This window comes from Tauraco erythrolophus, chromosome 28 (genome assembly GCF_009769465.1).
Source record: "Tauraco erythrolophus isolate bTauEry1 chromosome 28, bTauEry1.pri, whole genome shotgun sequence".
In the NCBI taxonomy this organism is placed as follows: Eukaryota; Metazoa; Chordata; class Aves; order Musophagiformes; family Musophagidae; genus Tauraco; species Tauraco erythrolophus.
The window spans coordinates 1,349,227-1,418,122 of NC_141492.1; the positions used below are offsets into that span (position 1 = coordinate 1,349,227).

At 48.0% G+C, this 68,896-nt stretch overlaps 2 protein-coding genes across 7 annotated transcripts; both read left to right on the top strand.

The window, feature by feature from the left end:
* The first annotated feature begins 3,459 nt into the window (after positions 1-3,459).
* On the top strand, positions 3,460-50,036 carry AP3D1 (adaptor related protein complex 3 subunit delta 1). 6 transcript variants are annotated; one of them, XM_086627954.1, is made up of 33 exons: positions 3,460-3,572; positions 17,780-17,875; positions 18,557-18,637; positions 19,389-19,469; positions 22,910-23,017; positions 23,377-23,506; positions 24,843-24,982; positions 25,256-25,329; positions 27,303-27,352; positions 28,969-29,018; positions 29,432-29,480; positions 30,196-30,341; positions 31,865-32,013; positions 32,106-32,336; positions 33,713-33,944; positions 34,426-34,571; positions 34,707-34,848; positions 36,250-36,321; positions 37,281-37,356; positions 38,072-38,271; positions 38,939-39,012; positions 40,234-40,257; positions 42,501-42,705; positions 43,493-43,555; positions 44,184-44,285; positions 44,802-44,951; positions 45,087-45,134; positions 45,518-45,707; positions 46,789-46,877; positions 47,905-47,990; positions 48,406-48,527; positions 49,284-49,363; positions 49,696-50,036. In XM_086627954.1, exons 1-33 carry the CDS (start codon positions 3,477-3,479, stop codon positions 49,789-49,791), a joined length of 3,678 nt encoding a protein of 1,225 aa, XP_086484080.1. In that variant the 5' UTR covers positions 3,460-3,476; the 3' UTR covers positions 49,792-50,036. The 6 variants fall into 6 exon arrangements, with proteins under 6 accessions (XP_086484080.1, XP_086484079.1, XP_086484081.1 ...); XM_086627953.1 differs by lacking the exon at positions 40,234-40,257; XM_086627955.1 differs by lacking the exons at positions 40,234-40,257; positions 49,284-49,363 and having other exon boundaries at positions 49,696-49,769.
* Positions 50,037-65,082: 15,046 nt separating this feature from the next.
* Positions 65,083-68,363, top strand: MOB3A (MOB kinase activator 3A). Its single transcript, XM_086627594.1, has 3 exons — positions 65,083-65,584; positions 67,358-67,560; positions 68,237-68,363. Exons 1-3 carry the CDS (start codon positions 65,167-65,169, stop codon positions 68,264-68,266), a joined length of 651 nt encoding a protein of 216 aa, XP_086483720.1. The 5' UTR covers positions 65,083-65,166; the 3' UTR covers positions 68,267-68,363.
* The last annotated feature ends 533 nt before the right edge of the window (positions 68,364-68,896 follow it).

Sequence of the window (68,896 nt, forward strand, 5' to 3'; positions counted from 1 at the left end):
AGGGGCACCCTGCCACTGGCATCCTGTCACAGGCACTTCCGCATGGGGCAGCACAATATGGGCACTCCACCATGGGCACTCCGGCAGGGCACCCCAGTATAGTCACCTGACGACAGGGCACCCTGACACAGGCACCCTGGTACAGTCACACCATCACGGGCATCCTGTCAAGGATACCCCAGCATGGGGCACCCCAGCAAAGTCACCTGAACACAGGCATCCTGCCATGAGCATCTTGTCATGGGCACCCCAGTGTGGGACACCCCAGTATGGGTACCCCAGCACTGTCACCCTAACACAGGTGCATTAGCAGGTACCCCAACATGGGCATGCAGCACCCCAGCTCGGCACCCATAGTCCTGCTTGTGCCTGGGCCAGCAGCGTGGGGCAGGGATGTGCCACGGGGCAGTGGCACCGCAAGACTCAGCATCCGAAAGTGCCAGCTGCACCCAGGCTGCCACAGATCTTGTCTGGCACTGGGCGAACCCTGCCCGTGTCTGCCCCCTATTTGGGGATGGAACGGGAGATATGTGGCCCTGGCACCGGTGTCTCTGGGCCTGGCCCGTGCAGCGTCACGGTCCTGAGGTCATTCCCGTGCTGCAGTGCTTGCTGGAGCCCAGCCTGGGTCCAGCTTTTGTAGAAAATCCTATTTTTGCCCTTGGAGGCTGGGTAGCACCAACTTCACGTTTCTTTCCCCCACACTAGTTTACACAAAAATAGCAATTAACGTAATACAAGCCCAACCTCGTTAAACCACCTTAGGATGGAGCCTGGGCAGCGAAACCCATGGAGCTCTCCGAGTGCCAGGACAAGGGAGCTGCACAGAACAACGAGCGAACTCACAGGAGCGATGCCTTTAGGGGGGGAAAGCAGGATCAGGCTCTGAACGAGCAGCTCAGGTCCAGCTCCATCAGGGATGCCATGGCCAGGCTTGTGTTTTCCACCGGTAGCCCATCATAGAATCATGGAATGGTCTGGGTTGGAAGGGACCTCAAAGATCATCCAGTTCCAACCCCCCTGCCATGGGCAGGGACACCTTCCACTACACCAGGCTGCCCAAAGCCTCATCCAGCCTGGCCTTGAACACTGCCAGGGATGGGGCATCTATAACTTCTCGCGAGAGCTCTCCCATGGCACAGTATCCTTTAGGGATGTTGGTTGGCAGCAGCAGGAGACACAGCTGTCAGTGGGAAAATTCCTTCCCGGAGAAAGCCGCCTGCAAAATTACAACAGCAAAAACAGGAGGTGGCGTTATTTAATTAAAAAAAAAAAAATCCAAGCTGCAAAAGCGTAAGAGACAAGAAGCTGGGAATTTTAAAGGCTTTAGATATTACCTATGGTGACAATTAGGGCTAGAGGTATGTTCTTAATTAGGGGTGATCGTAAGGGAATTTCAAACGCTCCAGGGTTTGGAGGAAGGAGAGTAAAATGTCGTTATTGCCCCAAATTTTTAAGGCTGAATCAAGTCAGGCCACCCCAGAAGGAGAAGTCCTTGGCAGCTCAGTCTGGGGAGATCAAGTCCTGGGTCTACATTTGTCTGTAGGAGACTTTCCCCATCCGCTCGATGCCTGGCACCCTGCTCTGGGGTGCTGCTGCAGGTCCCCTGCCCGGCTGCCACTCTGCAGCGCGGGGTTCGTTAGTGGGGGGGGGGGGGGAAGCTCGTTGTGGTGTTGCATCTCGCAGTGTGGGCTTCTGCGCCTGGCCCCGTCCCGCGGGCGTGACGAGGTGACGATGCGACGGTGTGACGGTGTGATGGTGTGACGGTGTGATGGTGTGGCAGTGTGATGATGGGACAGCGTGTGGGCCTGGGCTACGACTGAGCCGCTGAAATGGTTAAATGGGTTAAAACCAGGGCTTTTCACAGGGTTTTTGGCAGAGCCCCTGCAAGAGCAGCACTGGCACACCAGGACCTGCACACTGGCACGGGCAGGGGGATGGCGATGGGGGACGGTGGCAACGACAGTGGGCACGGCAACCGCTTTCTCAACCCGCTGCCTCATCCGAGGTACGCGGATGTCAGCCATGCCCTGAGGCCTCCTACCAACGTAACTCTCACCCTTTGACTTTTTCCCTTAGAAAAGGAAACGCAGTGCGTAGGAACCGATGTCCATAGCTATTTGTGAATAAACCAAAAACAAACCCAGGGGCTCTGCTCTGCCGCCAGGGGCCAAGAAAAACAAGCCGTAAGTCAGAATCTGAAGACAGAGAACAAAGGGGAAAAGCACTGGGAGCAAAGAGAAATCCTGTTCCTTCCCCTCTGTCGGAAAGCAGCTCAAAAGCCCGAGCAGATCTTGGCAAGGTCACGTCTCCCTTTTTGTCTGCAAGCTTCTTTCCGTTTATTCCCCTCCTTTCCCAGGTGCTGGAATCCCACTCTGGAGACAAAGGTGGGATGGGGAAGCAACTCCTCCACGTTTCCATTGCCCTCCCCTGTTCCACAGCACCATCCACCCGCAGTGGGACACGTCACCCCCCAGGCAGACGCGTACAGGGATGATGCAGCCATTCGGCATGCGGGTAGAGGACGAGCTGCAGCCATAGCCCACAGCTGAACCACTGCCCACTCTGTGCCCGCATGCGTGGTGCTACCTGCCAGGCTCCATATCCACCTGGCCACCACCCATCACCCATCACCCGTCACCGCCACCCGTCACCCGGAGCAGCTCTCCCACACTGGCACTCGTCACCTGTAGAAACAGGTGACTGTGTTCATGCAGCTGCCCAAGTCAGCACAAGCGTTAGCGACTGCCAGCGGCCACGGGGGCTGGCACTCACTCCGTGGGACGGCGGGAGCCAGCGCCCGGGCTGCGACAGCCTGTGGAGCTGCGTCCCCACGAGGGACACGCCAAAACTTGGCTTCGTCGGTTGTGCGGCCATTAACGACACCCACGGGCCGGGGGGAGCGCCCGCAGCTCCACCAGCCGCCCCGCCGGGCCCGGCCCGCGGGCCCCGCTGCCCTCAGCCCCACGCGCGCCCCCGCCGCCCGGGCGCGCTCTCGCCCCGCCACGTGGGACCCGCCGGAGCGCCCCGCGGGGGCGGGGTCAGGCGGTGGGCGGGGCCGGACGGTGGGCGGGGCGCCGGGGGCGGGGTTAGCGCCAGCAGCGCCGCGGGTGCCGCTGGCCGGCGCGGGTGGGCGTGGCCCAGCGCGGAATGGGCGGGGCTGGGGCGCGGAGAGGCGGGCGGGGGCGGGGCCGAGCCCTCAGCTGACCGGCCGCCATTTTGTCGGGCGCCGGGGAGCCGAGCGGAACCCCGAGTCGGGGCTTGCGGCCGCCGGGGCCGCCCCTGCCGCCCGCCCCGCCCTGCGCCGCGCCGGGGGCGAGCAGCGTCCGCGCCCCCCGCCGCCCCGCCCGGGATGTGAGCGGCCCGGGCTCGCTGCTCTCACCCGGCTGTAGCGGTAGCAGCAGCCGCGGCGGCCCCCCCGGCTGGGCCCGGCCCCTCAGCGCCGAGCGCAGGCCCCGCGGCGCGGCCCCGCCGCCGCCATGGCGCTGAAGATGGTGAAGGGCAGCATCGACCGCATGTTCGACAAGAACCTGCAGGACCTGGTGCGGGGGATCCGCAACCACAAGGAGGACGAGGTGAGCGGGCCTGGCCCCCGCCGCGGAGGGGCTGCCGTTCGCTCCGGCCAGGCCTGCCCCCGCGGCTGGCCCGCCTCAGCCCCCCGTGCTGCTGCCGCCCGTTTCCCAGTCAGGTCGTGCCCCGAGGCGGTCAGGAAGGGCGGGAGCCTGCGTCCCGCCCGCTCCCGGCAGCGGGGGCTGCGCCAGGCCCAGAAGCAGCCGAGCGTCTTGGCCGCCGTGGAAAGGGGATGTTGTTTTAGGGAAGGTGGAAGCTGGAATCAGAGCGCGGAAAGTGGCGCTGGGGTGTAGGCCGAAAGGGAAAGGCTGTGGGAGAATGAGGAAGCGTTAGCGGAGCGGTGCGGCGGAGGGGAGGGTGAGGGAGGGTCGTGCTTGGTGCGTGCTTTCCCTTTCGGTGTGATGTTGTGGTGGTGAGATCCCTGATGCACGCAGCAGAGCGGTTCCTCCTCTTGCACCACAGTCAGCTGCACGTTCTTCATTGGGAAGCTGGTCTACAGGGAAGCTGAGATCAGTCAGAATTCAGCTTTCCAATTATTAGTGTTCTGCACCTTCTGACTAAAATGTATTTTCCTCATTTCGAAGCTTTTGCAGGCAGAAAGCAATTGGATGTGTTGGCCTGTTGTTCCCTTTTGTATTAGAGGCGTGTGATCAGGAAATTAGTGTAGGTGAAATAACTCGTCATCAGGAACGTGTTATGTGAGACTTCCCACATTGAAGTGTCACATGTTATTTGGGAAGTAACGGATGCTAAGGATATTGTTCGTGTTCGTCTTCAAGCAAGTGGTCACAGCCTGAGAAGCTTTCTTGTGAATAGTCCCACAGTCGTGCTCTGGTGGGATATCAGTGAGTTACCATGCAGTTAGTGACGGGCTAAAAATATTTGTAGGCTACAGTGTCTCTTCGTACAACATCCAAATGGTATCAGCTATGAAAAGTATCTGGAAAAGTCATAAACACGTAACTAAATGAACTATTTAATTTGGAAAACCAGGATCTTCATTACTGGTGCTGTTGGACTGAAACACAAATACAACTTCTAAAACCACTTGAATGTTCAAATGGCTTTTAAGCCTGTTGTGCACAGGACAAGGTGTTACTTGTTAGTGATGATACCTGGTAAACTTACATTTTTATTTTAGTGTATGTTGAATTTATGGGTATTGATTTGATGGCAGAAGAAGATAGTGCTGCTGCGAAGCATTCAGTGCCCTGCAAAATGAGGGAACTACGTGGGGAAGTGGAAACAGCATGTTTGTGTGGACACTTAATGTGTTATACTCAGAGGTGGAACAGGTGAACAGTGTTGTTATGGAGCATTTCCCCGTGGCATGCTTAGGCCCAGTTTGTATGTTACGCTGCTTTTAATAAATATGCTTTATTCTTTTGTGCATAGGACAGAAAAAGTTTCATCAACTGTCAGCCTTCTGAGGATCCCCCTGATGAAGGTCCAGGCCTTTTTGGCACCAGCCCCCTTTGACAAGGATGGGATGTACTGTTCTCATTTCTGAAATAATTTTGTGACAAAAAGCTTCTTTTCCAGGACTTCATGAAGAGCACAAGTGCTATGACACAGTCAGGATTAACAGGTTCCTGTGCGTCGTAAGCTGTACTGAGTTTGTTCTTAGTCTGTGACAGGAAATAGTTAAAATGCATTGGCTTCGCTCTCCTTTGGAGTTAGGAAAAAGTACTCATCAGACAGTTTTGTAGGGCTGTGTATTTGAAGGAAGCTGTTACACAGATATACACGCTCTCTAGGATTCAGCGAAGTGAAAGCAAATCTGTAAGAGACTGATGACAATAGTTGGACTGCAGCACAGTAGTATTTGAAACGATGGTGGCTCTTTAGTTTGAAATACAAGTTGTGAGATTTTAACATAGGTACCTGTAGGGATAGTTCCCTTTTATATCCTCATGTGCCTTAAAAACTGAACTTCAGTGTTCAGCTGATCAGTAGACATTACACTGATGAAATACGTGTCTTCTGTAGCATAGACTGTTTTCCGAATCCTTCAAAGATTTTGCTTAATTACATAGAGTGACTGCAAACAGCACAGGACACACATTTTTCTAGCTCAGGTAGCTGAAGAGGGCTGTAAATTTTCTGCTGTGAAGCTGCTGGGCATCGATTCAGTGCTTCCCAGGCAATGGTCGTGGATGTTTTCTAGTTTTCAGGTGATGTTACAAAATCAAAGCAGAAGTAGCTGCAAAAATTCCTCCTCCTTTTCCTACAGTGCTTTCATTGTTCATTGTATCTACTAAGTGTTACTCCAATACTGGATTTAGTTGTTAAACTGTCATTTGTGTGTCTCAAGATTTAAGTTTCTAAGCTAGAGACACACTGTCCTGTTCAGAAGAGCAGATTTGTCTAAAACAAACAGCAGTGTGCTTTGGTGGCAGGATGTCAGCTGTTGGTCTCGGATCAACAAGAGTTATTCCATGAAAGAGATGTCTCTGGAAAGGAGGTGCTGTGGTTGTTAAATAAAAATGACATGGGAATAAATGAATGCATGATTGTTGCTTTGACTTCTGAATTAGTTTTGCTTTTTGCAGAGGTTCATTTCTGTCATACATATTGGTTCTTGTCTTTTGGAGTTTAACCATATGGAAGTTCCGCCATCGCTTTGTCTCCTCATCTTTTTGGGCAGCCTGTCCTGGAAGGCAGGAAGATCTGTTCCTTTCCAATAGATCTGCAGGTGCCATCACAAGCGAGTGTGTCCGGTGTTTCACTGACGCCTCGAGGATGTCTTTGGTTGTCACCTCGGTTCAGACGTGGATTTCTCGATACAGCTTTTTGACAGACCTGCTGCCTTCTTCCTTGATGGTTTTCCGTGCATCCTGTGTTGCTGGGACTCTAAGCACATACTCCAAGGCTTGTTGTGAAGGCTTGGAATGCCGCGAGCTCTTCAGCAAGAAATTTTAAGCGTCCTCCTCAGCTCAGTAGAGGAACTGAGAGGGTGCTGGAGGCTGCCTGGCACTTTAACTGGCATCCTTGCTGCAGAGTGCTTAATTACCTGTCAGAGGCCATTTTCGTTTTAGCTTCTGGTCTGTATCCAAAGCTGACCCATTTATTTTGAGTTTAAAACACTGAAAGTGAAGTGATGGTCTCCTGTAAGGATGAGAAGTTAGGAGTTAACAGAGTCACTTTTCTGTGCAGACATACTCTGTCCGTTCTTCCGGGGAAAATTTGGAGCTGCATCATCCTTCTGGAAGTAAGCGCTAGTGTGGAAGGAGTGAGGTAGCATAACATGTTAGATCTTTTCCTAGTTTATGCTGTGTTTACTTTTTTCAACAGTCTGTACAAACGCTTTAATCCCTGTGGTGTTTCCCAGGGCCAGTTCGAAGTTTGAGGGAAAGCCAAACCTGCAAGAAAGATGTGATCCTCTGCCGTTCTCCCCTGACCTTTACTTTTAAGATCTCCCTCTTTAATTTTGAAAATGAATCCTTTTGATAGTGAAAACATCTGCTGTAAGGTGGTTTTGTATCCTATGGAATAACTTCTTCCACTTTGTGCCTACTTTTTGTGGATGTGCTACTCAGCAGGCTCAAGGCAGGAGTAGCTTGTACCATAGGCTGCTAAAAGTATAACAGATTTTTTCCTAAATATTCCAATTGTGACATTATTTCCATTTAGGGGCGTTCTCCTGAGTATGAAATAAAGGAAGGGATAATCCTTTCATGCTGTTTCGCTCTTGCACGGTGTTTTGTGTTTGCAGTTAAGTTTGTTGTTCCCAGCAAGGAAGCTACTGTCAGATGCTATGGTGAGAAGTGCTTTTATGGAACTGAGATGATAAAATAACAGAAGCAGAGATGTTAAATGAGTGGTGCTTTGTCCTGTTCAGACCATAGACCTATATGTTTCAAGTGCCTTTGATTTACTGGAGGACACTTAAAGAGGGAGAAGGGGATAAAAAAAGTCCTGCAGGAAATGTCTGCGCACTTCTCTCATGACTTGGGAAGATTGCCTCCTTCTTCTTTCAGAGAATCTGCTGCTTGTGTGCCAGGATTAGCACGTTTTTGGTAATGGATGCTTACAGGAAAAAGTGTATTAAAAAATTCACACTTTCTTGTGTGTGGTTTTTGGTGATAAGTGTCTCGGTGCTGGTTTATGTATTTAGGAAGTTGTTTTGAACAGAAGCAAGTTGGAGCCAAAAGAGCAATCAGTGTTTCTGGTTGGAAAAAAAAAAAATTAATTTCAGTCGCTGATATAATGCTAAACGAGAGGCATGTTGAGTGTCCGTGCTGTGAAATAGGTATCTCACTGCTCAAAGACGGGGCTTACCAAACTGGCAGCGCGTTCTCGCTTCTTAGTGACTGTTGCCTGAGGACAGTGCACTTGTGTTGCTCAGAAAACCTTTTCCCCTAGATATAGGGCTGCTGTGCCTGACCGTACATTTCCAGCTACTCTGCTTACATGTTTGCAGATAAATTAAGGCATAAGGAGTTTTGAGGAATCCTTTAACATCGCAGAAGTCTTTTGGGTGCAGCTCGTTGCCACCGAGGCTGAAGGCCATCTCACGCTCTGGTCTTCAGGCGGCTTGGCCTCTAGCCACGATTGCAGTATTCATATCTAATGGTAGAGGATATGGGATGGAACACAATAGGGGAATTTTGAGGAATGCTAAAAAGCTTGTTGCCCAAGACTGAAAAAACAGCTCAACTGATAGGCAGCGCACGGGTCCCTGATGACAGACAGCTCTCGCAGTCACTAATGCTCGATCAGTTACCGCTTGTCATATGTGTGTTAATATCTTGGAAGGGAGCTCATTATTCCACCCACTTTCAAGTGGATCTGAGTTGCTATTGTTAATTCTTTGAGCGTGTGAATCGCTGGAAAAGACAAAGTCGGAAATAGAAACAATACACAAAAGGGAGTTGGATAAGGACCTGACAGCAGTTGGTAAAAAAGCAGAGGAGTAGTGGCCTCTAAGGTAGGCAGGCCCAGTGTGCCAGTGTCCTTGCTGTACCTGCTGTGTGGCAGAAATAAAGGGCCTGGAGCTGTGGAGCACGAGCCAAGACGTGAGCTTTTCCTTGTGTGATTACAGGCAGAGAGCAGCTGAGGCTTTGCATTAGTGCTGCCTTTCATGAGCTCCTCGCTTTCTCCTGTGTTAAATATTACTTAATTGACTGTGGCATGAGTGGGGCTAATAGCTCTCTTCCCAGTCCAGGTGCTTTTGTAGCCCTCTCTTCTGAGGGTTTGGTGTGCTCCAGACAGATCACTTGCTCTAAGCAGAAATTCTGCCTAGGCTGGTCCAGGAGGGGAAGAGCTTTCTGGTACCTCACCCAAAGAAGCGGAAAGGCCCATGCGCTGCACCTTTTGCAAGGCCAGTGGAAGAATGGCCAGAAAAATCAAAGTAGAATAAAGATACGAACTACATTTCTGTGCTGTGGTCATCGTCAGAGAGTTGTTTATTTGATGTAGCTCTCTCTTCCCCAGTGCTGAGTGTGGAAAACGTGACCTTTTGTGATTTCCTCTGATGTCATCAGCCTCCACAAAAGTGACTGAAAAACCTCTTTCTCTGCGATGTGGGTTAGTAAATATGTTGGTGTACACAGAGTACCTTTAGGTACGCTTAGAAGTGTTCTTTGGTAGCGTGTCCCGTTTCTGGTGGGATGTGAAGAGCAGCAAGGGAAGCATGAAATGACATGCATGAGGAAGACTGAGTCATGGGACTGGTTACAAAGAAGCGTTTGTGTTCATTAGGTTGTTAAAAAACCTGATCGTTCATGCTGAAAAATAGAAATGCTTCGTAATCTGAAAAGGAGCCTGCTTACATCCAGGTGGTAGGAAGTATAAAGATAGTTGAGTAAGGTAAAAGGAGCAGTGTGTAACGTGTTAGTGGCTTACAAAGGCAGTTGATTCTTTTTTAAATAAGAAGCATATGTTCAAAATAACTAACAATACTTACGAGTCCTGTTGAATACTGAAGGGTAACTCAGCGTGAAGACGTTTGGTTCAGAGCAACCTACCAGCTCAGTCCCTGGCTAGTCGGCTGATCAAACGGAGTTTGGCAACCATGTAGTTGAGTGCTGGGGTTTGTATCAGCTGTTTCCTTTTAATTGCTGTTTATTTTATGACCTAGATGTTCAAACCTCTTAACTTTTGCTGGGAGAGTCATATATTGAAAGGTGTAGTGTCCCTGCCTGTGGCAGGGGGTTGGAACTAGATGATCCTGAAGGTCCCTTCCAACCCAAACCATTCCATGATCCTATAAAGGGAAGTAGACATCATTGTGGAAATACTGAAACTTTCTTCCGTTGGGCTCAATCTTCATGGCAAATTCAGACCGCATAAAAATGTATCGCTTCTAGCTATCGCAGTGTGACTAAGCTTCAGCCTTGAGGGACGTGTGTGTGTTTAGAGCGAGCGGTGTGATTGTGCAGCAGGGAGTAGGTGAACAAATTTACTTTAATTAGACAAATATTTGCACTGAATTTAAGAACTCGGGAATGGCCATGAGCCGTCTTTTTCTTCATCGTCCTTCTTACCTTTCCATAACTGAGAAGTACTCATAGCTTTGCATACATCAGCATTACATCTTTGTGATGTTTTCAGTGTTACGTGTTTATATAGTATTGATATATCATTAAGCATCCTTTTTTGTGATGTTTCCCTCTGATCTAGTTCCAGTCAGCTGAGTCTCGGAAACAAAAGCTGCTTCAGTTCCTTCGAAGGAAGTGATTATTTCCTGTATGCACAGCAAAACACGTGCTCGTAGCGAAGCCTGCCTTTGTCAAAGCCTGAAATTATGCGCAGAAATATGTCTTGAACTAGCAAATTGAAAAATCTGTTGTAAAAGGACTCGCACAGCTTTTTCCATAGTAATGTAAAAATAAAAGTTCAAGTACGTCTTGTGTTTGCAGGATAAGCACTTTTATCTGACGCATCTCTCTAGTCTTGAAAGTTGTCTGCTCAGGTATGAGCTAGGCAGCACAGCCCCCGAGGATCGTTTAATTGCCGTGCAATTAAATTAACAAATACTGCCATCAGACTGGCGACGCTTATATGGAAGGACTGATCAGGCTGGAGATACGTTAAGGGACGCCTCTAGAGCCTTGCTGATGATGCACACTTACTGATTTTGGGTTTTACTGTCTAGTACCCACTGAATTGTTGGTGCCTCGGCCTGGCCCGCCTGGGAAGGTGGTCTGGGGTGACCTGCACAGCTGTGCTCCAGCTTCTTCCTAGGTGCTTTTTTGTGTGAGATACTTCGATTGTCTTTGGGTAGCCCCCTACAAAGACGCTCTCCATGAGGTGCAGCCAGAACGCCCTTGTGCTCGGAAAGGTGCTGCTGGTGCTGGACTGGGGCACGTCGGCCTCCATCTCGCTTGGAGTCACCTCGGGCAAGTAGCTGCAACTCCACAGCTGCTTCTCTTCTGAAGTGCAATCGTTCTGTTACGTACCTGTTCGGGACATCATCTGTGTTTTTCTGCAGTGCCTTACGGTGCTCCGATGGTTTGTTTGGAGTTGTTGAGTATCTGCTCTGAAACTGGTAGGTGTGCACTATTTGCTTAGCATCTCTCCGAATTTTTAAAATAAGGTTCAAAGGTTTGTATTGGTTGATAAATCAGTTTGGGTTAAATGGGTGCATCATGCCAAGTTTCAGTCAGTATGTATAATTTCAGTAAACATTAAAAGAAAAAAGTGTAAATTGACTTTTCGCATTGACAGGCTGAGAGAGTTGGGGCTGTTCAGCCTGGAGAAGAGAAGGCTCCGGGGTGATCTTATTGCAGCCTCCCAGTACTTAAAGGGCCTACAGGAAAGCTGGAGAGGGGCTTTGGACACGGGCAGGTAGTGACAGGACACGGGGCAATGGCTTTAAACTGAAAGAGGGGAGAATTTGATTAGATATAAGGAAGAAATTCTTCCCTCTGAGGGTGGTGAGGCATTGGAGCAGGTTGCCCAGAGAAGCTGTGGCTGCCCCATCCCTGGCAGTGTTCAAGGCCAGGTTGGATGAGGCTTTGAGCAACCTAGTGTAGTGGAAGGTGTAGAACTGGATGAGGTTGGAACTGGATGGTCTTTGAGGTCCCTTCCAACCCAAACTATTCCATGATTCTATGATTCCTCCATCAGTGTCATTTGGCCGAGGAGTCTTGCTGCCTCACTTGGGTTTTAACAGACAAGGGGGCAGTGGGTAGTGCATTGTGTTTCTCATGGATAATGTGGGAGAAGACTGCTACAAAATGAAATGACGGTGTTTGTCATTGATGGGAACGACACGTCGGTCTGGGATCTTAAGGCTACCTGCAAGATACGGGAATAAATCCCTGGAAAGCTGCGTAGCAAAGGCAAACTAAGACATGTTGAAACACATGCAGCAATACTGTTTATAACAGTTGAGCGAAAGATAAGCTTGGCTTTTTCCAAATGCCTTTCAAGTTGTAACGTGTTCTGAGCTCTTTATTGCATCTGACTACCAATAAGCACCTGAGCACTGGTTTATTTTGGTTGCTGCCAAACTGCTTAAATGAATGCTGCGTGGTTTGCCAGTTGGTGCGGATGTTCTGTGACGTGCTTATCTGCTTGGCTTGGTTTATGGTTTTGGTGAAGTTAGTTGTGAGATGGAACACCGTGTAGGAGTGGAATTCTCTCTCTGTCTGGCCATGGAGCAGTTTTAATGAAGAATCATGTTACTTACCTCAAATAGCTTTTTTGACAGTATTTAAGTATAATACTTTTAGTTACGTGTGACAGAAGTTAACATCTGATACGCTTACCTTTAGCACTATGTCCAAGTGAGTGGAAAGCAGCACGTTTCACTTTTTTATGCTCTTGGCTGTTATTTCAGTTGTTTATTGTGTGCTCTCCTGGTGCAATGCTTGTGTTTCAGGTGCTGTAGTCAATTATAGGTGTATAAACTCTGTTTGGCTGGTTCGGTGGTGTTTGTTGACGTGAAGTACTGCTTTTGGAGGTTTTGATAGAAGCCTGGCAAGTGATACCTGTTTCTTTCCACTCTTCCTAAGTTAGGAGGTGGCAGCTGATCTGCACCGTGCTTGTAACAGGATCTTCTGCTTGGAGCGCAAAGTCAAAAGCTGCCTTGCCTGCAGAAGGTGTCTGTGGTTTGACTGCCTTTTGTGTTAAGCATCGTGGCTGTGTCACACGGCTTGCATCCCACAGGTAGTATTTGTTGAGATTACAAAAAACAAAGAAGAGACAGTTGTTGCTGGCTTTCTGGAAGCTGGAGCAGCGGACGTCTTACTCTCATGTGAGACTGTCATGTGCTTGTGCTCAACATGATTTCATGGAGTTAATGGCAAGCGTGTGTCTCAAAGTGCTACAAAAGAAGATGAATCCTACCATGCTTAAAAATTGTCGTATTTTGTGCATATTTAACTTATTTATTTTTATGTCCTACTTGTTGCAACCTTTTTCTGTTTTAGAATGGTGTAGTTACACATTTATATCAGATCATGTCTTGCTCCTTATGGCCTTCACTGTTAATCATCTGTTCCTTAAAACACTGTATTTAACCCTGAAAGTGCAAGAGAAATAGGGCCTACTGTTCTCTGACGTTTTGCTCTTTCATCTGGGTGGAAAGCACTTTGCTGTTGCAGTAAGTGACAGGTTGGAATCTCAAATCAGCTGCAGCAGATCCAGTGGATTGAGGCTGGATCCCAACAAGGATTTTGGTGGAGGATTCTGTTGTGTTTGATTTGCTGGGCTGAGAATACAAGTTTTGCCTTCTCTTGGTTTCAGAAGGTGGTGTATGGTTGAGATAAGAGTACTGCTTCTAAAGACTATTGGAAATTAATAGCTTTAGTAATTAAATTTAATGTAAAGGTCCTGCAGTGATATCCATTTTAATATTTAGTGTCTTCTCATCAGCATAGAGAGAGTCACGTTTCCTGGGAATGCAGCTGTGGTTCAGTTAGATAATGATTTTTCAATTTCGTTCACATATTGCTTGAAAAAAAATACTAGTCTTTGTGAACCTCTCTGAAATTGTGAGCAAACCTCAAGTTCTATCTTGGCTGGAGCTTGGAGTAAAATTTTAGTATTTTTCAAAGTTAATTCAAAAAACATGGCTTGGAAAATGAAAAATCCTATAAATTGACATTTTGGCTTCTTACCGTGACCTACTTTTCCCTTTGTCCCTCTCTCTGTTTCGGAGGGATTGTGTCTTTGATTCGTGACACCTTCGTTCTTATTTTAACCACTCGCAAGATCTTAAATGCACATATTTTCTGGGTGAGGTCTTGGAATTCTTAAGGAATTTGGGCTTCTTTTAAAAATCAGCTTGTGTATTTTGTTAATGGATATAAAACGTTTAGTGGAATACGTCAGGAAATGGCTGATGTGGCTTTGTGCTGTATTGACAGCTTGGTTGAGTAATTGCTGCCAACATCTGCATGCCTTGCCGGGGTTCGAGCGGGTTCCTGTAATCTTCCTCCTCCTCCGGAGGGATATGAGAGAAAACAATCACCCGAGTGGTTGCTATAGCATTTCATTAAGGAGCCTTTTCCACTGATTTGGGAAAGGCTCCTTTCCCACTTGGCAGCCTAGCATGGATAAAAGAGCTCCTCTCAGCTCTTTTCCCTGCGTTACCATATGCCCTTCAGGTCCTGACTGCGGGCTCGCAGCTTTGCCAGGTGGCCAGCGTTCTGAGGGTGGTGTTTTGCTGAATGGCTCTGCGTGTTCTCCATACACCCGAGCGAAGGGCTTCCTTGTCATTGCCTCGCTGGCCCAAAGCAGGCTGGCTGGGAACATCCGAAGCTCTGTAAGTGTTGTGACTTGGGGTGCTCCTCAGTTGACTGGCTAAAATGGATGGGAAGGCTTCAAATAAGACTGTCACAGAATTAGTGAGGAATTAATAGTTAAGAAATATATCGATATTATAATCAATTCTGTGAGCATAAATGAGCTCTGAAGTATTTTCCTCTCGCGTTCCTTTCTTTGTGGGATCTCATGCATTTAAGGAAAAACTGAGCCAGTTATATCCTGCGAAGTACTTACAGCAATTTCCTAGTGCAGTAATTAAAAATATTAGAAGGATATATGCAAAAACTGTCAGTGAGTCAGTGCTGGGAAAAGTATCCAGATTTTATCATGTATGTAAATGTTTTTTTTTTTCCTGCAAACATTTAGGCCTTGCTGAGCGACTCCCATTTTTTTAACCCATTGCACCAAGTGGTGGTTGACCCTTCGCTGCCTAGCTCTGCTCTCTGAATCACACAGCTCGTGGGCTGCAGCATGGGGCCTGCGGCTCTCCGTCGGCATGAAGGTGCTTCGGTGCAGCCTCCTGCCCGCCGCTTTGCAGAGCTCGGCGGTTTCTCCAGCCGGAGAACCAGGAAGAGCTTGGCTGGAGATCCACGCACGCCTACTTGTTGCCTTCGGCTTTATGTAGATGTCAAAGGTGGTAACGAATCTGGTGGTTGGGTTTCACATTGAAGTGGGAGACTAAATAGATTGATGTTCTTCATATTGCTTGTTCATGACAGTGCTACTCCACAGAGATTAACAGAAAGTTAATACCTGCTGATCCTTTAAAGCCTTCTATATATAGGGGCTTTCATTCTGGTAGTCTTTCAGGATTTGAAGTACAGCCACTTTGGAAGGACTTCCTTCTGCTCTTCAAAATCCTTTGTTTTGGTTTCAGATCTGATTCTGAATTCTGTAATACACTTTTCCACCTCCTTTGAAGGAGTTTGCTCGTTATCTTAGGCTGACTGGTAGACAGGGATTTGCCTGCAGGCTGCTGGGGCCATCGAGTGTGGCTAGTGACTCAGAAGCCTGCATTAGCCTGCATTCGACTGTGCCAGGCTTTATATTGTTGAACTTTTTTGTCCTCTCTTTTTTTTTTTTTCTCCCCTCCTGGTCCCACAGTGGTTTGCATTCAACTCCCAAGAGGCTTCCAGGAAACTTAAGCTAGTGTTTAAATAGTTTGGGGATAGATGCGGTGGGAAATGACAATAATGCTTTCTGGTTACAGACGTAAAGGCTGAGAACCCGTGTGTTGGTATTCTGCACTGGGAACCAGCACTGGCCTTGCTGGCCGAGATGTGGCCACGAGATGCACACATGAAGGATTCTGGGACGCAGTGCCAGCGTGCTCTTGTGTGTGCGTAAAATGTTAAAGACTAGGTACAGTGTATTTGTAGATCAGTTGCATGTTGTAGAAGTCATTCTTTCAGCATTCCTGAGCAAGTGTGTTTTTTCTACTATCAGAAGTTTTTTAGTTTGTTCTCAAGAGTTGAAACTTCCTGTGGTAGTTATCTGGACCTGAATCACCCTCAGGCAAAAGGTTTAGGATCCCAAATCTTCTGTTTCCTGGGAGAAGCCACCCGGACTCTACATTGGTACACATTTGGGGGCAATGCCATCTCCAGTTCTGTCGGACGTGATCCACTTGCCCATATCCAGGAGGATGGATGGGTATCTCTGTAGAGGAAAAGGGTCGTTTGGTGTTTAGTATGCTCTCCTCCACCGTGAAAATTCCAGTTGCAAAGATAGTATTTCTACCCCAAATACAGCATTTAGGAATACGTTAAATTCCATCGAGTGAATTCGTTTGCCAGCTTTCTTCCATCAGACCTTGTGAGTCACGTTATGCTGAGAGTGGGGCTGCTGTTTGCGAGAGTGGGTCGGGCAGGAGCTCCGAGAAGGTCAACAAAGACTTTTCCTCTAGTCTCAAAATAACTGATGTGGTTCCAGCTGAGCTTACCAGTGCCATGGAGGAGCTGGCTTTTATCCCTCCGCACGTGCAAAGTTTCAGAGAAAAGCCAAATTTATTCTGCTCCTGTAGAAGCTGTTAAACCAGTGAAGCTGCTCTGCCTCTGAATTATGCGTGTTCACCTTCCGTCCTGATGATGGATTCTAACTGGTGTCGCTGGACTCGAGACGAGAGCAGTGTAAGCTGTCGTTACACGACTGCTGCTGGGAGCACCAAGTGCTCCGTTGCTGCCTCTCCTTACCTGGATCATTGCAGTCTCTCTTTGTACAATTTCTTTTTATTGTTGCCTGCTGTTTATTAAAAACAACACTCTGCTTCTAGAAGCAAACTTTTATGACGTGAAGCATGAGTATCGCTGTAGGACACTTGTGAAAGACCAAAGAATGGTTGAGATGATACACACAATTTAGAGTAAAGGGGAGAAATGTTAATTAAAGGCAGACCGGTAGACTTCTCTATTGAAACTATCTTTTTGGTGGAAGGTAATGATATTCAGGCTGGATTTTACTTTGAAACTCGGTGATCTGTTTGTGACCTGGTTCCTGCGGCCGTTGATTTATTTCTATGGAGTGTGAAATGCCCTGGTGCATGTGTGGCTTTCTGAAGAGAGATTGTTTAAATTTTCATAATTTCTGTAGCAGATACCTTCAGTACTTACCTCATAATTAACTGAAGTGAAAGAGTCTGAGCTAACTGTATAAAGTAAAATCTGTGCAGATATTTTTTAAGTTGTGCATTTGCCATGTCCCTCCTACAAGCACAGATGTGATTGTTTGGAAAGAAGGGAAGGACCAATATTTAAATGTAAACATTGTGTAATTCTCGGAATTACTGAGAAATTCATACAAATAACTTGCTTATCAAAATGTGTAAATGGCAAAATTGCTCATTTGAGTTGTCAGCCAGGGAGGGGGATGTCCTTGCCGTGGTCGGGGTGGATGGTAAGAGTTGCAGCCAGAAGGACCTGGATCCCCTATGAGACTCATGCCTTCAGGCCTGAGGAGTGTTGTGGGTGCACGTCTGCAGTGCCATCCGCATGCAGCATGTCCTAAAGAAGAGACACTCATCGTGTTTTCATCAGCCACCTTAAATTGGTGGGCTGTTACTAGTGTTTGACCTTGTGGTTTGTTCTTTTTCTAGACACGTAATGAATGGGTGATCTCGGAGCTCCCGTTGAGGGGTCCAGTGTGTGTTCTAGGGGTGGTGAGACTCGGGTCTTGTTCAGGCCCCTCGGTACATGATCTCCAGCAGAACAACTTGTTTTCACGTATCTTTGAAAGTAGAGCTCTGGACTGAACAGTGTAATTGTGAGGGAGAGGGGGAGGTGGAAACCTACTGAAGAAACATCTCAGTGTGCTTTTGTTTTTTAATAGAGGTGTGACGTTTCTTGTTAATGAGTAGTTTCGTCAGAATTAAGCACTTACTTAAATTGTGTGTGAGGTTTGGTGCTTGCACATGGTGAGTTCTGCTGCTTCTCCCTGCTGTCCTGCTAGAAATCTTCAAAACTGGTAATGAGCATCAATTTTTTCTTGTTTTCCTCAGGCAAAATACATCTCCCAGTGCATCGATGAGATCAAGCAGGAGCTAAAGCAGGATAACATTGCAGTGAAAGCAAATGCAGTCTGCAAACTTACATATGTAAGTGCCTTGCTGGGATACGACGTAATTGCATCTTTATTTTTTTGTTTCCTGCTGCCAAGGAGCTAGTCTTCAGTTGGAATGCCTGCTGTTCTTACTGGTGTAAGTGCAGGCTGCAGGTGGAAACACTCCCGCTTGTGTCTGACGTCAGAGGCTGCATGTTCCCGTTCCAGTAATTGTGCTGGCATAGTATTGGTACAATTTTATTTTGTTGACATAGGTCAGGAAGCTAATCTGATTTAGAACTAATCCAATTTAAAAAGTTGGTTTCAACTGGGTTGTGTCTTATCACACAGTTGCATGAGCACATGAAACTGGAGTTTGTCCCTCTTTGTGGAGTCCTTTCTCGAGAGAGGAGGGAAATACCGTTAAAGAATTTTTTTTTGTGGTTCTGTTCTGTTTTTTATTAAAAAAAAAAATATATCCAGGAAAACAAGCCTTCACAGTTGCTTTTATAACTGCACAGATAGTACCTAGATTTAATGCAAACTATCCAAAACTTGCTTCTGGTGGAATGTCAAGACTTCTGCCACTTCTACGAGTGGTACAGAGTGTGACATTACTTGTAAACTTGAGATGTCTTGGTATTATTTTTGGAGTCTTGTTCCATCTTCAATCTTCTGAGGTATCCTGACCTATTTTCTCAAGTCCCTTACTTGTTATCTTGGCTTCTCTCCCCAGTTGCAGATGCTGGGCTATGACATCAGTTGGGCTGCTTTCAATATTATTGAAGTCATGAGTGCATCAAAGTTTACATTCAAGGTGAGTTCTCGGTGTAACTACAGCTGCACTGTCCGAACCGTTTCGTTCCTGTATTTATTGAATGCATTGCTACAGCGTCTTTTGGGTTGCTTTCTTCAATATGGGAAGGGAATAGACGATTTCTAGTAAATGGATAACACTTGGCCTGCTAGTAGAGGCTTTTTCTACCAGATGTTTGACAGTAGCTGTCACATATCTTTTGTGAAAAACCAAGATATTTTTACATGAAGACCACCTAAGATTCCTAGTAGCAGGCATATTTTATTTTGTAATAGCTTTATAATTTTTCTTGAAAGGTTTTATTCTTGCTCTGTGCTGCAAACTTTTTTCACCAAACAGGGTGGGAAGTTAGTTCATGAGGAATAGTTTCTAAATTAGGCTTTAGTACCTGAAAGTCAGGACTCAACACAGATAAAATGAATGTCATCTTCTCCGTTTCTCCTACTGGCAATCCTACCTTATTTCTGCATCTTCCTGGTCGAAGAACCTGTATGTTCTAACAAAGTAGAGAAGGTGAAGCTAGTTTTAGTATCCTTAAGATGGAGGTAATATCACTAGAGTCATTACTTGTCTCAGATTATTCTTTCCTGATGTAAACTCCCTTTTCTGGAGAACCCTGTCATGCCTCTTCTGTTTTGCAAACCTCCTGCCTAATTATTCATCTTTTAATATTGCTTATGAAGCTACTAGTTGTTGTTCACCTAAATATCGTCTAGACTTACTTTAATTTTTTTTCCGTGCCTTTTTACAGAGAATCGGTTACCTAGCTGCCTCTCAGTGCTTTCATGAAGGAACTGATGTAATTATGCTGACTACTAATCAGATCCGAAAGGTAAACTTTTTACTTCAGTTCTTAATTTTTTTTCCTTGCAGTATCTCACTACTGTGTTTTCAAATCTATACAAAGCATTTCTCTTTTAGGAATATAAAGGTGTTTAAGTAGAATTCTGTTTACTTGGTTCACCGTCTACTCTGGTTCTACAAGGTGAAGGATTAACAAAATGCTTGTGAGCTCTCCATAGGCTTCCCTCATGCTGTCTCATACCAGCTCTGTGTTCATTCTTCCCAGTGAATGGGAACAGTAATAACCTTTGTTAATATTACTAGTCTCTTCAGCAGCCATGTAAGAATGTGATGCATAAGAAAAATGTCCCTGTTCCTGATGATATTTCTTGAATGCATCCCCTTTGCAAGAAGAATGCCTTTCTTAGTATAAGGACTTGATTTATTTGTGTTTGTTTATTTGTCCTGGGATTGTTGGTTGCACTCAGAGTTGTGGTCAACAGCTCAGTGTCCAAGTGCAGGCCAGTGACGAGTGGTGTTCCTCAGGGGTCGGCATTGGGACTGACGCTGTTTAACATCTTGATTGGTGACATGGACAGTGGCATCAAGTGCACCCTCAGCAAGTTTGCTGACAACACCAAGTTGAGTGGTGCTGTGGACACGCTGGAGGGAAGGGATGCCATCCAGAGGGACCTTGACAGGCTGTAGAGGTGGGCCTGTGAGAACCTCATGAAGTTCAACAAGGCCAAGTGCAAGGTCCTGCCCATGGGTCGGGGCAATCCCAAGCACAAGCACAGGCTGGGCGGAGAATGGACTGAGAGCAGCCCTGAGGAGAAGAACTTGGGGGTGTTGGGTGACGAGAAGCTCAGCATGAACCGGCACCGTGTGCTGGCAGCCCAGAAAGCCAACCGTGTCCTGGGCTGCATCCAAAGCAGCGTGGGCAGCAGGTCGAGGGAGGGGATTCTGCCCCTCTGCTCTGCCCTCGTGAGACCCCTACCTGCAGTGCTGTGTTCAGCTCTGGGGTCCCCAACATCAGAAGGACATGGAGCTGTTAGAGCAGGTCCAGAGAAGGCCACGAAGATGATCTGAGGGCTGGAGCACCTCTGCTCTGGAGAAAGGCTGAGAGAGTTGGGGCTGTTCAGCCTGGAGAAGAGAAGGCTCCAGGGTGATCTTATTGCAGCCTTCCAGTACTTAAAGGGGGCCTACAGGAAAGCTGGAGAGGAGCTTTTGACAAGGGCATGTAGTGACAGGACGTGGGGCAATGGCTTTAAACTGAAAGAGGGGAGATTTAGTTTAGATCTAAGGAATAAATTCTTCCCTCTGAGGGTAGTGAGGCACTGGACCAGGTTGCCCAGAGCAGCTGTGGCTGCCCCATCCCTGGCAGTGTTCAAGGCCAGGTTGGATGAGGCTTTGAGCAACCTGGTGTAGCGGAGGGTGTCCCTGCCCATAGCAGGGGGGGTTGGAACTGAGTGATCTTTGAGGTCCCTTCCAACCCAAACCATTCTATGATTCTATGATTCCTGATGTAAAATGAACATTCCACTGGCTCCACAAAACTTCTGTTTGTGAGAGCGTTTTCATTAGGCTTTTCACTCGTTTGGTATAATTGTGTGTGAAAAACGGTGAGGAGCATATCATAGAATCATAGAATCGTCTGGTTGAAAGAGACCTTCAAGATCATCGAGTCCAACCATGTAAGGTTGTATTCTGTATTAATGTACCAAGGTGTGGTGTATTCATTTTCATAGAGCTTGATCTCTTGGATTTTTTCAGAGTTACTGAGTTGCAGGATTATTTTCTTATTCTTCAGATTATAGATATATTTGTAAAGCTCTTAATTTTTTTAAGTATCATTGCTTTAAAACTTCACTGATCCAGTGCAAGATGTGCCGACGTTTTTACTGTCTAAGCTAAAATGTCTTTTACTTGCTTACAAAAGATCAGTGGGATGTTTTCCAGTATCTTTCCTAAAGAACTAGTGCTTTTTCACTTTGTCTTTTAAACAGCTCTGCTCTGACAAGTGCATATTTTTAATGATGTCCATTCATTTTCTTTATTACAGAGATTTTATTATACTGAATTTCATTCACTTACTGGGCTGTGCCTTCCTTTTTGTGCCCAAGTTTTTACTTAAAGGCATAAATAAAGATGCTTTTTCATGTTCCATTGATACAGCAGCCTGATGTTTTAAGGGATTATCGGTTCTCAGAACACATTATAGCCAGAATCAATTGCAAAGTTTTGTTGCTCCTTGAGAAGTAGATTCCATTATTCTTAAAGTGGGATCTAATTTCCCACCACCTGTGAAAGGTTTTAAAATGAGATGCAAGTGGCACAGAACCCTGAAGGCCTGGCTATGTTTAGCTCTGCTAAAGCAGCCTCCGTGTCCATGTGAATCTGGGAGGTTGATCCTGGTAGTTCATGTGGGAATGCTCCGTGCAGCTCGCTTCGCCTTCTTGCTTTGTGATAACTGCAGTTAAGGAGAGATCCTGTGATGCTCTGTGTCCAGTGAGGTCTAGTTTTACAATTTCTACTTGAACATACTCAGATGTGAATATTTGTATTGTTAAGAGCCTGAAGCTTAGAAAAACCCGAAAGACTATGTGGGATGCTGACTACAAATAAGTCCAAAGAAACTTGACCCTTAAAATATATTCTACATCCTAGATTGTGTTTATGTCTTTAGGGACTGAGAGTTATAGTGCAGCCAGCAGCTTGGAAGGACAATAATCTTATTTCTCTAGTAGAGAGTAAGCTAAGACATCTTAGTTCTGGGGAAACTTCCCTGCAGAAGGGCTCACCGAAGCACCTGTGCAGGAGCTGCGGTGGCTTCAGACCAGCCCCAGCCCTTCTCATTTCAAGCACCAGGTGTTTGGTGTCAAACCCAAAGGAGCCTTCGCATGAAGTTGTGGCTGCCCCATCCCTGGCAGTGCTCAAGGCCAGGTTGGATGAAGCTTTGGGCAACCTGGTGTAGTGGAAGGTGTCCCTGGCCATGGCAGGGAGGTTGGAACTAGATGATCTTTGACGTCCCTTCCGACCCAAACCATTCCATGATTCTATGATTCTACTGTTGAACACTGGACAAGAGCGTCTGTTCCCAATGAACTTGATGACAAGTGGGCTTTGACTTGGCAGGGTTAGTATTTAATACCAGGTTTTTAGGATTTTAAACATGTTTGTGATCACGTCCTGAGTTTTTAAAAATGATTTACCATTTCTAAAATACCACCAAGATACAATATTTCTAATGGCTTTTATGCTGCAGTCATCCATTTATTGTTTATGATTCCTCATGCCCATTATTAAACCTCCGACTAGCTGCATTTTAGCAGGCATTGGAGGACATTCCTGGTAGTAGTTGATATCAGTGTTCCCATGGAGTAGAAGCTCTGCTTCATATCTGTTGAGTAAATAAAAAGTGGCCTGAGAAAACTGTTTCTCAACATCCTGTGTGATCTTAAATTTTTGAGCCTTTTTTTCCTTTTTTAGGATCTGAGTAGCCCTAACCAATATGATACTGGAGTTGCACTGACTGGCTTGTCCTGTTTTGTTACTCCAGATCTTGCCAGGGACTTGGCAAATGACATCATGACACTGGTGAGTTGATAAGACTGCCAAAACTTTTTCCTGTAATTAAAGAATGTTAAATTGTTCAAATCTGATACAAATCTCTCAGATTTAGAGCCGTTACATGTGAAAACTGATGCTTTGTTCCTGTGGAGTTTTTGGGGAGCCTTTACAGACCTTAGTGGGCTCAAGAGGATTGCTTTGAATATTTCTGTTAGTTTTGGTGGTAAATAACAATACTCTGCTCTCCCCTCAAAGCTGAGTTTTCTAAAAATAGTTGAGTCTCCTAGGAAGAAATTTCGAGACAGTGGTGTGGAGGTACGGACCTCGTGAAGAACTCTGGAAACACAAATTTGCTGTGCACCTGATTGCAGTTGTTTCATTGGCAGATGTCTCACACAAAGCCTTACATCAGGAAGAAGGCAGTGTTAATCATGTACAAAGTTTTTTTGAAATACCCAGAGTCCCTCCGTCCCGCGTTTCCTCGCCTTAAAGAGAAACTTGAAGATCCAGATCCCGGTGAGTGGATTTTAGTAAATTATTTCTACTCCAGAACATCTAGGTGTAGCTGCTTTTAGAGCTTGTGGGGAGAAGAACACCGGAAAAACGCCGTAGTCATCGGTTTGCCTGTTTAATAGGTAGATGAGCAGATGAGAGTTTCGGAGATGTTGCCATATTAAAAAGACATTCTTTAAAATGTCCAATTCTGACTTCAAACCCAACGCTACTGAAACTGTATAAGTGAATTAAGACTTAATGAGACAAAGCTGCTTAATGATTCCTGGTTTGTTGCGTGCTTAATTGACTATTGAAAATATTTCAGTTGATTTCAGAGTTTTTGGTGTTGTTTCCTGTGCTCTTTTACAAAGCTGCAGCTAATGGCTTACCATGCATGTATTGAAAATAATTTCACATCGCTTAGTATACTTCATTTTTCCATTTTTCAAAATTTAAACTTTGAATCCGGACTGCTGTCTGGGCCCTTTAGTGCTGTGTCAGTGCAGTTGGGCTGCAGCACAGGGAGTTTGTGTTGTGTTCACACTTCTGCTCAGCCTTCCCGCACGGTGCTGCTCTTCCCTCACCGCACCGAAATTTCGTACGCGTGTTTCAGGAATTCGGTGTGCGATGCAGTTCTGTGACCTCCAGTTGGTTTGTGTGTGTGTTTAGAGGGAGCAATTGAATTGCATGTACTGGACTAATTTGGTGTGGGCATGTAAGATGCATCTTCCAGGGACAACGTTTCTAAAGAAAGCAAAACACACCCCCCCCTCAGCTGCAGACAGGGGAAGAAAATACCTATTGTGCTTTATGGAAAAAAGGGCTGCTTTCCACTAGAAAACCCAGACTACCTAGACTAAAAGATTCCAATTTGAGGACAATCAATTTAGAGACTGAGCAATTCCAAAGGAGTGAACTTGTGTAGTCAGGTTGTTTAAGGATTCCTTATTTTTGTGTTGTAGTTAAACATGTATAAACAATGTTTTAAAGAATCAAGAGTGTTTTGAAACTTTGTGGTGGGTAAGATGATTAGGTGTTGTGTTGCCTGGGTAGCAGAAACAAGCCATCCGCATTAAAGAGGGAAGGAGGCTGGCAGTGTCCTCTGGAAGCAAAGCAGATACCCAGCTTGCTGATATATTAGAAAATAGCCAAAATAAAATAAAAACCTTTCTCAGCTTGTTTTTGCATTCCTGTGTTTAGTTCCCTACCTCCATGGCTGGCAATGAGGCTGAACCATTCCTTTTGGACACACGAGTCTGAATCTTTAGCTGCTTTTGTTCTGGGGGTTCTGCACCAGAAACTTCAATTACAATTAAGGCATTGATGAGATTTCTGCTTTTCCCACTTCTTTTCCCAGGTGTGCAGTCTGCTGCAGTAAATGTTATTTGTGAGCTGGCTCGACGCAATCCCAAAAACTACCTTTCCCTTGCTCCGCTCTTTTTCAAGTTGATGACGTCGTCAACCAATAATTGGGTTCTCATTAAAATCATAAAACTGGCAAGTATTCCGGATCTATGTTTCCAGGATTGGGGTCCTTGTAAATTAGCTTGGATGTGAAAATAGACTTCTTGCTTGGAGGTGTGGTTACCACTAAATCCGAATAAAAAGAAACCGGGAAAATCTTCCAACGTTTATGAACATAACTGAAGAGAGAAAAATATTTTTGTATAGCTTGGTTTAAATATAATGAGGTGCAATTTAAATCATGTTTTTATAGTGTTTAAAAGCAGCTACTAAATCCCTTTCTTTTCTGCACTTCTTTTTAAATAGTTTGGTGCTCTTACTCCATTAGAACCTAGGCTGGGGAAGAAATTGATTGAGCCTCTGACCAACCTCATCCATAGGTGTGTATGACAAACGTTACCTTGTTCAGAGTTGAAGTGCCTTTTAGGTCCATCAGTAGCTAGGTCTGTGGGTGCATTTCTGAACGTTTTCTTGAGTCTTGATATATTGGCTTCGGGTATCAAAGGATAATCATATCAGGACTATTTCTGAAAAACCTGAGTGAGAGAAAACACCTTTAAGGAAAATATTTGGGTGTCTTACTGTCAGCATGAATTTCTCCAAAGCATGCATGAAAACTGGGGCAGTTTGCTTTCCACTCACTTCATTTTAAGCCAGAAATGACTCTGGAGAAGATAAAAAACCCCTATATTTTTATTACGTATATTTGTCTCTCCTGTTCACCTACACACATTTGGTTCTTGACTTTGTTGGAAGTGCCTTACTCACCAAAGCAGCATGACAGGAGTATATTAAAGTTTTTTTTCTCAGGCTTTTGTCAGCCCAGACATGTTTTGGAAGAGACTCCTTTAATATATGTCCTAAATATAGATTAGATAAATTTGAAGATATTTCCTTGTCCCTTGTTAAAGCTGGTTTGTAGTGTTGTTTTGAATCTAATTCTGAACTGAAATCAAAAAGTAGGTGTCTTGGAGGGAATATGTGTCTTTTGCTAGTTGTGAAAAGGAAGTGTGATCTTATGCATGAGTTGTTAAATTAAAAGATTTGTTTCTCTTCACATGGCAGAGCAGGAAGATAGATGAGAATGAGCATTTTTCAAAGGGTATTCCTGTAGCCATGAGAGCAGCTCTAGCCAAACAATTTCTGTCCGTCTTCCTAGTATACCTTTAAGGCTGGCTGAGAGCAGACCAGCCAGCAGCCTTACATCCAAATACCTACAGAGAGCTTTTGCAGCAGTGACAAATACGTACAAATTCAGCAGAAAATTTGCCAGGAGGAGCAGGAAGATGGCTAGTATGTCTTCAGTCCTGCCCCTGCCACATCTCCCCGACTGCGATGTTAGTCGTTCATCTAATTATTTGTGAGGACATAATTCTGTTCGGTTTGGTCTCCATTCAGTCGTTCTGGATCTCACATCACTTACGCATAGGGGAACCACCCTCCCATCCACCATGAAACGGACAGGGAGCAAAAGGGATTGTCTTGGTTCTGAGCGTACAAGAGTCACGTACACAGTGTGCTGGGTGACCTTTGTGGTATCACTTGTGGCTGCTGCCTCCAGAGCTGTTTGCTCATGACCTTTGCAGACCTTGCTTCTGGAGCCTGCTCCTTTTGTTACTGGTGAGGTTTGCTGTGTTTCCCTTCTGTGCGGATCAGGATTAGTAGGTGCCTTTGAAATCCTCAGAATTGCACTACGTGTGTTCAACTGGCAAAAGTCTTGAATTTAAGTTTTGGGGGCAAACAAACATTGAAAATGGGTCTGGAAGTGTTCAAGGCCAGGTTGGATGAGGCTCTGAGCAACCTGGTGTAGTGGAAGGTGTCACTCCCCATGGCAGGGGGGTTGGAACTAGGTGCTCTTGAAGGTCCCTTCCAACCCAACCCATCCTGTGAAGCGTGTACCTGCACACCAGCAGGGTCTGCTGTTTGCGCGTGACTCGCTCACTTTGGGGAGAGAGACTTGAGCTTCTCCATCTGCCTGTTCCATCATGAATTTTTGACCCTGGGCAGAGGATTTGATTTGATCCATGGACAAGATTGCTTCGGTGCTCTGTAATGGTACCGAGGTTCTGAGCCAACTGCTTCCTTCCTCATTCCTTGTGTTGCAGTGCTGTTACTTGCTGCTTCTCCGAGGCTTATTTATTTTTAAAAAGAAACACAAAACATTCAGTAGCCCTTCCTCCCCCCCAACAGCTTTTAAATGAGAATCATTTTGTGTAGTTTGAAGGTATATGGAACAGAATACTGACAATTTCTGGTGTAATTAAAGGTGTTAGCTAGCTTTGAGATATTGCTGACAACTCTTCAAAGTGTGCTGGTTTTAATCCTTATTTAAACTACTTGATTTCTGTTTCAGCACCTCAGCCATGTCTCTCTTATATGAATGTGTGAACACCGTAATAGCAGGTGAGAACTGAAATTTGTGACCTAGAAAAAAAAATTATGAACTTTGCCATCAATTAACACCATCTGTAAACCTTTTTCAACTTAATGTATTTTATAACTGAAATAAGTCACCTGGCAAACTTTGATTTGTGTCACTGAGTAACTGTAACTGAAATCCTTTGTTGTCAGTCGGTGAGGCTGAGTCGCCGCGGCTATCTTGTATTTGCTAAAGGCTGAAACAGAGTGCTAGCAGGGAGTGATTATTATGTGCAAGCTCCTAAATGTTGCTAGAACTACGAAATATACCAGCAGCAATAGAATTTTAAAAAGACTGATGCCTCATGGAAACTTTGACAGTTTTTCTTCTTATGTGATGAAGGAGCAGACTTATTTTTGTATGCCTACAATTTCACAGCTAAAAAACTTGGTGTAATTCCCCAAAGGAGGTCATGGAAATCATTGATTTACGGTTTCCGTTTCTGAGTGGGGAAGGGATGTGAATTCCGTGATGGAGAGAGAAACCAAGGCAGAAAGGGATAACAGGATTTCAGCTCAGACTTGGCACTTTTCCATCATAGTGTGGAAGTAGAGGGTTATTGACATCCACGGTTCAGGCATAAGTCTTGTCTCTTGTGGGTAGTTTGGATAATGATGCAGGATCTCGCTGTACCGGGTCAGTTCAGAGGGGAGGGGCTGATCTCACTCACTTGGTATTTGTTCATTCGTCCCTTCAGGGAAACGTGAGCTGACATTATGATGGGGGAAAAAAAATGAGAGATTAATTCTGTTGTAGATGAGATTGTGCTTCCCTGAGATACAGTAGGATGATTCTGTGGGTCAAAGAGAAATTCACACACCCAGGACACCTCAGGGCCTGTTCAGGGACTGTAATGTAAAACTTGAATTCAGACAATGAATGAAGCTGCGTGTCCACGTTAGAGCAGCACCTTGCCTGGGCCAGCTCTTTGCATGACCTGAAACGATAGTATCCAACAGCCCTGCTCTGAACTGGAGCTCTGCAGGATTATGGAGAGCAAAATGCCACTATACTCCAAGGCCGGTGCGTGTGCCTCTCTCAGGAAGAGTTGGTGTTGGCATGGACGTGCTATCTGACAGCAGCAGTTAACAGGGTGATGCCACCTTTTCTGCTGTGGGGTTGCGTGCTGCCCGAGCTTTACAAATATCCAATATAATCAACAATGGGACCTGATTTTTGCCTCGAGTCTCTTGCTGGCTTGATTAAAACTCCCACCTAATGACGTTAAACTCTAGGATCTGTTGCTGCATCTCGTTGCATTAGGGAAGTGCATATGTCAGCTGTACAGTAGCTGATGACATATTTAGTCTTGTAAACCTTGATGAGAGCAAAGCGTAATGACCTGGCTGTTCCAGCAGTTCCTACCTTTACCCTTTTTTTTTTCTGCCCTGCTATTATCACTCTTGAGGTATACGAAACTGCAGTTTGTGTAGCAACCTTCTCTCCTCGCCCCAGAACCCCGAAAGTCCAGGCAAACGGGCAAAGATGAACTGGCACCTTTCCTTGTGAGCTGAGCTGACTGTTGACCGTTAGATGCTGTGGTGTTGCATTTGTTTAGAACGCAGAAATACTAACTGAAATTTGTGCTTGTGTATTGCAGTTTTGATCTCTCTGTCCTCTGGGATGCCTAATCACAGCGCTAGCATCCAGGTATAAGGCTGAGTTTTGGTGGGGTTCGCTTGTTCTGCTGTATTGTGTAACACCAAGTGCCATGGAGAAATTGGGTTGTGTTCCTCTGCCAAAAGTTAAAGCAATAGCTCCCTGAAGTGCTCTCACTTAGGTGAAATCCTACAGACTGAAGCATTTCCTATAGAAATTCTCTTACTTCCTTTGTTCCAAAATGCACATTCTTCTTATTTAGAGAGTTTTTCTAACTCTTAATTCAGCTGCTACTGCCAGTACACTCATGTAGACCTTCCTTTTGTCTGTTAATGCAACAAGACCCTCTTACTAGAAGCCCCAGGTCTTGATCAGTATGCTTCCTTGTGTTTTGAATAATGAAGAGTTATTTTAATTAATACTTTTAAGGCTTGTAATAAGCATGACGTGGTCTTTTTTTCCAGCTTTGTGTTCAGAAGTTGAGAATATTGATAGAAGATTCTGACCAGAACTGTAAGTATGTTGCTTGTCTTCATGGAAGCTTTTAGCAACCAACCACTGGGGAGAAACTGCAGCAGTCTTAGAGCAATGAGCTGCTTCTCCAAACAGCTTGCTCGGTGTTGTAGTGCCTGGTACGTTGTAAACGATTGCTGGGTTTTTAAATGTGGAAATAATTTTTGATGGTGAGTACTTCGTTATAATGAACTTTTTTCAAAACAAATGAGATTAGCTATTACTGCTGTTTGTGGTCTTGAAAGTGTAGAACCCTTCTCTTTCCGTGCTCTGGGATTTCCTTTTTTTATAAACTTGCTGCCTGGAAAGTAGTGAGGGGTATTCCGTAGTGTTACTTATTTTACCAACTGCAAAGGATACTGGGAAGTCCTTTTTCATGCAAACCTTTTTCCTGCCGTATGAATTTTTCCCATTGAGAACAAGGCTCCTGCTTGGTCGTGCTTTTAAAGCTGTGCTCATCCCCGGGTGCCCGTTCTCCAAGCCCACAGCATCTGTGTAAATCAATGGTAATGCTTGAGGTGCAAGACGACTGTGATGAAGAATATATGTGTAATTCCGTGCCTCTAAATGGGATTATGAAATTAAAGACCGTAATCCGTGATACACTGTTTCTCAAAAACGCTCTTCCTCAACATAGACTGGGTATTAAGATTTCATTCTCAACACAAAACAGTGTTTCTATATTTGGAAAGAAGTTTTATTTTGTCTTTCACAGTGAAATACCTGGGGCTGTTAGCGATGTCCAAAATCCTGAAAACGCATCCTAAGTCAGTTCAATCTCACAAGGATCTCATTCTCCAATGTTTGGATGACAAAGATGAGTCTATCCGACTCAGAGCTTTAGATCTCCTATATGGCATGGTATGTTCCTGTATGTATTTCCTTTTCTCTCCAGTCCCCATGACCCTTTAGTTAGGAGGCTGGTGTTTAAGAAAAACTCTCTTCCCCGCTACCCTTGTGATCCCAACTCCTCTATCTTTCCTGGTGCTTACAAGTAAAGGATCTGGTAGGGCATGAACGGGCTTTAAATCAGTTCAGACGAGAAGGGCTTTCTGAGTTCAGACACTGCAAGTCACCTTTTTTGGGCTGCTTTTCCAGTGCCTAAGCCTTAGCTTCTCCTTCCGTCCGTAGTCCACGTTGGAAGTGGACCATAGGCACGTTCGGATAGGTCTGTGCAGTTCTGGGTTGCAGCACACCGTAGCGCAGGTTGGCCTAAGTTATTCCAAGTCTGGGAAACAATCTAGAGCACCCTGAAACAGGAGAAAGCAGCTTTAAACTGCTTTATCAACAAATTTACCCTTCATTGTAAATTTTGTTAGGCCTTTTGATGACACGTGCAGAGTCTCACTCTGTTTGTTCTCCTGCGTGCCACCGGTTCTGTGTGTGCGTTCTGCAGCTGCGCAGGGCAGTTCATAAAATGGGCACAGGCACAGAGGCAGTCTCCTAGTGGCACTGTTTGATCTGCAGAAGGGCTGTGGGCATGATTTTTGTAGTAAAGTGCCTTTCTCTCAAGAGTCTGTTTCCCCTCCGTACACGTGCACAACAGGTCTTACAGCTTCGGGTTTTAGAGGAGGAAACGAAGAATAAGGAGGACACCTTTTGGCTGGTGGTACTCATGAGATTGACAATAACTTCATTAACGTGTGATCAGGACAGTGGTTTTAACGTTGTTGCAAAGAGAACGGGAGTTCATTCTTATTTCCTGGAGGTTAAATTCTGCTTATTTATGTCTTTAGTCAGATAACTAAGATAACTAGGAGAAAGAGTCTGCCATTTTACTCAGCCCTGCCTCCGAGGAGGACAACTGTGTAATGAATGACTGTAGAAATCCTGTTGCAGTTTTTGTTCGTGGTGTCTTTAACTGCACCTATTGAGATCACAGCTGGATGCAGCGAGTCACAGCCACTGGTGTGATATTTACTAAATATTTTGATCGCTTTATTTAGACAAAGAAGTTTCCAGAGCAAGTTAATACAGCTATGATTTGAAACACTAGAATTTCGTTGGATGCTAATGATGCTTAAATTTGTTCTGTTTAGAAGCAAAAATGATCTAAACTATTAAACTTGCTACTCTGGCAGAAGTAGAAGATTAATTTTCTCCTGGATTTCTGTATTGCTGCTAGTATTTCTGATTCTCAGCCCTTCCACAGCATGGTCTGATATGTTTGTGCTGACTCTGCTGTAATAACAACTTTGAAAAGAAATAAACAGGTTCCTTTTCCAATTGTGACTGAAGCCAGGGCCTAGAGAGATCTTTCTGGTTTCTTAACACATGACACAGGTCCATCAAAGAGCTAACAGCTGCTTTAATGGAATTAGAAGGACTTGACAGTATGGGAAATGATTTGGTTTTGGTTCAACCCTTCACTAACTCTTTAACAGGTATCAAAGAAGAACTTGATGGAGATAGTGAAGAAACTGATGATTCACGTGGATAAAGCAGAAGGGACGACGTACCGGGATGAGCTGCTGACTAAAATCATCGATATTTGTAGTCAGTCCAATTATCAATATATCACAAACTTTGAATGGTCAGTGTGTTTATGTGTCAACTTTGAGATCAGCAGCAATGATCATGCATGATTGTCTGCTGATAAAATTGCATCCCTTTCACTTTTTGTAGGTACATAAGCATCTTGGTGGAGCTGACCCGGTTGGAAGGCACACGACATGGGCATCTCATAGCAGCTCAGATGTTAGATGTGGCTATCAGAGTAAAAGCTATTCGTAAATTTGCAGTTTCTCAAATGGCCATGCTTCTGGACAATGCTCATCTCATAGCCAGCAACACCCAGAGAAACGGGATCTGTGAGGTGCTTTATGCTGCTGCTTGGATATGCGGGGAGTTCTCCGAGTAAGTGCAAGCGGAAAGCCTGGTGTGCTTCGAGCAGCTTCTTTCGGGCAAAGACTCAGGTCACCGAGAAGTGTTTTGGAGAGAAGGGTGGTATAGAATATGCACCCTGACGCTAACAAAGTGATTGCTTCTTTCCTGTTCCCTTGCCCATGTCCCTCACCCCATAAGGCTCCTCGGCTGTTTCTAGCCAAGACGGATGCTTCATTTTTAATACTTGCTATTTTTTCGTGTCTCTGTGGTCCTGCCCACTCACGCAGCAGGGGGTGACAGTGGGTATGAGCAGTAACATCCTAAGACATTGACAGAACTCATTAAACATTAAGGTCTAACCCCACTTACATCATCGGGAAAACATCCAATCACCGTGTTTGACTGAATTAGTTTTTGCTCTCCTCCCTGTTTTGTTTTTGAAACCTAATCTTTCTGAGGACTAGAAGTCATCTTTTTTTTTCTCAAAACAAATCTATACCCACAGTAGGACAATTTTCAGTGTTCTTATGCCAACAGTATCTTTTAGCTTAAATAGGTGTTTTTGTCCTGTGGTTGTGTGTGCATACACACATGCTTACCTAGCTTTCATTTTGGTAAGCTGGACAGACCATGAAACCGTAGTCTCCTTTTAGCATGTGGTTTGGTGTCTCTTCTTGTAATTGCCACTCTGAACACTCTTCCAGTTTAAATTCACGTAGCAGATATGATATTTTTAGGGAATACTGATATGGCTCAGATGTTCATTTAATTAAAGAAGTTTTGCAAAGAAAACTGTGGATTAAGAAGCAAGAGAACACACTTTCCTTTTCCAATTTGATCACAAGGTTTTGAAAGAACTTTAGCTTTCCATTCATAATGGACTAGTAACTTTTTTGTGCATCTTCCATTTAGTTGTGAGCAGACAGTTTTGAATAAGATCATGAGATTTATTAAAACAAGCGTTACAATCTGTGTTCTTTTGTGTGTATTAAGCATTGCCTACTAGGTTTAGTTTTTGTTCAGTAAATGACTGGAAATACAACCTCATTGATGCGAGTGGTGAAGTACAGAATGGCAGGAAGGTAGCTGGGCTGCCAGATCCAGACTGTCCATGGAGTTGGCACTTCAGTGCAATGCTTAGTTCATGGGGAGAATACTGAACTTCTAAAGGTGGAAACGGAGGTGTCCCTCCCCTTCTGTAAAAGGATAAAGCTGTGCCTTGTTACTCCTGTAATTTGGAAGAGGAAAACAGGTGGAGAGCGAGTGATTATGTATTTGTAGTCTGTGTCGTCTTTCTGCAGCACCTTGTACTGCAACTGAGGTTTTTGAAAAAGTCTTCATGAAGGCTGACAAAATGTTGAAAGTTCTCAATTGCTGTCTTTCATCTGTGCACTCTGTCGTTTTAGACACCTTGAGGAAGCAAACCAAACGTTAGAAGCAATGTTGAGGCCGAAAGTTACAACTCTACCAGGGCACATCCAGGCAGTTTATGTCCAGAACATGGTGAAGCTCTATGCATCCATCCTACAGCAGAAAGAGCAGTCTGGGGAAAAGGAAGCAGCTCAGGAAATTACACAGCTGATGATTGAGCGTTTGCCTCAGTTTGTACAGAGCGCAGATCTAGAAGTTCAGGAGAGGGTAAGAGAAGAAAATTACTTCATAATTTATCATAAAGTGTCTCATTTGTCTTGGAGCATGTGTGTAATTTTCCGTGGACATGCACGTTTTATATAAGCCCTTGCTATCAGTGGAGTGATGTGTTTATCCTGTACTTTGTGTAACCTGGGGAAAGAGAAGCTCTAGAACTAGAGGACTGGGAGGAGTGGTGACGTTTCATGTCAGAGTCCAGATCTTATTCCAGTTCGATACCACCTCTGAAGACTGCTTGCAAGAATCTAAATCAAAACAATGTAATTGTAAAATTATGCAAGCGTGTAGAAGAGAGGGTTAACGTGGATTTTTTTTTTTTTACATTTGCTCTAAACCTGTAGTTATGCTGCTTCCCTTGATTCCCTTGATGGAGTAGAACAGCTGTCATCTGCTGACATTCATTGCAGTTAACTTTCTTGGTTCAGTTTGTTAATGTTAACATTGAAATTACTTCTGCACTTGTTTTTAGGCTTCTTGCATCTTGCAACTAATAAAATACATTCAGAAGCTACAAATAAAAGAAGTACCTGTAGCTGAGGAAGTAATAGCCCTGTTTGCTGGTGAGCTGAATCCTGTGGCTCCTAAGGCACAGAAGAAAGTACCAGTTCCAGAGGGGTAAAGTTCCTTCTCTCTCCCAAAGCCTTGTCTAAACTTTTAAACTCTTAAATAGTAAAACTAAATATATGATAAGAAACACTGAAATACTCGGGGTACTGAGTCAAGTTGTTTGTTTACTGCAATTCTCACCAGCTTGGATCTTGATGCCTGGATCAATGAACCTCCATCAGACAGTGAGTCTGAAGATGAAAAGCCCAAGACAATTTTTCATGATGAGGAGCAAAGGCATTCCAGACATAGACAGCCAGAAATAGATGAAGAGGAACTGGCCAGAGTGAGTGAATGTTAAAATGCTTTTTCCCTACATGATTCAATAGTAATGTTGAAAGTGCTACTAAAGCAGTTGGAGCTGTTGTGGATTCTCCATGTAGCCAGGGAGCCATTCTGCTCTCTACAGCTCAGGAAATTCTGGGCCCCTCAGTTCAAGAAGGACAAGGAACTGCTGGAGAGAGTCCAGCGCAGGGCCACGAAGATGATGAAGAGAGTGGAGTATCTCCCTTATGGGGAAAGGCTGAGGGAGCTGGGGCTCTTTAGCTTGGAGAAGAGGAGACTGAGGGGGGACCTCATTAATGTTTATAAATATGGAAAGGGTGATTGTCATGAGGATGGACCAGGCTCTTCTCAGTGGCATCCAACGATAGGACAAGGGGAAATGGATCTAAGCTGGAACATAGGAGGTTCCCCTTAAACATGAGGCAGAACTTCTTCCCAGTAAGGGGAACAGAACACTGGAACAGGCTGCCCAGAGAGGCTGTGGAGTCTCCTTCTCTGGAGATGTTCCAAACCCACCTGGACGCGTTCTTGTGTGATCTGATCTAGGTGGCCCTGCTCCAGCAGGGGGATTGGACTATATGATCCTTTGCGGTCCCTTCCAGTCCCTGGGATTCTGGGATTTGATGTGAATGAAATATATATATATATATTTGAATATAGGTATTTTTTTTTTGGTATTGTGGAATATATTGGATAAAAAGTTCTCTTGGAAGTCTAGCTTGCCTCTCCTGTCCAAATGGAAGCAAGATTTTGTAAAAACTTGGCCCTTGTTAGGAGTTTTGAGCTCTTGTAAAAATCTGACCTGTAAACTGTGGTGTCCAGTGTAGTTCACTTCAAAGTACAGGGTGTTGGGGGTGGACGCTTGTGCTGTGCTCTGCAGCTGTTTGGTTTTTTACACACCTCCTCCATTGGTGCACTTGTGTTATTCTGTGTGCTCTGTATCTGCAGAAGAAGCAGCAGCTGCTATGAATTACTGTAACGTCACTGTTCTCAGTAGTGATACCACCTTTCCTGCTTCTGACCTTTTTGTTTTCAGAGAGAAAACTTTTTTTTAATAAGAATCTTCACTTCTTTCTCTTTTTGCAAAAATGAAAAAAAGCATTTGAATTGCCGTCAAAATCTGGCCTTTGGGAAGTTGTTATCTCTAGTCTACAATTAAAAAGCAAAGAAAAGATGATGTAGCAAATATTAGTGATAGTGGTAACAGTACTTGTAGTTACATCCTAGTACGTCTTGTAACTCAAAACTGGTTTGTCATACAGGGGCTACTATGCTGTAGTCTTTTTGTGAGCAGTTATGTATTGTTCCAAAAATTCAGGGAGATTACATTTTGCCCTTTGTTGCCTTTTATCTGTTTCCTTATAAACAAACCTTCTAACTGCAAAAACTCTTTCACTTTTAGCGTCGAGAAGCCCGGAAACAAGAACAGGCAAACAACCCATTTTATATTAAAAGCTCTCCTTCCCCACAGAAGGTGAGTGAGTGAATCAAAACGTCTTGCTGGCCTCTCGTGTCGTTGCGTGAAGGCTCACTGAATGTCAGCGCTGCAGCGTCCCTCTGGGACATCCCAGTTATTCCCACTGCAGTTCTGATCACTTCATAGTGTGCCGACTGGAGTGCCTGCCTACAACTGTCTTTGTGAGTCTTGTTTGTGTTGAGAAACTCACAAGTGACCTAATACCACAGGAGCAGCCAGCTTTCTGGTGAATCTCTGGTGGACCTCCAGTTTAGAAAAAAAGGAAGTGGTTGTTGTCACAACTCCTGTACGCAGCAGTTTGGAAGAGTCTGGATTAACTCGTGGAAAAAGTGCAGTGTTTACATTTCAGCAAGGACTTTCTAAAAACTGTAGAGAAACACTTCTCTGTCTCTTTGTGTCACAAATTGCTGTGCAGGTAGCTTGTCCCAACACTAGGTGAAGAAAGGGTTCAGATTGCTAGACGCTTCATTAAGAGCAATGAAGAGAAAATAAACCTTCAACATGCTCCTCTTGCACATGCAGTGTGTTTTATGGATCAAAAGATCGTTGTGGTCTCTTCTTAACACCTTTTTGAGGAAAGAACCTGCTTTGTTCCCTGTATATCCTATGGACTACTACATTTTCTTCAATTCAAATCTCAAAATTTATCTTTTGAAGTGGGAAGTTATCAGCAATAAAACACAAACCTAAAATTCTTCAGAGAGTTGCAACAAGCCACCTTCAAGGCAGTAGCTGGGTTACAAAACTGTAGCTAAAAGCAGGATCTTTTATAATGGTTATCAGCTGGTCTTAAAATACACTCTGCTACCACACAGGATTTGGTACTGAGCTATTCCATACCTGTCCTTTAAAATGTTCCCTTAAAGGATTAAACTGCTTGATGTTTTGAAATGTGTCTATTTATATAGATGTGTGTCTGGCAGTCCTCAAAATGTAATAAATTTTCGTTTTTCCAGCGATACCAAGACACTCCAGGTGTGGAACATATACCTGTGGTCCAGATCGACCTTTCTGTCCCCTTAAAAGTTCCAGGTAACTGTAGCTAATCTTTAAAATTAATTACAGAAATTCAGTTAAGCAAAAGTAATAATTCCTTCTTAACAATTCCTACGTAGGTTTTTAAGGGCAAGGAGCATACTTTCATTAGACTCTTAAAGATATCTCCTTGGCTTATGTGTGTTTGAAAATAGTACTTTGCAGTCCGAGTGCAGTTCCTCTCAAGACAGTATCAGAAGTAATTCTGTGACTAAAGGTATTGTGCAGCCAAGTCTGTAACATGTGAACTAACCACTGTTCTGTGGAGTGTCTCAAAGGGCTGATGAAGGTCATCAGGAGAAATTGAGGCTGATAGTAGAGATACTATTTTAGTATCTTGTTGCAAGTATCAAAAGGTAGTTGTATATCTAGTGGGCTGAAAAGCTGTTGACAAAGCACAGGACGTTGCAAGTCATGACTTCTAGGTGCAAATATTTAAGGCTTATGTAGCAGTTTTTTCCAAAAGTGTGGAAAGTTGTTAGTACAGCAATGGCACCAATTCTACTTCAAGTATCAATGTTTAGATGTTCTTTGTAGCCCAGTTCATGTGGACAGGAATCAGGGAGCTAGTGGTAGGTGACGTAGAAGCATAGAGAGGTGTCGATCCTTCTAATTCTGAGAAGCTGGAAGCAAGGTTCGCTCCTAACATACTGTTTCAGTGATCAATGTCCATGTGGTCTGTAGCCTGAAAGCGGTTTGGCTTCCTCCGCAGGAATGCCTATGTCTGACCAGTATGTGAAACTGGAAGAAGAGCGAAGACATAAACAGAAACTGGAGAAAGACAAGAAAAAGAAAAAACAGAAAAAGGAGAAGAGAGGTAAACATCATCGCCATAACTCCCTGCACACAGAGAGCGAGGAGGATATTGCTCCAGCTCACCATGTCGATATCATAACAGAAGAGATGCCAGAGGTCAGTTGCTTTGGATGGTGGTCTGAGTTGTGGGGTTTGTCTGTGCGCTCTTCTTCAGAGATTTTTTTTCCCCAAGAATTGCCAGCCAGTCTGTATTGTTGCAGTGCTGATTTCTTGCAAAGCTGACTGAGATGGGTCTAGGCTGTTCTTTGCAGGGGGAGAAATTATTGTCCTTTTGAGCACAAAAAAAAAAAGAATTGCCACTGAAGCTATTAAAAAAAAAAAAAAACAAAACCAACAAAATAAACAATATGCATCTCTGCTATAAAAGTAACGCTGCCCAAATAGTCACGTCATTTATTATGCTCTGCTGCTTCACTTTGACATTAACTTGCTGTCTAGTCAGCAGCTTTGCAGCTGATTGTAATTAATTGCGCATGCTAATGATGGAATCTGTATTTGTTCCTAAAATTTCCTTTAATCAAAACCAAACAGCAGCAATTCAAATCCTGCAGTTTATGAAGAATGGTTTTCTGTTCTAAATTAATCTTGTAACCAGATGCTGCGCTGAAGTGCATTGTTCCTGTGCCTTACTGTGCCTGACTGCGAGCCGGCCTGTCCCAGGGTTAACAATCTGGAAAAACTGGTGTAGGGAATTCAGAGCTTTAGTTTCAAAACTGCCCGTGGTTTGCTTGTTCAGTGAACAGTCTCTTGATCTCTCCTGCAGAATGCTTTGCCCAGCGATGAAGATGACAAAGATCCCAACGATCCGTACAAGGCCCTTGATATAGATCTGGATAAGTAAGTGACAGTTCTGTACGTGAATTTCCTTAATTGCTGACCAGAATGCACGAGGGCAAGGCTGGGGCTAACAAAGGCACCATCTACAGGCCACTAGATGGAAAGACCAAGTCTCTCACCGTGCCTTGGATGTAACCTTAGATGATCACCCAGACTGGGGTTCCCACTGCAGATAGATGACAGAGCTGCTGAAGTAACAGAGGTTTTGGGAGGAGCGGGGGAATCGTTTGATGTGACTGAGAGAGTCTGAAAGCACAGGCAGTGTAGCTGGGATCAGATGGGAGAGAGTCTGAGCTCTCAGGTGTACCCGTGTCTCTGATCTAACCTGCGTTGGCACTGAGTGTGACCTGCGTTCATCTCAGAACCCCTGTACGCATGGCAAGCCTGTATGTTCTGTGTTGTGATAATTTGACCAGTAACAGCCAGTTCGTAGCATCCTCATTGCCCTGTGGACATTCAGTGTGGTTCCACTGTTGAAAAATGTTGCTCTGATACAACTGAGTGAACTGCATATCATAACATTGGCTGGAGTGTGGTCCCCAGTCACCTCTGGGGTTGTTTACAGTGCCACCACCCCAGGCCGCGGTGCAGCAGACTCTGAAGCCCTGCATGCCACGTGATAATTACCAGTGGGCTGTTAAGTATTGCACGTAGAGAATTTTTGGTTTAGTTGCTGTTTTACAAAATCGCCACGCTAAAAATAGTTGCTGATTTATGGTCCATGGATGCCTCCTGTAAAGTTTTGAAGACCGTGCAGGCACTTAGTGCATGTGTAGTATCTATATCTCTCTCTCTGATAATTAACTTTCAAGTCTGCTGTTCTCTGCAATTCTCAAATCTGCAGAGGTTTGTCCCCTCAGTATCTTGCAAAAAAGTGATGTAGCATTTTTAAAAAGTGAAAGAACAGTTTCTGAAAAACTTCCTTTTTTCATGAACTGGTCACATTCCTCTGAGTCTGCAGGGTGCAAATGTACAAAAGCAAATTAATTTCTGACTGCAGACCTCAAATTTGCATCACAAGCCTCAACAGCGTGGAAAACACTGAGCAGACCTTCTGAATGCTGGGCTCCAGGAGGCATCTCCGGACTTGTGTGTTGTTTCCATCCGTTCTCTCCATTCCATACGAGTCGATGTGCTCTCCGGTCACGTTTTCTCATGTCTCTGTCCTCTCTCTTTCTCTCTGTGCTTGCACTGCTATGTCTGTGTCACGCTCACACGCAGTCTGGTTTCAGGGAAGCCTTCCAGGTAAGAATATATTGCTAAGTGATTGATATTCTTTGTCAGTGGACAGAGTAAATACTTGAAGGGTGGTGAAACTATTGAAGTCATTGACCCTCAAATTTTTGTGAGTCTTATTTCATCGTTGACTTTCAGCACCAATCCCTGGTCCTGTCCATGAAATAGCTTGAAGGTGAGCTCTGTTTACTGTTCAAGCAGATGGGGTCAATCTTGCCCTTACAGTGTCTGTTTCAAAGTAAAAAATGAATTGAGTCTGGTTCTTCGTGCAATAGAAGCAAAAAAATTAAGGTAGACGAGACCATTAGAAATCTTCCTGAACTGGTGTTTGCTGCTCAAACATGAAGATTAATGTTAAGTAAAAGCTATAGAAATAGAGGAAGAGGCAATTGGTGAACTTCTCACTGATTCTGGACAGCGTTTGACAGAAGGGAGAAATTTCTGTGGTGTGTTTTTTCCCAAGTAATGGATTTGGGATACAGTTAAGTCTGAACTACTCCTCGTGCTTTTTGGAAACAGGTGTCTGAAATTAAACACAGCTTTTTAAATGTAATGGTAGAGTACAGATTCATAGTGTGAACTTCCAAAACGAAACAATTTATTGTAACGGATGTCATTTTCCTGGACTTGTGGGACAGAGTCAAACACCTTGCACATGACATCCTTGTCTCTAAAATGGAGAGACATGGATTTGACAGATGGACCACTTGGTAGATAAAGAACTGGCTGGATGGTCGCACTCAAAGAGTTGTGGTCAATGGTGCGATGTCTACATGGAGACCAGTGTCAAGCGGTGTCCCTCAGGGGTCTGTTCTGGGTCCAGTGCTGTTCAACATCTTTGTCAGCGACGTGGATGACGGCACTGAGTGCACCCTCAGTAAGTTTGCTGATGACACCAAGCTGTGTGGTGCTGTGGACTCACTTGAGGGAAGAGATGCCATCCAGAGGGACCTTGATAGGCTTGAGAAATGTGCCAGTGCAAACTGCATGAGCTTCAACAAGTCAAAATGCAAGGTCCTTCACCTGGGTCGGGCCAATCCTAGGCACAAATACAAACTGGGCACAGAGTGGGTTGAGAGTAGCCCTGAAGAGAAGGATTTGGGAGTGTTTATAGATGAGAAGCTCAACGTGAGCCGGCAGTGCGCTCATGCGGCCCAGAAGGCCAACCACATCCTGGGATGTACCAAGAGAAGCGTGGTCAGCAGGTCAAGAGAGGTGATTCTCCCCCTTTACTCTGCTCTTGTGAGACCCCACCTCGAATACTGTGTCCAGTTCTGGTGTCCCCACCATAAGAGAGACATAGATCTGTTGGAGCGTGTTCAGAGGAGGGCCACAAAGATGATCCAGGGGCTGGAGCACCTCTGCTACGAGGACAGGTTGCGGGAGCTGGGATTGTTCAGCCTTGAAAAGAGAGGACTTTGGGGGGACCTAATAGCTGCCTTCCAATACCTGAAGGGAACTTACAGGAAGGCTGGGGAGGGACTTTTTACAAGAGTGTCCACTGATAGGACAAGGGGAAACAGGTTTAAGTTGAAGGAGAACAGATTTAGATTGGATCTTAGGAAGAAATTCTTCAGTACGAGGGTGGTGAGACTTTGGAATTGATTGCCCAGAGAAGTTGTGGATGCCCCTCCCTGGAGGTGTTCAAGGCCAGGTTGGACGGAGCCTTGAGTAGCCTGATCTAGTTGAGAGGCGTCGCTGCCCATGACAGGGAGGTTGGATTAGATGATCTCTGAGGTCCCTTCCAGCCTGTGCCATTCTGTGATTGCTAAAAATAGTTTCCAATTGGAGTGATCTATTCACCAGTAACAACAAAACCCACACCTTTCGAGGGCGATTTGAGCCGTGCTGTCATGCCACTGCTGGAATTTCCACACTGTTACAAATGCTTCCTGCCCTTTCACATCTTTACTCTTCCTTTGAGCGTGGTTCCGCAGACGTGCAGCACAGCGCTGTGTGTGCGTGTTCTTCTGCAGGTGTTACTCTGCCTGCCAGTCTGCAGTTACTGCTTTTAAGAGCGATCAGGTGCCAGCAAGAGCTTGGCTCTGTCACGTTCAGATCACTTCTGTTAACTTCTAATCCACGAGGACAGTGTCTGCGGTTACATAAATGAACTCCAGGTACAGAATTATGTGCTGATTTAAGATCTTGAGGCCCAACTCTTTAAAAACAAAGCATACCTTGTCTTGGACGTCCAGCAGGTGAGCTGAGGAGACTGTTTACAGGAGGGTAATGGTCTCTTTATTTTTAAGACCCTTAGCAGACAGTGAGAAGCTGCCAGTGCAGAGACACAGAAATGTTGAGACCCTGAAGTCTCCAGACTCAGAAGCTCCCCTAGTAGAGAAGAAGAGCAAGAAACCCAAAAAGAAGGAAAAGAAACACAAAGAAAAAGAGAGAGACAAAGGAAAGAAGAAAGAGAAAGAGAAAAAAGTGGTAGAGGAGGAAGAAGAAAAAAAGGTAATTCTCCAAGACTTGCATTATTTTAGAAATTGCTGTTATGGGCGATATTTATTGCTGTGTTTTGTTGCTTAGGAACAGTCACATTTGACAATTCAAACACCTGGATGTTTTCAACCTTTTATTTCCTTAAATTTTTACAACCATAAAAGCAGATATTTAAAGATTTCTGTTAATAAAAATAACTTTTGCTTAGCCTCATAAGTTAGCAGAATTCAGCTTACTGCAGCCTACACAGCAGATATTCCAGAAGTAATTTGGAAGCTGAGTTTACTGATGTTTTGTCTGCTCTTAAAATGAGGAACTCTAGCAAAATACCTGGAACTCGCTTTTGTTCTACATCCTGTCCCCTGTGCGCTTCAGAATCTTTTAGTTATAAAACCTGACATTAGTTGTCAGTTACTTGGAAGTCTTGAAGCATCCTTCTTGGTAACCGCTCCGCAGAGATGCAGCTTTCCTCCAAGATGCAGCCAGTGGGCCTTGAATGCCTGCAGGTATTTCATACGTGGGGTGATTTGCATTTGCTGTCGGCTGTGGCCGGGTTTGGAAGTGTGCTCCAAGGCTGAAGCTGAGCTGCTGGAAGTATTTGCTCATAAACATACTGCAGCATCTGTGTATGAGCGTTCTGGAGCGATGCATTTCCGTGAAAACTTCAAGTTTCAATTCAATTGATGATGGTTGGGTGGGGGTTTTTTGGAGGGGTTGTTTGATTTGGGTTTTTGTGTTTTGGTTTTTAAAGAATGGTCCCAAAACAACCATAATGGTTTTGTTTTCTCTTGAAATTCAGGGGGAAGACTTGGATTTCTGGCTCTCCACTGCTCCACCACCTGCTTCCACTACCCTGCCACAGGTAGACATCTTACCACATCACAGGAAACTTTTTCTTATGCTTGCATCTTAGCTGTGGTATGAGTGCTTTGCCATGCTGCAGGAGAGAAGGGAGAGATGGGCTCCATCTCCTCAACTTACTGCTTTGAAGCTGTGATACTTTATCTCCGTGGTTTACAGGCACTGTAGTGGGATGGTTCAGGCTCGTTCTGCTGTGCAGATCAATGGATAGAAATACAGCTGCAGCTACAGGCTTGGTGGATTTTAATATTGGGGTTTTTTTTATATTATAATATTAGTTGTGGTTTTATTTCCTAGTATGAGCTAGACACTAGCAATATTAATAGACATGAGAGAGACGGTCTGAAAGAAAAAGTCTCATGAATTTTGATGGGAGATTTTAGAGGAAGAGACAAAGAATATAAGGGGATTGATTTCTTGGAGGAAATGTTTTGTATCTTGTTCTCAAGTGATCGTATTTGCAGGGTTTCAGAGGCATAAAATGAAAGGCTTCATACCATGTTAGTCTAATTTTTTAAATAACAGCTGGTGTGGAGGGAAACATCACTGTTAAGTTTTCTTTTGGTGCGGGATTCAGTTGTTTCAACTGCGTTCCATTAGTGTCATAATCCTTCTACTAATCTACTCAGAGTGAGCCTGAAGTGGGTGCTGCTGTTGTGGCTGAACCTCAAGAGGTAAAAAAGGAAGAAAGGGAAGAGCGAGATGAGGAGGAGGAGGATGATGAGGGAAAGGTAAGTGGTTTAAGTTGCTGACACCCTTAGCCATAGTCTCCCAGCGTCTTGTATTCCTTAAAAAGAAGCACACAGGAATTACCAACAGCATCCTATTCGGTGTAGTAACCACCTGAAAATAGGCAGCTGTGGGGTGTTACGCCCTTGAGGAGCTGCGAACGCTTCGTAGTAAGAGATTTGGTTGTTCCTTGAGCCAAGGGTCAGGTAGCAGTTGTAAAGCTGAGCTTCCAAACAGCTGAAGAGGTTTGGCCTTCTGCTGATGCCAGGCTGCTTTGGGCTAAAGTATTGTCATCTGAGCAGGGGTTTACTGAGACAACACAGAATGACTGTTGGGGTTTAAGGAATGGGAACTTTGTTTCGGGTTTTTGCAGTAGTAGGGAACTCTGTTCGGTCATCCAGAAGGCTGTGCAGGGGGAGAGTCTGGAGTTGAAAGATTAGTAGAGGAGTCGTGATGCAATGGCTGGAAATACAGGGTTTCTTTAAGGGTTTGTTGTAGTTTCTTTTTGTTCTTGGTAGAAATCCTCCAAGCATAAGAAGAAAAAGCACAAGAAAGAGAAAGAAGAGAAATCAAAGGATAAAAAGAAATCCAAAAAGAAGAGTCATCATAGCGAGGAGGAGACAACAGAGTCAGTGCAGAATGGAACACTAGATGATGAACCACTACCAGTGAGTAGCTGTGCACTGGTGGCACTTGCCTCTTGGGAAAGGCAGGAGCTAAACTGTCTTGGGAGGAAGGAGAATGACAGCTCTTCTCAGAGAAGTTAGTTGTATTACGACTGTGATTTCTGTCTTGTCTTTCAGCCTATGTCCAGTTACCGCCTTCTTGCTGAAAATCCATACATTAAAATGGTGAGTTTATTGGTGTTCAAATCCCGATGTCTGCTCTTTGTCTTCTCCAAAGAAAGAGGGGATACACCACGCATAGTGTAGCGACTTTATGTAGGCAACGTTTAGCTGAAGAACTGCTTAAATCCCAGGAAGTAGAAATGTAACAAAGCCCCGTTTCCATTCCTTTGGATGTCCGACATGACAAGTTTTTAAGTTGATGTGTTCCCACTAAGCAGTGCTGTGGAACTGGTCAGCAGTGTGTTTCTCATTATTCTATAGGCGTATCAAATTGCTTTCGTTTTGCAACTTGCTTCATTCTGATGCTGTATTCTGTTCTGGTGCTCTGCTCTTTGAAGTTTCTGAATCTTTCCTGTGATTTTTTTTTTTCTCCCCTTTGTTTGCAGACCTATGATATTCAAGGAAACCTCCAGAACGATAGTCAAGTTACTGTCTCTGTTATCTTTGAAAACAAAAGCACTAGCTTCCTTAAGAGCATGGAACTAAATGTCCTGGACTCTCTCAACACTAAAATGCTCCGACCAGAAGGATCATCAGTACATGATGGGATACCCGTGCCCTTCCAGCTCCCCCCTGGTATGCACAGCTTTGCCCAGGGTTCTTGGAGTATGTCTAGTCCTGCACTGCCCTCCCGTGGGAAGAATTGTTTGAACTTCGTGCTACTTGCCGTTTTCCAGAAAGACATGTCCCTCTGCCGGGGTGCTCGGTGGGGCTTTCACACAAGTCACTGGAGAGGATAAGCCTTCGTACAGTATGGCTGTAAATGCAGGTGGTTCTGTACAGCAGAGCAAAGTCTGTGATGTAGGACTGGGAGCCTGAATGTCTGAGTTCCTTTTTCAGGTGACTGCAAGCTGGCACACTTTTGAAGGTGCCAGCATCACCAGCTACGGGGATCCCAAATTCTTGAGTAGTTTGCTGTGAGATTTAAAATGAAACAAAGCTATAGGTTCTTGAACTGTTAGAACCACTCTGGATTTATTCTGGAGATATTTTCCCACCATTTTAATGGCAGAGGCCAAATGCTGTGGAAGTTTTAATGAGTATGTGCTTATTCAGATGGGGAGCTGAGCCCTTAAGAGCTATAGACATGGAGATGAAGGATAATGGCTTCTCCTGAGCTGCTTTGAATTTCTTTTCCTTCACCAAAGAGTTAATTGGAATACTGAAACAGCTCTCAGAAGTTTTCTGGGATTTAGTGGCTTCAGGGTGCATTTTGATCCCCCATGGAAAGCAGTGGGGTATCTTTTTTTTTTTTATATTCTATATAAGGTAGTTCTTGACACAGACTTGTGTGTTAAAACAGAGAAACATTAGCGTTCAAATTAGTTCTGAAAATTGCTTGGAAAGCTGTATATCTTCCAGTTACACAAACAGGTTAAATATATTGCCACTTTGCCGAGGCACTCACTCCGTAACCTCTACCAAATGCCTGCTATCGCCGCTGCTTTTCAGAGCCCCAAGAGCTAAGTGCTGTAGCACTGTGAATTCAAAACAGGAATTGTGTGTATCACTCTTCTAACTTCAAGGAAAATTTCAAACTTGGTTCAGAAATACAGAACATGAAGCTTAGCTGCTACTGATCAGTTTGTGCTAACCATTACTTGGATACGGAAACCATTTTCTGACCTGACTTCTCCCTCTCCTCTCTTCATGCTAGGAATCTCTAATGAAGCCCAGTTTGTGTTTACACTTCAGAGTATTGTTATGGCTCAGAAGTTAAAAGGAACCCTGTCCTTTATAGTCAAAGTAAGTGCACCTTAACTCCGTGCTTCTGCTTCCTTTGGAACCGCGTGAGGGAGCTTGACTTGGGTGGAAGGCACTGCTTTAGAGCTTTTCTTAGGCACCATTTCATCTCTGCTGCACCAGCCCATTCTGTGATGTGAGAAGTATTTTTACATGACATCTTGTGCAAAGAGTGCCCCGAATACTGCGTGAGCATGTCCTAAGTTGTCATTCCTGGCAGTGTGTGAGCAACGCAGCCTGAAACGTGCCACATTGCCGGCTAGAAAATCACTGCGGTGGTGCTGGGGAGAGGAGACAAACCAACTAGCGAGAGATGCAACCCCAGAGTCTGTTTCTTCTGATCTCACTTACCCAAAGATCAGTTGGACACTGCTGCCTGGTGCAGGGCTGGAAAAATAGTAATAGGAATTAGATACAGTTGATGGGAACCCAGAACAAGTGAGGTTAGCTGAAGGCATTGGTTAATAAGTGTCGACATACATAAGACTGTGTGGGTTTCTGATCTTACTTCAGTAAAATTATTGATGAGGGAGCTGCATGAACAGGTCGAAGGAAGTGAATACAGGCGTTGTGGCTACTTGTGAGTCAGCTATTATTTCTCTTTTAAGGGTCTCTTAAAAAGAGGATACTAGTCCTATTTTCAGTACCTAAGAATCTGGGAGTTATTAATTTATTATTTTGCTTGGGAAATAGTGAACTGTAAAACCACATCTGCAAGTGTTAGTTTCAGTTCAATTTGCTCAATATATTTCAGCAGAGTGCAATCAAACGTGCAGCCAGATCCCTCCAGTTGTGTCCCTTATCTGCACGAGGTGTATGTATCAATCAAGCTGCCCAGATCTTTTCTCTAAACGGCCTGATACCGTAGCATGATGATCATTCTCAGACTGAGCCTTCAAGCCCAGCCAGGGTATATCAGAGGGAGTTGAGCCCTAAAGTCTTCATCGGTGCCTGTTTGATAGGTGGGGGTGGTGCCTCCTCTTGCTGCCTCGGGGCTCCCATTCATCTCCTTTCCTTTGACCTGTTGCAGAATGATGAAGGTTCAACCCATGAAAAACTAGATTTCAAATTGCACTTCAGTTGCGCTTCATACTTGATCACGACGCCTTGCTATAGGTAAGTGCCACGCAGGGAGCGCAGCGTTGGTGCTTTTGCCGCCCATGGGAAGCTGAGCTTTGGCTGCAGGCCGTCTCTGCAAGATCCACAGCATGCTTCTGAGTTTGGCTGCTCGTGATTGCTTTGGGTACGGTTCAGTTATCTGGTGGAACGTCTGACTGTTAAAATATATCCAGCAACTTACTTCAAGTGATTCTGAAGAAGGAGCTGTATGCCCTGTAGGCTGGCAGAGGTTGTGTGGAAGTAGCTCTGGTACTCCAGTGGAGTCATGGTTTTGCTGTAAACCCGTTTTCCTCGAGCTTGGTAGTACTTAGACTTACGCATCCTGAGATGTCTCAAGGTCTGCATGGGGCAAGTGTGGCAGATTTCACTTGAATTTCTAGTACAAGTGTTTACTTTCCTTCCTGTTTTGCAGCGATGCTTTTGCCAAGCTCCTAGAGTCTGGAGATCTGCACATGAATTCTATTAAAGTAGATGGAATTAGCATTTCTTTCCAACATCTACTGGCAAAGATCTGTTTTCATCATCATTTTTCAGGTGAGTCTTCCTCGTTGCAGAATTCCTTGTTCTAAAATTTCTGCTGTGCTTGGCAAGTACAACACTCCATGGCTTCAACAATGACAGAAGCAGATGATGCCCAGATTAAATAAATTTGGGAGAGGAGTTTTCTCCAGTTTTGTAATACATTGATATCCTCAAAGCATGCGAAGTTCTTCCAAGTGAACTGGCCTTCTGTCCCTGTGGCTTTCCTCCAGTCCAGCGAGGCACGTGGCAGGTACCACGGGAGCAGCTTGCTTATAGTTAGGGCTGTAACTGTTCTCTGGAGACTGAACTTGATCTTCAGTGCTTCAGCCTACCTCTTTTCCCCAGTGCTTCATTCCAGTAAGGGAGAGCACGAGCTATTCCAGTTTGGACTTACTAATTAAAAAAACAAGTACTGGATGAAGAAAAATAAATGGCTGTTTCATCATGCTCTGGTGTATGCATGAGACGTTGCCTCACTGAAAGTATTCCTGGGGAAGAGATCTACATTCTGATGAACATTTTTGCCACCAAACATTTGCAGCTTACTCTAAAAGACAAATGACTCACCTCGTTATTGTGAAATATCCCAGATATGGGAGCCAGGAGGAGCCAGGCACGTACATCATCTTAACCCTGACTTCCTCCTCCGCTTGCTCGGTAGAAGCTTCTGTTCCGTGAGGCCAGGCAAGGCAGTAGTTCCTCTTCACGAGAAGCAAACCTTATTTTAAAAGTTGTCCCACTAAATGAAAACTCCTGCTTTCTTTATAGTTGTGGAACGCGTTGATTCATGTGCATCAATGTACAGTCGTTCTATCCAAGGCCATCACGTCTGCCTACTGGTAAAAAAGGTGAGAGCATTGTGACACTCTGAAACAAGACCTGAGAGAAGCTAAACCTGCAGCCTTTCCCATCGTAACAGAAAGAGGGAAATATTCCTGTCTAAATCATCCAGGGACACCATGGGCAATTTTAGCTCATCTGGCAGTTTTCACTGTGCCATTACCAAGCTCGTACCTCCCCGTGGGTGCTCTGTTGCCCAGCACATCCCTGGTGGGTAGTAGCAGCACTGATGGCTTCCCCAGACTGACCTCCTGGTGTCCAGTCCTGGAGTTTGACTGGGAATGAAATTGTTCTCACTTAAGAGAAGCTAATGGATTTCTTTTTTCTTTTTCTTTCCAAGGGAGAGAACTCTGTATCCATAGATGGGAAATGCAGTGATTCCACCCTGCTTAGCAACTTGTTGGATGAGATGAAAGAGACATTGTCCAAGTGCTGAATATTCCTTATAAAATACTCCAGCTACAAGAAACACACCTCGTGTAAAGATGAGCAGACCCAAGTGTTAAGTTTCTCCCTCGTACGCATGTACTATCCTGGGGCACGTGCTTTTCAGTTAACTCCACCATTGTTTGCAGTTTAGACATTTTAAGGCTGTATGTTACCTTTTTATTTCAAAACTTTTTACAAACTGTGGTGTTAACCCTTTCTAGCCCAAAGAGATCCTGGTGACATGACTGGAGGAGGGAGGGAGGGAGGGAGGGGCGGGCGCTATTTATTCAGCAGCTCCTGATGATCCCATAAACTTTGCCATCTGCGTGGGATGGTGGACTGAGCAGAATTGTATCAACAGTAGCACAGAGTCTGTTGCTTGTGCTTGTTGCCAGGGAAGGTTGACCTGATCCTTAGCCATGGAACATGTCTTCAGGGCTGCTGTAGTTGATGTATATTTCTAGCAGAGGCTGGTGCTGGACCTGAAGGCCTCTTTTTTTTTTTTTTTTAAATATGATTTATTATTATTATTATTATCTCAAGATCTATTGTGATCAGCATATAAACATCCTCCATCTCCTTGAGCTAATCCAAATGAGCCCTGGGAGAACTGGGATGTTTGAGTTTCTGTTTATAGTAGTTGCCTTGAGCCTTAACCTTCTTTTAGTGACAGCTGAAAGAGTAGAGAGTGAGTGTGTGAAACGGGCTGAAAGTGGCACTGGTTGGTTCTCTGCTCCTCTTGACCACCCCCGCAAATGGAGCCTGTCACGCCTCTCCCCTTTGAGCAGTCTCTGCTGATGGGTTTTATGAGTCCACTTCAATTTCACATTCCTGAAGAGTTAGGGTGTAGCAAGAAACTGGAAATCCAAAGGGGTCTGTTCCTGCTTTTTTTTTTTTTATATCATTTTGCTCACCAGCTGAGGTTGACCACTGCCAGGCTGGAGAAACGCCCACGCGTGTAAGCCCTCGTACTCCCGACAGTTTGCAGATGCAGCCCTGCTCCTGCGCTCCGTGCGGTGAACTCGGAGGTGTCGTGCTGTCTTGGCTGTCCCCGTAGTGTCCCGTGGTTCTGCCCTCGCAGCAGCGGGCACAGATTGAGCAGTGCCAGTGCGACTGGGTCCCTGCTGCAGAACCGCCCTGCCTGGGTGGCTCAGGAGCTGCAGACTCGTGTCTGTAGCAGGTCACTGTAGAGGGAGGAAAGGGAGAGTCCACCAACCGCAGCCCCTTCTGCGCTGTGGAAATCTTGTGGAATCACTGACTGGAATGTCACTGTGCCCTTCGCAGAGATGCTCAATTGATGTCCTTCTCCAAAATCTCTGGCTTTCGATTTCCGCCCCCCCTCCCTGCCCAGTTCTTTCACTTGCTGGTCTGTACCAGCAAACTGGGAACACGCTTGAACGTTTCTGCTCTGAGGTCAAGAGCTGTTGGTTGCTGTTACCAGCAGAGTCCCCAGGAGGGGCTGTGTTGATGGGCACTTCTGTGGTGCCGCCACCGCTCCGAGGGTGCTCAGCAACGCCCGGTGGAGTCGAACTAAACCCCGTGCGGGGAACAGGCTCAAGTGTTGGCCTTATCCTTTGGGTCAACGTCCTGTACTTCAAGCGTGTCTCGTGCCCTTTCCACTCCTGCCATGTTAGGGTGTTTTTGCGACGGCTCTGCGGTGCTTTTACTGCAAGGGCCAGCTCTGTGTTCTGGCTGCACTTGCGAGCTGCAGGAATTCCTCTGCAGGAGGCTTCGCTGCTGGTGAAGTGGGTTTTGGTATCGGTCAGCCTCCCTTGGTTAGCCAGTTTGTGTGTTAGAAACTGAACATATTAAAATTGTCTTAAAGGATAATGGTCCTCAATTAGTGGTTTTTTTTTTTAATTCATGGATGAAAACTGTCACTTTAGCATGTAGAGTCTTCTCTTACAGAATCCTGTGCAGTGATTCTAGAATTTTGAAACTGTATGATGTGTTACATTCACAAATTTATTTGCTATCAACATTCCCTTAAAAAAAAAAAAAAAAAGAAAAAGAAAACAACATACCACAAGCTGCTGTGATGATTTTGTGTCAAGATGATCCAATAAACTTTCAAAACAAAGTTAAATTTTTGGGTGTTGTAAATAATCCTTTTATAAGACCTTTCCTTTTGGATATGGATCCAAAAACATGTACCTCAGCTCTGAATGCTTGTATCTTTGGAGGAGGTAAAGAGGAATCTCATTCCAAAAGCTCTGGAGGAGGTAAGAAGTCGTTTCGAACACTGCTGCTGGGGTGGTGGGTTTTTACCAGTGGGGGTCTGCGAGGGGCGTCGTGCCAGTCCTGTGTCCCTGCCGTGCCCCTCACGAACCCGCTCCGTCCTGTGCCAGCTCGAAGGCGTGACGTACGTGAGCAGGAAGGGCGTCTGTAGCGAGGGGGGCTGAAATGATGCAGCTCTTCATCTCCTACGTTTTAAACTGACCTGATTTTTACAGGCACCAAAGCTTTGATTCCTGCCCAGTTGGAAGAACTAACTGGTCAGGCCGCCAGGTTTTACCACTCCTTGGGAAGGCAACAGCACAAGCAACAGTTGTCACAAACAAAAATTACAGGGGGGGGAAAAGTAATTCAGACACCCTCAGTTAAAGCAGCATTAATTTTTAATTTTTTTTTGTTTGATTGCAATTGCAGTTAAAATCTAAGACTTGGCAAACTCGGAGCTCTGGTCTTAATGTGATGTCTGGAAACTGCAGGACAGAAATCAGCCTATTCTGTCTCTTCCTCTCAGCCTGGCACCCAGCAGAATCGGTGATGGCACACAGTAGTGTCAGTGTGAGGATGAAGGCCCGGTACTGTTGCAAGAGGAAGCAAGGCATGTGCTTTGGCTGATGCTCCCAGTGGTTGTAAGACCAGAACCTGTGAGAATTATCTCTTGGGACGGAAAGTACCTGGGGCTGCCGTGGTCAGGAGCTGCCAGCTCTGCACCGAGAAGGACCCATGGCTTGCTCTGGCTTGTTGGCGCCGTTATCGGCAGTAAGCTCCTGCTGCGGAACGAGCACCAGGTGGTTTGGGTTCTGCCCGCGGTGTTGCCATCCCAGGGCGGCTCTGCCACGCTGGGGCACTGCACAGATCCCGCAGCATGGAAACAAAGACCCATCTCTTTCCAAATGTGTGGGGGGAAAAAAAACAAAACAGATACAGGAAGCACTTGGAGTGAACACTGAGTGTTTCATGAGCTGCGGGACCGTAACTGGACGAGGCAGGAGTTTATGGTGAGCCTGGCACGGTGCACTTCGGGCCTGGAGCAGCGGGACAGGCTCATGCCCTGCTGTCTGCATTTGCATCGTGTCAAAAATCCACAGATTTTGAGCAACTGGACAAAGAAAATCAGTCCTTACTGGGAAGTTCTGAACGAGTGTGTAAAAGAAACGGTGCTCTGCTGTCCTTGCAGGAACGGAGGGTGCCATGGGTGCAGCTGTTCCATGCCACGTGTTGGGCAGAGCAGCACCGATTCCTCGGGGTGCCCAGCCCTTGGCTGTGCTCCCTGCAGGGCACCGGCGCTGCTGGAGCAGCTGCTCCAGCACTTCCCTGGGGCCGCAGCGGTCCCCTGTGCCAGGGCTGTGGGCACAGGCTGCTGCTGGGAGCAGACAGTGGGATCAGCTGCTCTGCAGGAACATGGAGCTGCCGGGAAGAGGCTGCGAAGCCCCGGGAGCAGCGGGAGGCGCCATGGGAGAGCCGAAGCCATCACCCCTGGGTGCTCCCGGGCTGGCGCTGGGCTGCCAGCACGACGGGCAGAGATGAGCTGGGGGTCCAGGGCTGCTGCTTTGGGGCATTCGTGGGGGCACCGAGATTCCCTGTGGTGGTGGCAAAGGGGCAGGAGCGTAGGAAAAACGCTCCCAGTGCCGGACAGGAGGGAGCTCTGCGGGCCTTGGGAACGGCCGTGCTTTCGGCACGGTTTGGTTTTAGGCTTCCCAGGGACTTGCCACTTGTCTGACTTCCTCCTCCTTCTGTTGGTGAAAACTTCCCCCTGAGCAGCTGCCTCCGTCTGTTCCTCCTTTTTGTGACTTTAAACCTCGAGCGTGTGCAGATCCCGTCGGCCGCTCCTGTTCGACCAGCGCCCCGGAGTCAAACTGGACCAGCCCCGACCGCTGCACCCCCGGCCAGCGCCGGAGCTGGATCCGGCCACGCGTCCGGCCCGGCTGCCCAGCGCCAGCCTCTCCCGGGGCAGGACCGCGGCTGCATCTGCCTCCTGATGGTGCCAAAACCATTTTTTGGTACTGGCACTGGTGGGTACCGGCTCCTCAGAACCCTTCTCCGGGTTCCGCAGGGACCGAGGGGTGCGCGGCCCCTGCGGGGGTCTGGAGGGGGCCCGGCCCCTGGCCCTGTGCCGGAGCTGCTGCTCCGCGAAACCCGGCAGGACCCGGCGGCTTCCGGACCTTGATCGAGTTTTCGCTTCTCGTTTCGGAGCGTTTCTGCCCTTTCGGGGGCGCCTCGACACCCGCTTCTGTCCCGCCGCGTTACAAGGGAGGTGAATTTCCCCTGGCCCCAGGAGCTGCTGTTTCCTCCTCCACGGGCTCCTCCGCTTCTCACGGATAATTTAATGCCACCGAGGTGCTGGGCAGGGCCGCGGGGGAGGGCTGGTGCCCCGCAGCCCCCCAGCGTCCCCGGGCTGGGGTGTGGCCACAGTGCTGCGGGCTGCCCCTTCGCCCCAGCTCCAGAAAAATGAAAATAATAAATGAAATAAATACAGTGGAAGAAAAGAGTAAAGTAGAATAGAATAGAAGAGTAAAAGAAAGAAAGTAAAACAGAGGAAAAGAGTTAAAAGAACGAAAGTAAAACAGGGGAAAAGAGTTAAAAGAAAAAAGAAAATAGGGGAAAAGAGTTAAAGAAAATAAAATAGAGGAAAAGAGCAAAAGAAAATAGAATAAAATAGAGTAAAATAAAAGAGTAACATAAAATAGAGTAAAATAAAATAAAATAAAATATAACAGGCGGCCCATCTCCCCCGGTGCCGCCCGCGGGAGGAGCCGCTGGCGGCGAGGCTCGGCCAGGCGTGCGGCCCCTTTAAGAGGAAGTAGGGCCGGCGGCCGCGCGCGGAGAGGGTCCGCGCGGGCGATCGCCGAGTTGCGCGCGGCGGGCGGGGGGCGGAGCGCTGCGGCCGCACGAGGACAGCCGCGTCCGCGCCGCCACGGGCCCGCCGCGAGCAGCCAGGTGCGGGGCGCGGGGGGGAGCAGGGGGGTCCGGGGGGCGCAGGGGGGGCCTGGGGGGAGGCGGGGGGCGGCCGGGCGGGTCCCGGTCCCCGGCAGCCCCCCCCGGGGGCGGCGGTGCGCAGGGCCGTCCGCGCCTCCGCGGGGTGGGGGGGCCGGGACTTGTTGCGCCGCGGCTGGAATTCTGCTGCGTTCAAGTTCCTTGTGTTTTTCCCGCGGGCGGGAGCGACTTCCCGGCGGCTTCGCGCGCGCCGAGCTGCGGTCCGGACGGAAACCCCTCCCGGGGCGGGGGGCGGCCCCGGCGCGGGGTGGCGGGAGCGGCGGGGGGAGCGGAGCGGGCCCGTCCCGCCGCGGGGGGGTCACCTGCCCTGGGAAGGGGTCCGCGTGCGGGCGGTGGGACCTGCCGGAGGCTTCACCGGCAAATCCAGAGTCTCGCCGGGAGGAAGGAAACAGCGCGGGGAGTTTTGCTGGTGTAGCCGGAAAATTCGAGTCTTGGATGTTCTTTGGTTTTATTCCAGCCTTTTCCCCGCCGTGCTCATGGGTGACCCGTGTCCTGTGGGACTTTGGGCACGGGTGGGTAGTGACAGGACACGGGGCAATGGCTTTGAACTGAAAGAGGGGAGATTTCGATGGGATCTAAGGAGAAATTTTTCCCTCTGAGGGTGGTGAGGCACTGGCACAGGTTGCCCAGAGAAGCTGTGGCTGCCCCATCCCTGGCAGTGTTCAAGGCCAGGTTGGATGAGGCTTTGGGCAACCTGGTGTAGTGGAAGGTGTCCCTGCCCATGGCAGGGGGGTTGGAACTAGATGATCTTTGAGGTCCCCTCCAACCCAAACCGTTCCATGGTTCTGTTGTAGGTAAAGGCATAGCCTTGAAGTTCAAGTTCCTCAATCTCTTAAGTGCTTGGGGAGGATGGAGAATTCTCCACTTTTCTCTGCTGGTGGTGAACTGCCACTCAGCTGTCATGAGGCAGAACTTGTGACGCTTGAAACAAACTCCTGCCCCGCTTCTGTCTCTGGCTACGGGCACAGAAACGCTGATCTCACAGGAGCTGCCTCTGCTGTGATCCGCGGTGCAGCAATTCCAACTCCTTCAAAGAAAACTTCCTGTGCGAGAGAAGGACGGACAGAAAGGAAAGGGCAGGAAGTCCTCCAGAGAGAGAGGAAAGAGGGATTTGAAGTTGTCCAGTGTTCAGCACAGATGTTAGAAAAAAGCATGGAAAATGTCTTGAACTGGTGGTAGTGAAAGACAAGATCCCCTTCTCAGAGTGCCTGGGGCTGAAGAATGGCCACACTTTCTCGATTTCCATCCTTTCTGTGTTTAAAGCTCCTTTCTGGTCTGGAAGTCTTCTGCCAAGTTGTGGGGCAGGGGGGATTTTTTGCTAGGAGATCCAAAATTTCCCCAGCCACCTGTTTATCACAGTCCCCAGGGCTTCGTCCTTGCATTCTGCTTCCTTTCCGACCTTTAGGCTCGCATCCAGCTCGGCGTTTGTCTGTTGTCAGTTCTTGGACTGCGTGTTCCGTATCTTAGATTCACTTTCTGTCTTAGTCACGTACTTGTGAAGTTGACTCGGGCAGGAGGACGAGCTTGTAACCTTGTAAAATCCCCAGAAAGGGAGGAGAGGAGTGCTGGGAGTTCATGCTCGCTCGGTGGTGGTGTAGCAAAAACCGGTGCTCTGGGTTACGTTGAGGAGCCGAGTCCTGGTGCTGAGCAGGGAGCTGGTCCCTGTGCCCATCTCACCATCCAGGGTCTGGGACGCTCTTTTGGATGCGCCACTTGGGGTTGCGCAGTCAACTGTGCCATCGTCGCAAACGGAAGCGGGATCTCCTGTCCGCTTGGCTGAGGCTCGGGGAGCCTGGAAGTGTACTCAGCGTCCTGAGCAAAGTCCTCCTCCGTGAGTCCAGCTGTCCTCTAGCGCGGGAGCTGTTTGCCAGATGCCTCCTTGTCCACGTTTGGCTCGAACGTGGCTCTTTCATTGGGATGTGAAGTTCCACCCGAACTGGATTGGTGCCACGTGGTCCCGTTCGTGGAGTCGGGCTGTACTGGTGTGTGCTGTGTTTCCTAACTCGTGCTTCTCCCTGAACGGGCCAGGGATCCCAGTGGCCACAGAGCACAAAGGAAAAAGATTTTCCTTAGCGGCAGTGAAAGCGTGTGGGGTCAGAGAGGGGGGACTGCAAAACCCGACCAGTCCTGCGCGCAGCGCTCGGATCTGGAAAAAGAATTGGCTTTAACTTCTGAGTTTTCATTTCTTGTAAGACAGAGAAGTATTTTGTGATACTTGAGCCATAAATGCTGCTGTAAGTGGATCCGTAACCAGCTTTGCTGGAGGTTTAGGAGCTTATCTTTAGAAATGCGTAATATCCAGCTAATGCTTTCAATAACGAGAGCACCTCAGGCCGCGTCTTTATCCTCGCTTTTCCAGATGTCCCTGGGAGGCCGAGTTATCTGTGACTCCTGTTTCGGTCTGCTCCTTGCTTCCCTCTGAGCTGGCGTTGTGCTAAAAGTGCCGTTCCGCTCCTGATGAACGGGGCGAATTGTGGATCCAAACACGTGGAGCAGCCGGCGAGCCGAGGGGAGGAACGGCGGCAGCGAAGGCCAAAACCCACCAAACCCCCACTTCTGCCAGTGTGCAAAACCAGCGCGAAAAAATCCGTCGCACCGCGGCAGCTTTGACTTCCTCCAGAAGAGTCTGGGTGAAGGCGCCGGTCGGCTTTGCCGTCGTTGGTTTGGGAAGAGGCAGAAGTGGCGGCGCTGCCGGTGAGGTTCCGGTGCCGTGGCGGAAGCGCCCTGCTGCGCCCGCGCTCGGTGCGCGCCTGCGCCCGCTCGGGGACCGCGGCGCTGGATTTCCCGGGTACCGGGGGGATGGGCTGCGTGCCTCCGCGCCGGCTCCGAGGGAGCCCGTGGGACAGAAAACGAGCTAGAGCCGTCCAAAACCCGTTCCGGTTTGGAGCAGGAGCTGCATGAAGCCCATGGCTGTATCGAAAGCCACTGGAATTTTTTTCTTCGTCTTAAATGTGAGCTTGTCTTGGGGCTCCTGCCTGGGCCTTTTCGGTTTTTCCTTCTTCTTTCTCCTCTCACTGTGTGGCAGCAGGTCTTCTGATGTGGTTAGTCTGGAGGTGATCTCTAGCTCCACATCAGTGGGCTTATTTCTTGCCTGGAGCCATGCTGATGCGTTGGGTTACTGCCATATCTCCTCGTGGAGGGGAAGAGCAGCCCTCGTGAGCATCTGCTTTCGGCAAGAAACAGTACTGCTTTTCTTCCGAAAGCGTTGTATTAACGTGGGGAGAAGGGGGGTTTGTCGGCGGGCTCAGCCCTGCCATGGGAAGGGTTGGCCGTGCAGCGGCGCGCGCTCCGGCGCAGTCCCGGGGTGAGGAGCTCGCGCCCCGGCGTCCATGGTGATCTCCAACCCGCAGCCACAGCGTTCAAATAGTGCCTCTTGCTGCCGTCGTTTCATCAGCCCAAGGCAAAATTCGTGCTCCGAACCCGTGGCACGTTTTGTCTGAGTGGGGCAGATCCCGGAGCTGGAGCAGATGAAACTGCTTTTGGTTCAGAATTATCCCTGCCGGCGGGGACGGTGACGTGGAGCCTGCAGGAGCAGGAAGGGACGTGTGGCTCAGAGCTCGGGCTCGGTCAATACCGCACAGCCCCGCACGCGTCCTCCGGTGGGGCCGGAGCCGGGCTGGAGGATGGTGAAACGTCTTCTCGAGGGAGCGGGCTGCGGAATACGGCCCCTCGGAGCTCGGAAAGGGAGAGCTGCTCTTGGCGTGCGTCAGCCACCCACTGCCTGGGGTTTATCCCAGAAATATTTGTCTGTGCAGTTAACCTGTCTCCGGGAGTCGTGACCCAGCTTGTCGGCTTAACGCCGCGTCTGCAGAGCCCGCAGCGGATTAGCTCTGCCTCCGCACGCAGCCGTCATCCCGGCGCGGGCCTGGGAGCGCGATCCGGGGAAACCTCCCGGAATAGCTGCAGCTCTGACATGGCAATGGATGCAGATGTCACATAAGAGGCAAGAAAACCAGCAATGCTCAGGGCTCCGGTAGCAGTTCCTGCTACACCGCGATGTTTCTAGGCTCCCAAATGAGGATTTTAAATTGTAGCATCTGCTGCCTGCCCTCCCCCCTTTGGGGAAGGGAAAGCAGGAGGGCTGACCTGCTGCAAAAGTTACTTTCTCCTCTGGCCTTCCACTCTGGGTGGCTGCAGGGAGGAGGGCTAGAAGGGTGAGGGGGACAACCCATGCTGGAAATTCAATCTTCTTGCGTGCAGAGTTCGAAGGCGATTCCCCGCTCCCTCCCCGCTGCCAGAAGGGCTGGTCCAGCCCCGTCAGCGCTCGTTCCCTTCCCTGCCTCCCCTCGCCACCCGCCTGCGGCCGAGCTCCGGAACATCCCTCGCCGCGGGGTCTGGATCTAAATCCCGAGCTCAGAGTTGAGCAATAAACCGGCTGCTCCTCCGTCCTGCTCCTGGTGATTGAAAAACGCCCCTTGCTGCTGGGTGACCCGGGCTTTCCGCTCAGTGCGGCGGCGTTTCCGTCCGGCACGAGTGGCAGGTTGGGTCCTCTTCTCCTAACCCAGCCATGGCTTAATTTAACTGGACTTTTCCCTTTATTATATAAACTAGCTTGGCTTTTGAATCGGTCTGAGTGCACAGCCTTTCGGGGGAGTGTAACTATTTGGGGTGTTTCATTGTGCTGTTTCCTTTTGCTTATGCACATGGCGATGCAGACGGGCTCTGCGTTTGCGTGGCTTAAAGGCATGTAACGAGGCTGTCCCGCTCCTAAGCAAGCCTGGTTCTGGGAATTGCCATCCAGGTGCGGGGTCTGTACAGTCCCTTGCTTGGGAATGTCCGAGCTGTGCAGCGGATTTGATCGGGAGGGGTGGGGGAGCGGCTGTCCCTCCGCAGGACCTTCTTGAACCTGACTTTGTTGCGGAGCACAAAGGGCTCTTTGTTTGCCTGAACCTCGGGAGTTTCTACTGAAGCAGTTTCCCGGAGAAAAATGTGGATATTGTCCCGCAGAGCAGCAGAACCTGGAACCGTAGGTGCAGCTGGGCCGGATCCCCTCTCGCCTCCCTCTCCTTGACCTTCAGAGCAGCTGCTGCTGCCCGGAGCGAGCGCGGAGGAGAGCGGAGAGCAGGCGACCGACGGCAGCGCCGGGCTGCCGCTCGGCTCTCCTGCCGCCGCAGCGCCGAGCGGTCTTGCGGGAGGAAGGGCAGCAACACCGTGGCAGAGCTCGTAGAGGGGAACGATGAGCTTTTTGGGAAAACGCTGGCAGCTCCCGGGGCGGTGCCAGGCAGGAAGCCAGCTGACGTGGAAACGCCATCTCCTCGGGGTTATGGATGGCCGGCGTGCCGCCGCTGCCGCCGCCGCGCTCACCTCCTCCCTGCCCTGCCCCGGCTGCAGTGAGCAGGGGACAGACCTTCGTTTCTCGTATCCTAAAATAATTCCTAAGAGCAGCCGGAAAGCTCATCCCATGAAGGCGAGCAGTCTGGTTTGTTGCCAAACTGGCTCCAGAGGCACAGAAACTGGGGGTGGTCAGTGCCAGTCTGGCCCTGCTCGCCGTAGCTGGTCTGCTCCTCGCGCTCCGTGTCGGAATCTCTCCTTTGATCCTAGAGAACCCTGTTGTACCAAAAACCAGCCAATGCAGCACGGCTGTGGGAAGGTATTTGTGAAAGGAGAGGGAGGAGTTAAGGGAAAAACGTGCGTGTGCGTCTGTCGTTTGCTTTTTTGTTTAAATCATCTGTTTTGAAGCCGCTTTGCTCCGCGAGCGCGCTCCGTAAATTTGCTTCCACCCGAAGCGCCCGGTGCCCTGATACATCCCGGCTGCTTCGCCGCGCTGTCGGAGCGGGTTTGTGTCCCGTGTCGGAAGCCGCGGCCCGAGCGGCGCTGAGCGCGACACCGACACGGCGCGGGGGGAAGCGGGGGGGTTCGTCCCTCCCGGGAGCCGCGGGGACGGGGCGGGCGGCACGGCCCTGGCACCGAAGGGCGGCGTGAAAAGCCGAAGGAGTTTTCGGCCGGACTCGGCGCGAGCGCGCCACGTCGGTGTCACCTCGCGGGACGGCCGCGTTCCTTCCCGAAAAAGAAATCTGAGAAATCAATTATTTTGGGAAACGTGTTGCTCACTGGGCTTTGCTCGAGGGCTCTCTTCCCAGCAGGACGTGAGCCGCGCTGGGGTCACGGGGAGGGATGCGCGGGCGACCCCTCCCCAGCCCGCGGGAGCCTTCGCGTCGCAGCCGCGCCTGGAACGGGACTTGTGATTTTTTTCCTTCCCCCTTCTTTGGAAAAAGGGAGCCCTTTGCCTCGGCGCCTGCGGGAGAGCGGAGAAGTTGCCGAGACGGGCTGAGCCATCGCCGAGTCATCCGCCGGGGCTGGCAGCGCAGGCAGGAGCGTGCCGTGCCGTGCCGTGCCGTGCCGTGCCGTGCCGTGCCGTGCCGTGCCGTGCCGTGCCGTGCCGTGCCGACGCGCTCGCTTGGCTTTTGGGGATTTTTCCTGCCCCGGCTGCCATCACACCCCTGCACGGCGTTAGCGGCGGAGGGGAGCGCGGGGTGCTGCTCGGGGGACTCCTGGAAGAGGTTTTTGGCTGTTGTGTCTCTGCAGGGAGGGCGGGATCCAGCCGGAACGCTGCTCGCACCTGGAAAGCCTCGGGATGGCTGCGAGGGGAGGCAGTTTCCAGGTGTTTTGGAGGAGGCGACTCGCCTTTCCTATCTCCATACCTTCTCTGAGCTGTGTAAGAGTAACCAGGAGCCAGGGAAGCGAGCGCCTGCGCTTCCTCTGCCCGGAGCCCGGTTTGAAAGTGCGGCAGCGCTGCGTGATCCGCCGTTCCCGGTGCGGGAAGAGCGGCGGAGCGGTACCCGCAGCCCTGCCCCGGATCGCCGTCAGCAGAAAGCAGCGCTGGGACCGGAGCTGGGAGGAAGGGAGAAAACGAGCTTTTGGGAAGGGAGGGGAGGGCCAGACCTTGCCGAGGCGAGTCGCCTCCTCAACCAGCACAATATCCAGCTGCTCCTCTCGTGTCCTTGGGAACAGCGGAGAAGCCGGAGGTTTGTTTGTGCCCCGACGGCGTGCCGCGGCGTGGGGCTTTCTGCGGCGGTTGGGCTGGCCAAGGTCCTCCCGGAGCACCGGGGACGTGCGCTGTGATCTTGGCTGGCTGGAAAAGAGGCAAAATGTGCTCCAGGCTTGTTTGGGGAGGATTTTTATTTTTTTCCCCTCATCCCTGAAGCTCGTAGGTGCCATTCAGGGGCTTGGCATGTGCCGTATCCTCGTTATTGCTGACCTTTCCTTTCTTTTCTCTGCGAAGGCAGTGCCTGAGTGCTGCCGAGCTGTGACTCCCGCGGGCGGAAGGAGGTGTTGGACGGGTGATATCATCTCCAAGCAATGCCAGGGATGCTTTTGGTCTCTGTGCCTTTTTTTTTTTTTTTTTCTCTTTTTCCCTGGAGCTAAATGTTTCTTTTAGCTCAGTTGCAGTCAAGGACCATAATTAAATAGGCTGCATCTGCTTGAAGTCTTAGCTACTCATTTTGCTAATGCGTTCGGGCAGATGCCGAATCGTCAGAGACGATCGCTGCCGTGTCGAGCGCCCCGGTTCTCATGAACGATGTCTCCGTAGGAAGAGGAAGTTGGTTGTAGGACAGGTACTGCCTCAATACCAATTAAACCATATTGGAAGCCTCTTCGCCCTGCTCAAATGACAATTTCTTCTGGAAAATGGTCCTTGTTTGCGTCTTGATGTGCGTGGCCGAGCCTGGGGGATGTTTTGGTTTTTTCCCCTGTGGTTTTGCTGTTTGGTTTCGCTCCGTCCTCTCCACTGTGCCGCAGCCTGACCCCTGCTCGGGAACACGTCCCGCTCCGGCAGAAGGGCCGGTGCCCATCCGCAGTCTGGGGCTGGCACGGGTGTGAGTGTGGTCACAGCCATCAGACAGATCCTACGGAAAATAAGTGGGAACAGAGTCGTGCTGCGCCGGGAGCGCTGCCGGCCCTCGGGGAGCTGTACGGTGGGCGACGCTCGCGCTCCTTTACATTTGGTTTGAAGGACCTTCCGTTCTCCATCTCCAGCGGAAGGAAATCGTCGCGTGCAAGTACTTCTCTGGGATTGATTTCCTGCTGGAAATAGCTGCAGACTCAGCACCTGCTGCCCATATTGTTGGTTACTCAGAGGTCGCTCCTGCCTTCGCTCCGGCCGTGGCACCGCGGCGGGGTGGGCGCAGCCCCCGGCGCTTCCGCCGCGCCGGGTCGCCTGGGCGCTGTGCCGCAGGATGTGGTGAGGCCGTGGCACAGCTCTCGGTAACCAAAGCTGCTGCCTCCTGCGCCGCTCGCGACTTCCTCTAACCGGCCGTGTCTGCGGGGCGGTCGAGCACCTCGTCGGGACACGTTTTCGGGAGTTTTTCTTATTTTCCGTCTTTTGGCTCTCGGACGGCGGCGTTCGGGGTGGCAGGAGCTGTTTTGGCAGCGCCGTGTGGCACCGAAGGCGCGCGGGCAGTGGCCGCACCTTCCAACCCAGGGTCAGTCCCACCCAACGGCGTTAAAACGCTTTTTCAGTTTCTCCCAACGCACGTCGTGGCCCAGGAATTTGGATCTCTCTGCTCCTGCACGGAAGAGGTTACTGAGCCCGTTCCCGCAGGAAAAGCAGCGTTGGGAAGAGTCGAGCCTGTTCTCAGTGGGACGAACTGAAGTGGTTTGGGTTTTTTTTCCTTGCTGTAATTAAATAAGAAAACAAGAGGCCCTTTTTAATCTTTTTAATCTTTCTGCAGAGAAGAAATGCTGATTAGCACCACACAGCATCTGTTAGAGATGGGCTGAACTGTGGCAAAGGTAGTCTTGACCTTGAATTTGGGATTTCCTCGCCAGCCTTTGAGGATGCCATTTACCTACTAAACAACACCGTGGCTTAATATAAATCTCAGTAGATTTCTGCCTGGTGAAAGAGAAATGTTTGCTTGCTTGCTTATAAAATTATGGAAACTCTTATTTTGCCGGGTTCAGTAAGGCATCACTTTTAGTTCATTTCTGTTACTTTATTTATTTCTCCATCCAGCACATGTAAAATAATATTTTTGGCACACACAGCTTTCTGCCTTGAGCTTCCATGGAAGAGCAGCTTGACACAAATTATACGAGGGGATGGATGTGGGAACAAAGGAGGTATAATTAGCTACAGATAAACAGAGCTGTGTTTCTCGTCGGCGTGCTTTCAGATCTTAACTTGTGTCTCATCCTCTTGGAGCTAATTCTTTTCCACAGACTGGAAGAGGAAGGTGAGCTTACCCTGGTCTTCCAGCTTTCAACCAGTCTGCAACTTGAAGTGAGCTAAACTGAAATGAAAAATATGTTTATGGTCTGTCTGCACCTGCAGAAGAGGCTGTGGCTGCTCTCAGAGCTGGTGTTATTTCAGGATATTCTCTTTCCGGGTGCCTGAGCTGTGACTTCTTCTTCTTCTTCCTCTTCTTCTTCTCGTTCCCCTCCACCCGTTCGTGTCCTGCCGTTAGCACTGCAGCAGCGCCCGCAGCTCCTGCTCCAACGGCTGGGTTGTTGCTGTTGGGCAACAGGCTGTTGTACATCTGGCAACGGATCTGAACCTTCTTGTAGGTCGGCATGACCTTCCCTTTAGGTAGGCTTGTTTCTGAAGACGGGGGGAAGCACAGGGATCCAGGTAAAACCTGGATTTTACCTGATCCAGGTAAAACCCAACTTGTTTTACCCTTCTTAATTGTTTGGAGCTGAATAGATGGTGGAGTTTCTCCTTGTTTCTGTTGGGGTCTCTCGGTGTGGTGACGTCGGGGTGAACAGACATCAGAACCATCTCCTGCAGAGGCTGCACCTCTTCCCCATGGGGTGATTCCCCCCGCCCCACGCCGAGCGTGCGGGGACACCTCTCGGGCGACTCTTCGTTCAGCCCAGGTCACCTCCGACGGCCGCACTGCCACGACGGGGCTGGAAGGAGGAGGGGGAGGAAAGAAAGCCGGCGGTGGCTTCCCCCGCTTCGCCGATCTGGGGCGAGGTCCCAGATGGTATCCCAGATCTCTTCCTATGGGATTTAGGCAAGGTTTCCTGTGGAGAGAGCTGCTCCTAATCGCTGCCCTTCTGTGCTGTGTTGCAGATCAGGACCAGATGAGCGGAGGGAGGTTTCTGTGAAGATCAGAGTCGCCCCAGCCCTGCCCCGGGAAGCGGCCCGGCAGTGCTGCGTCTCCGGCTGTCGTCGCTACGGACCTGGAAAAGAAAGAAGAAGAGAAGAAAAATGTCCCATGCTTTAAAGCAAGTGTTCAATAAGGACAAAACCTTCCGGCCCAAGCGCAAGTTTGAGCCGGGGACTCAGCGGTTCGAGCTGCACAAGAAGGCTCAAGCCTCGCTCAACGCCGGGCTGGACTTGAAAGTCGCCGTCCAGCTGCCGCCGGGAGAGGAGCAGAATGACTGGGTGGCCGTGCACGTGGTGGACTTCTTCAACCGGATCAACCTGATCTACGGCACCATCAGTGACTATTGCACGGAGCAGTCGTGCCCCGTCATGTCGGGGGGACCCAAGTACGAGTACCGGTGGCAGGACGAACACAAGTACCGCAAACCCACGGCCCTGTCTGCTCCTCAGTACATGAACCTCCTGATGGACTGGATCGAGGTGCAGATCAACAACGAGGACATCTTCCCCACGAATGTCGGTGAGTTCAGTCCCAGTTGCAGCCTGGGGGGAGGGCGGCTGGCGCAGAGCCTTCTCCTTTCAGCCCTCGGGTCCTGTTCGCTTCCAGGAGAAGCTGTTGCCCAGGTCACCCTTGCAGCAGAGCTATTTCCTTTTCTGCTGCTCAGAGGCTGGCAGTGAGTAAGCTCTTCCAAGCACCTGAGAAACTTCAGAGCTCTTCTGGAGTGCTAAAGTACCCAGAGCTGTACCAGCTCCCATTTGGAGTCCTGGATGCCTGGAGGAAAGCCTAGGCAACGGAAACAAGAGGCTGCTCTTAGAAAAGTCAGTCTCCGACATGACTCTTGAGTAGTTCATGCTGGACATGGGCTCCTGAAGGACAGCTCTTCCAGAGCTGATTGCTAGCTTGGGTTCGACGCGCGCTCGGCGTCAGCCTGGCCATGGTGGCCATGTTTCCATAATTAGCCTCGTCGTTATTACAGCCTGGCGTTGGCTGGCTCTGCCCTTCTTGGTGCTCCCTGCCACGTGCCCGGCGTTGTCTGCGGCGGTGGGATGCTGACACGTGCGTGGAGGGAGGGGGGTGGTTTATCTGTTGCTGGGGTGATGGGAATGAGAATCTGGCCTAAGGCAGCTCTGGGACAAAGACAGTGGGGTTTCTGGTTATTTTGTGCTGGATAAGATGTGGGAATTCAGTATCTAAAGCAATAGGTAAATATGATCGATCCCGTTCAGAGCTTCCATCTCCTGGGATGGAAGGGACAAGGTGCAGCAGAGCTCCCTCCCCCCTGCCCCGGCGTTTATCCCGTCAAAGCTCCGATGGGACGTGGTTGGCCCCTGTTTGGGACATGTCTGCTGCCTCTGCCTTGCGAGCATCCCCGGGGCTCTCCAGCCGTGCCAAAATGCTGCTGGAAGCTGGCGATGAGCGGGCAGAGCGGGGAGCAGGGCCATAACCAGCCGGTTCTTCCGACAGCTGGAATGCCGAAATCCTCCCCGCTCCTTCCTCCCGTCACCCCAACAGCTCCTGTGGGACCTCTGGTTCGGACTACGGCTCGCTGGGGGCTCTGAGCAGGGTGTGTGTTCTGCTCAGGGAGGCGAGACGAGTTGCCAACAGCAGGAGGGTTGTGGGGTTGGTTTTTTTTTTTTTTATCGTTATTTTTGTTTTCAGCTCAGTTTTTCCCACATTCCTTGCCCTTAACGCCCACTGAAACGCTGGAGTTCTTGCAGAGCGCTGAAGGGGGTTTAACTAATCCTCGTTCCTCCAGAAACGACCTGTGTGAACTTTAAAGTGTAAAATTCTACTGAGGTGGCTGCAGGGCCCTGGCTGAACACATCCCAAGGACTGATGCCTCTAAAGAGGCCCTTAACGTCTTTAATTTTTAACCAAAGAGCTAAAGACGTACGAGAAGAAGAGATAACTGTGGGGAGCTCGCCGCACCGACTCTTTTCTGTTGGGAAGTTGCTTCCGGAGTGGAACTGGGTTGGATCTGCTCTTCATATAAACATGCCAAACGGTAGAAGAAAGCTCTGTCAGTCTGAAACAGCTGCTGAGAATCTCCCAGTCTGGCCTCTCGCCTTCCGTCGCTGGAGCGACCGATGGCATGCAGCGCTCCGCCGCTTACGAAATCTGGGCTTTGGAAAATCTGCAAACGGAAAGGAAAAAGGAAAGGAGAACTGGAAATTACCTGAGACAGAAACCCTTTTGTCCCAGTCCATCCGGTTTTATCAGTTTATTTTAGCCCTGAGGGCCTAGTTTTTACTTTGCTGTTAAAGTTTCTCATGGTCGTGTCTTCCCTCCCAGGTACTCCCTTCCCCAAGAACTTCCTCCCGGTGGTGAAGAAGATTCTCTCCAGGCTCTTCCGCGTCTTTGTCCATGTCTACATCCACCATTTTGACAGGATCACCCAGATGGGGTCGGAAGCCCACGTGAACACCTGCTACAAGCACTTTTACTACTTTGTGAAAGAGTTCAACCTCATAGACACCAAGGAGCTGGAACCACTGGTGAGCGTCTGGGTGGGCTTAGAGTCCGCCGGGGTCTGCAGCCAACGCAGAAGGGGTGGGCCGGGGGTGGAGGGGTCACAGAGGTCTGTGGTACCTTTGCAAAACTGGTTGCCCAAATTCAAGACATGGGTTGGCTTTGCAGTTTGACTGTCAGGGAAGTGGGAGTCGGGCCGTGCGGGCACAGCTGAGCCGCGGTCCTTCGGGCATCGGTTGGGGGAAGTTGATTGTTCTCCAGCGACCTCCTTGCGTTTCCAGCAGCTGCCTTGCCGTGTTGGCGTGCGCTGCGCGAGCCCGGCACTCTTCCCCATCCGGGGTGTGGGTGGCTAAAACCCCCTTCCCATGCAGAAAAGCCGGGGCAACCCCACCGCCTCCGCGAGGAGTCTGGAGGACGGAGAATGTGACCTGGACTGGGAGGTGGTGATGGTGTTTCTGAAGCCATAGGCAGCAGCGCAGAGCTGCAGAGCCGGCGGGTAGCGGTGGGATGTGCTGCTGGTGCCTGGGAAATGGGAGTGGGGGGGGACAGGGACCTGCCCAAACTGGAGCTCTTAGTAACTGTCACCAGGTGCCTGAGAAGGGTATTTCCTACTAAGCAAAGGTGAGTTTTTTTCATCCACACCCTCACCTGGCAATCTGGAGCTTCATTCATGGTCCCTTCTCTCGTCTGTCCCTTTGACAGAAGGAAATGACCTCCCGGATGTGCCACTGAGATCAGACCTCCCTGCTCCCACCTCGGCGTCTCTTCCGAGGACTCCGAGTCCCACTCCTGCGTTGGAGACGTGATTCAAGGGGAGAACAGAGACGTTTTGTTAAAGAAATCTCTATATTTTTAATGAGTTTCAATGTAAAACTGTGATATTGCAGGAATATTTTTTTAAAGATGCTCTAGATAAACTAGTTTTTTATAGTAATTTCTATAAAAAAAAAAGAAAATATTTTTGGGCCACTCGGTGGAAATGCTCACTCCGTGAGGAGGGAAGGGCCACCCTGTGCTGCCTCTTCCCCGTCCCCTCGCTGCAGCTGCACCGAGTGAGCCGAGCCAGATGCTTCGGACAGAGCCGTGTCGTGTAGCCGGTGCTGCGATGGAAGCGGTACTTCCCTCCGGACACCCATTTCCCACCCGTGAAGGGAGGTTTCGTGGGGACTGGGGAAGAAATGCTGGTGTACGTGGACCCCCTGGGGTGCTGTTTGGTTCCAGCACCTCTTCCACTGGCTGTGAGTCCAGTTTTTGGACAGAGCTGCTTTTGTGCTCACCCACCACTTGGCATCCTGGCCCCAAGCCGTGGCCCTCTTTGCTTTTCCTCCAAAACACGTTGGACTTTGGTTTCTTTGATGGCTA

Bases quoted from the DNA above. Each gene is read 5' to 3' on its own strand.
- AP3D1 (XM_086627954.1), top strand. From the start codon at position 3,477: ATGGCGCTGAAGATGGTGAAGGGCAGCATCGACCGCATGTTCGACAAG. The intron at 32,337-33,712 runs GTAAGTGCAAGC...CTGTCGTTTTAG, and splicing joins ATATGCGGGGAGTTCTCCGA to ACACCTTGAGGAAGCAAACC. The intron at 44,952-45,086 runs GTGAGTAGCTGT...CTTGTCTTTCAG, and splicing joins TAGATGATGAACCACTACCA to CCTATGTCCAGTTACCGCCT.
- MOB3A (XM_086627594.1), top strand. From the start codon at position 65,167: ATGTCCCATGCTTTAAAGCAAGTGTTCAATAAGGACAAAACCTTCCGG. The intron at 65,585-67,357 runs GTGAGTTCAGTC...CTTCCCTCCCAG, and splicing joins CATCTTCCCCACGAATGTCG to GTACTCCCTTCCCCAAGAAC. The intron at 67,561-68,236 runs GTGAGCGTCTGG...TCCCTTTGACAG, and splicing joins CCAAGGAGCTGGAACCACTG to AAGGAAATGACCTCCCGGAT.